This window comes from Helianthus annuus, chromosome 16 (assembly GCF_002127325.2).
Source record: "Helianthus annuus cultivar XRQ/B chromosome 16, HanXRQr2.0-SUNRISE, whole genome shotgun sequence".
Lineage (NCBI taxonomy): Eukaryota > Viridiplantae > Streptophyta > Magnoliopsida > Asterales > Asteraceae > Helianthus > Helianthus annuus.
Window position 1 is genome coordinate 66,948,800 of NC_035448.2, and position 72,089 is coordinate 67,020,888.

At 37.6% G+C, this 72,089-nt stretch overlaps 1 protein-coding gene across 1 annotated transcript; it reads right to left on the reverse strand.

Moving 5' to 3' along the window:
• Window positions 1-27,925: 27,925 nt before the first annotated feature.
• LOC110917634 (wall-associated receptor kinase 2) lies at window positions 27,926-31,497 on the reverse strand. Its single transcript, XM_022162126.2, has 3 exons — window positions 30,514-31,497; window positions 30,233-30,400; window positions 27,926-29,253 (listed from the first exon to the last, which is right to left on the reverse strand). Exons 1-3 carry the CDS (start codon window positions 31,475-31,477, stop codon window positions 28,037-28,039), a joined length of 2,349 nt encoding a protein of 782 aa, XP_022017818.1. The 5' UTR covers window positions 31,478-31,497; the 3' UTR covers window positions 27,926-28,036.
• Window positions 31,498-72,089: the final 40,592 nt, after the last annotated feature.

Below are 72,089 nucleotides of genomic sequence, written 5' to 3' on the forward strand. Positions count from 1 at the left end.
GGGTCGGGTATATGCTTTTATGTGAGCCAACTCTATATTATGGTGTGCACTGTATGCGGAATTTGTTAATTTGCAAATAATGAACACACGTTGTTTGGACACACTAGGGTATTGCAAAACCCTACTCGTATACTTACCAAATTGAATGTATATTAGGTCGCGCGTAACGGACCTCACTAGTAATTAACGCGTAAAGGCACATTATCATTTACCGAGCAAACCAAGGTGAGTTCACTACTTTTGAGCATGCGTCCCGGTGGTTGGGACAGTCAGTGGGTATCCCGAGAAGGGATAAGTCTTTTGGGTGAAAACTGGTTGTATTGGTTAATATTCTCATCTCATCATTCTTTTAAGTCCCATTCATTGTTACCGAGTAGGTAACGGGTATTAGTTGTAGCGCTACATAGGTTTGGCACCCTCACCCCGTTCCTAAGAGTGGGCGGTGTTGAACTAATGACCCGGTCGGGCCCAGTGCTTTGATAGGAGCACTGGGGAAAGGGCAAAACATACATCAGGAGCCGTCTTGTTCAGTATCGAGATATTACCAATATTACTTGCTTATGTTAACGAACTGTTTTAAACACTTGGTAACAAACGTTTTCATAAACTGTGAACTCGCCAGCTTTGTCTGATACGCTTGTTGCATGCTCGCAGGTCGTTATGTATTCTGGATTGAAGAACTTGCTGTCTGAGGTAGCTGGAGTGGTCATGGGTCGACTCAAGAGATTCATGAGATATTCTTGATTTTGAAACTGGGTCCTTGATACAGTTTAACATTGGATCTCTATTTTGCTTCCGCTGAACTTAATGGAATTTATTAAACTCATTGTTAAAACAACTCTTTAACAATTGGTATTTATTTATAAACTTGGCATGGGTTCAATATGATTGGTGGCTCGTTATTGGTTTGTCACGCGCCTAGTAGGGACACTCCCTAGGTGGTATTTTGGGGGTGTGAAAACCAAGATGGTAATTCCGCACGGAATAGGTAATTCCACTTGAATGATTAATTCCGCATGAAGTTAACAAAGTTAATTCCGTACGGAATTAGCTTTAGCTAATTCCGCATGAAACGAACCTTGTTAATTTCACACGGAACTACTCACCTATATATACCCGTGATTCCGTTTCATTTGTAACGTTTGTCTGATTTGGTACTGAAGTGCTGCCAAATTGTCTCGAGGTGTGTAACACTATTACTTTAATAATAGAGACATATTAAAGTGAATCAAGCTGTTATCTTGTCCATTTCACTGATTCCGCCTTTGATTCGGATCTAAAACTCTTCTGAACGACTCATTCAGGTCATACAACGATCCTACAATCACACAACGTTTTCCACTACGATTTTCCACAAGATTCACTTCAATTTTATCAAAACTTCTTCATTTCATCAAAACTCTTCTATTTCCTTGCAAACTTCTCTGTTTTCATCAAAACCTTCATCTTTTTCATCAAATCTTCTTATTTCACCCCTGATCTGCACTTAACCGAGTGTATTGGGACTAGCTATGGCTTCCTAAGTTAGAAATCAGTTGGTTTCACACTCACCAAGTGTTAGATTTGGGTGAAAACTCCTTAAAACCTTTTAAACTCAATTTTCACACTAAAACGGACCTAAGATGACATGTAATTCGTTCATTGGATAGTGGAATGAGGTGGTGTCCGAACCGTCTCGAATTGGACTCGAAAACACATCTGATTCAGACGAAAACACAGCTCCGAACGCCAAGAAAAGCCACTTGTGAAAACTAGACTGTTCTGTGCGAAGCCTTGGCTTCGTACCAAGGTACTGCCTTCGTAGGAAGGCCCTGGTTTCACACAACACAACCCAAGATCTCATCTGTGACTTGAACAAAAACCTTTTCAGCCTAAGTTTTATCAGTAGCTTAAGGTTGGAGGAATGAACACTCGATTTCTCGAAGCACGATGCGAAGAACACTCGATTTTGGACAACGGAAGCAACACACGTATGAAGTCATTACCTTCGTATGAAGTCATCACCTTCGTATGAAGTCATCACCTTCGTATGAAGACACCCCTTCGTACGAAGGCACAGCTTCGTACAAAGCTATCATGTCCAACTCAACACTCCGATTCGACCGTTTCAGCACTTTGGAGGACTTACGCACTTCTTTTCCCGAACGCAGGCTGATCCGGCGCTCTCTCCACTCTGTTCTAGACCATGTTTACTACTAAATACGCACTGTGAGTATACTCGAACCCATTTCGTTTAACGCACTTTTGGGTGTAACATACGTTCTCTATCAAAAACACAACAGTTAAACGCATTACAAACGCTAACCGCACTCACATGTTATACGTGATTAGTTGAATTACTTGTTGCTATGCTTACAAAGTGTTTCACTAGACCGCCTTTAGCAATGATAGTACTATAGTTTGGACTCAGCACCTGTTATGAACAGGGGCTGCTAAGGATCACATACTACACTTCACGTGTTCGCTTCGGTGAACATGTGTCGCGCATACTCTACATCGCAGTCACGTGGTTAGGATGTAGCATTGTTGATAACTTACTTGATTTGCCTATTATGTGTTATATGTTGGTTATGCGTGAACGCTTTTTATACTATACTTATGCAAACTTGTATACTCGCCAATACATTTTGTATTGACTTTATTTTAACGTATGTTGCAGGTTAATCGCAGGTTATCTTGAATCAAGATTAGGAAGTCTAGAAACTCACCTAAAATCTAGGTTGTCGGATTTGTATTGTTTGAGAGACATGAAATTTGTATGACTGTTTGTTGAAATATTGTTTATTAGTATGTGATAATGAACGCATTACATATTGTCGCTAAATAGTTGTTACGAATTCTCTTGAGCAATCTGATTCGCCTAGTACCGTGCCCGATGATTCCGCCATCGGTTGGGGAGTGACATAAGAACTTAATATTCAAGAATAAAATTAGCAATTTCTAATAGCATGGGTTAAACACTTAAACTTAAACATAAAAATATATGTTTTTTTTTTGTTTCGGTTTGGTTCGGTTTTCTTTCATTTATTGAAATGGTTATCCGAAAACCGAACTGAAATTTCCGGTTATTAAAAATCCGAAACCGAACCGTCGGTTTTTGTTTCGGTTTGGTTTTTTTGGTTCGGTTTTGCCGGTTATTTTGGTTTTCTGCTCACCCCTATGTGTTACCTTCCCGCATAAAAAAATGTTCTAAAAAATAAAAGAAAAACCCCAATATAAGATTTCATATTTCTCAAAAAACATGTAGAGGAGAGAGAAAAAAAGTGAGAATAATTGTCTGCCAAAAAGTATTTAGAGGAGAGAGAAGAAAGAGATCGTAAATAACCAATTAACCCTTATCTCACTAAAAACAAAAATCTCATTAATTAAAGCACAATCATTACCCTGCTTTATTGTCTTTTAATCTCATCCATCAAAACACATTTGATCAATGGTTAATATTGGTTCCTACGGTTCTCACAACTCAAGGTGGTTCTCATTTTACCCAAAATCCCTATATATATATATATATATATATATATATATATATATATATATATATATATATATATATAGGAAGGTTAACGTACATTACGGCTTAACGTACATCACGTACGACAGGTAATTACGCACGTTCATTTTAAAATCACGCACGTTATAACTCAAAAATCCAAAATCACGCATGTTGAAACACAATAATCACGCATATTGAAAACATTAATCACGCATGTTATAGAACAAATCACGCACGTTGTCGTACGTGAAGTACGTTAAGCCGTAATGTACGATATACTTTCTCTCTCTCTCTCTCTCTCTCTCTCTCTATATATATATATATATATATATATAGGGTAAGGTTATTGTAAAAAGGTTAAAAGTGTGAGAAAGGTGAGAAATATTGTGGAGATGACATGTGTCCTAAATCTAAATTAATTCAAAAGGGTAAACAAGTAATTTTATCACTAATTCAATTAATTAAAAACTTCCCATAACGGTCACCTTAGTTATAGGAACTGGATTGTTTTTAAATGATCTCTATAAACACCATTCAGCAAGTATATAACACCATTCAGTAAGTATATAACACCATTCAGCAAGTATATAACACCATTCAGCAAGTATATAACACCATTCAGCAAGTATATAACACCATTCAGCAAGTATATAACACAATTCAGACGAAACTCGCTCGTGCTCCTGCTTCAGCTTTTCCTGCAAACCACCATCCACTCTTAATTTGGAAAAGATAATATTTGTTAATTTCTATACACAAGTTAAAATAGTTTGTAATCACCCTGCAAGCTACATAACTACATAGTTTAAAACAAAGGGCACACTAAATGAAGGTGAAAGGATCGTTTCAGATAACTAAAAAGGACATCGCATTACCTGGAGTGAAAAGGACCAAATTGCCCTTTAGAGGTTTTCGACTTAAAGGGCAAAATATTTTAGTGTTCTTTTTTGTAATCAATTAGTATGCCCAATATGATTAAAATGTTCTTTTCTATAAATATTGTTCCTTATGTATTAAAAGCACAGTTTGGGCAACTTTCGACCGGTTACCTTCATCGCTATTTTTCTAATTTACCAGTATGGCACAGTAAACAAGTTGAAATTGTCATCTCTAATTAGAGCAAAACTGAAAAATTAAATACCTATTTAATTTAACCAACTCAGAAAGAAACTGGACAATTTCAAACCGATCTTCATCATTCACTCCAACAAGAATCTCTAAAACTGGTGCAAGTTCAGCCTTATCAGCAATTATATTCCTACATTTTCCATCTTCTTGTATACATTTCGACAATAAACGAACGGCTGAGAATCGTTCTTCAGTCCACTCAGATTCCAAACTACTGATAATAAATTCACTTACCTTCCTAAAACAAACATGTGTGAGTATATGTTGTTTGAAATATTAAAAAAAAAAAAAATGTATAGATAGGTCACCCAAGCATTCAAAAGTTTTCACCTCGGTTGACTATGCGTACAAAATCCCTAAAGTGTTATTTGTGCTCGAGATTTAACCAGTTTTGCGACATCCGTCTAAAGATTTGTTTTTTGCATCTAGGTTAAAAAAAGGTTTGAAATCTTGCCATTTTCATCTGGCTCATTAACTCCATCCAATTTCTTTCGTTAAGTCAGGGGTATTTTTGTTTTTTTGGTTAAGTTAAAGGGCAATTTAGCTTTTTTTTTTCAATTTAGCTAGGTTACATTTTGCATTATGCTAAACTCTTGTACATATAGAGTGAAAAAGACTTAATTGCCCTTTAAGTTAACAAAAAGACGGAAATGCCCCTGACTTAATGGAGAAAATATAACCCGAACAAACACAAAAGTGATTCGAATGAATTGTTACCAGCTTTCTTTCTTGGCTGCATAAAACAGAACTTGTTCTATTAAATGCTGAGTTGGATCGCCTTCTGGAGACCACTGAATAAAGAGCTCGACTTCAGAAATGGCCTCCTCGTTAGTGAAATACTGATAAAGCCCGCCTGATGATAATATCAAGAATCTATCTCTCGGGCCTAGTTTGTGATGGTAAAGGCTCGGGATACAGTTTATGTACGGAGATTTTCCAACATAATCGATCCTAAACTCCTCTAGAAGTGCATCATTCCATTTAGGCTGCAACAAATCAAGAAACAAATGAATAAAAAAATTTTTGAATGATACTTCTAAAAGTCAATGTGATATTAACAACTGATACTTTTAAAAGGTTCAATGTTGATGGATATACCAATTTGGTTTCTTAATCCAAAAGGATTTTTGCCACTATTTATGAGAATATAACTTTTTAAAGTACCCATAAGGAATTGAATCCACATTGCTTTTATAGAAAAGATTGATCAAGTTGAACATTATTTATTGACAATTGGTGAATAGTCAAATACCTGTTTGAGGAAGCCAGCACCGAAAGCACGAGTGACCTTAAGCGAGCCTTTAACGCGATCGTTCATAACCGCACAAGCATCATCAGGGTGTTCACTCTTAATTCTTTGAATTTCCTGCAAAAAGATAGAACATAAGTTTAAGAAAACAATTATTTCTAGTATTAAAGTCATAATAAGTTAATAACATTGTAACAACTTTTACCTCTTCAATGGGGGTACTATGATCTGTTGTAAGCTGACAGGCGGTTAATGTTGGATTCAGGTTAGAAATATAAGCAGAATCATCTCCAACTGAAAAACCAAAACTTTAAAAGATACCTTTCTGTTGAATTGGGATAAAACCCTTCAACCTCTGCATCAACAAACTGCAAACTGCAAATCTTCGACCTTTTCGTTTTCGGTTTGCTTACAGATGGCACACTTGTGAACTGGACATATAAACGGTTACCCTACAGCAATCTTTTCTTGAACCGTCTGTCGCTCGGTCTTTTCGTTTTTCTGGAGCAGCTTAGCTATGCATTTCGGGTGATAAAAGTGGTCACACGTTGCAGAACTACAACGAAAAACCTACACAATGATACCAATAGATAATTGCTGAATATCACTGGGGAAAATGACAATGAAAATATATTTTCTTGAGTATTACATACCTCTGTATTTGAAGATTTATCAGAAGACCCTAGTTCACCACAGACAAAGTACTGGTGCAGACTATACTGGCAATTTTCACACTTATATTCATTTTGACTCTGCAAAGAATAAATATTTAAAAGAATAATTAAATGAAACAATATATATGATATCATCCAATCTCCTATACGATTAACTAACCTCCAGTTCTTCAAGAGATAAACAAAGAGATTCACAATTAGACTCTTGTGCCTCTTCAGAATCTGGGGTTGCGTGAAACGACCTAAAACATCTCTCCTCACAACTGCAATTGACGACAAAGTCATCAAAAAACCATCAGTTAAAAATCATTTAAATTTTTTCTTATCAAAATGAAGACGTGAAGTAAAAAAGTTGTACCATGTAAGCTTGCCACCATTATCACGTATCGCACAAACAGAATCGAAATGATCAACGTCATCATCTGACTCGCTATCTTCGTTGGTGTTGTCATCATCTTGAGTTTCACAGTTTGTATCATCAACTATAAAGCTAGGTTATGTAACATCCTACAATATATTTTCAAGAATGTCAAAAGATTGAAAGAAATCAGTGAGAAAAACGGAGACAAACCAGAAGCCGTATTATACCTCATCAAAAGCGTTCGTTTTTCCAGCGGATCTTCACAAATGGCCCTGCACAAGCCTTCCACGGCTCCTTATACAGCGGATCTTCATAAATTTAACAGCTTTTTAAAACAAATTTAAACAAAAAGATGATAAAACATGTTTACTTGTTCATCGGTAAAGATTTTTGGATGAACTGAACTTACCAGGTGGTCATGGTCAGAACCCTAGCCGCTGCCTATTGTTGATGCCGGAGCCACCCATTTTCATCGAGTCTCCACACACGCAGCTCCCGTACACCGTTGTCACATTCACTGCCGCCGCCAGAGAAGATACCTCAGCCAAGTGGAATTATGAGATCTGTCAAATAAATCCTCAGACGTGAGATATAAAACCCTAGATCTGTTGATTCAAAGTAGAGCTTACCTGAGACATGAATTCGAAAGTAAAACCCTAGATCTGCAAGTTTAAAGCAGATACAAACATCGGATTCAAAAACTAAAGGGCATGATCTAAAAAAATCAAAGGAGGTTGTCGGACTTACCTCGGGTTGTTGGAACTTGCCTCGACCACTATTACAGACCACGCCGTTGTTGGATCTGGTGAGATCTTGCTCATACCACAGGAGGCAAGAAACCCTAAGTTGAAAATCACCAGAGAGAGAAAGGAGGAGCGACTGAAGAAATGAAAATCACCATTTTGTGATTTTAGGGTTTTTTCTTGAACAAGATGAAAGAGAACTCGGAGGAGAGAGAGAAATGAGAGCAGGATGTGACAAAAGAACAAAAGAATGGAGCCATAATCGAATTTCAAAATTCAAAAGTACAAAATGTTCCCGCCTGCTGCGTGTGTTGAAAAGGTACTTTCAACACCTTCATGCTTTAAAGGTTGTACATTGGGCTTTAAATGGTTGTAAAGTGGCAAATGACCATTTCTATCCTTCCTATATGCTTATTAAAGTAGTATATATATATATATATATATATATATATATATATATAGGGGAGCGCTAAAATGAAAACCACCTTCAGTTGTAAGAACCGTGAGAACCACTCTCCACCAATCAGATTACGCCAACAAAAAGGATGTTTTGGTCATTTACTCCAAATGTCTAATCTCTCTCTCTCTCTCTCTCTTAGTTTAAAGTACTTGACTATTTATATACCTCTCTCCTCTCTCTTCTTTCAAAACTCAAACCAACCACCACTTGTTTCTTTTCTCTGCAAAATGTCTCTCACACACTCTCAAACCCAAATCAGACTTTCTACCAACCCAGCCACATCACACCCCTGCTTCCTCTTCCTCTCGACCGGTAGTGACGACCGGAGAGTTCCGGTGAATGCCGGAAGTATTTCCGACGATCCAACCCCTACCTAAACACCTCCGCTCCTTCTCTCTGATTTAATGAACGGCCGACACCCCCGTCTTTCTGATGATAGCGGCGGTGGTTCGGGTAGGTAGTTCTGGAAACCCCACTGGGGAAGATGGTGATTTTTGGTCGATGATGATGAAGAATTAGCATTGAAGACGATGATGGGGTTGATGCTGATGACGGTTGAGGGTCTTTGTTAGGTTCTTTGTTTTTTTTTTCTCTGATTCAGTTTCGGTTAAGGGTCTCGTTAGGTTCTTTGTTTTTTTTTCTCTAATTCAGTTTCAGTTTCGGTTGAGGGGGTGGTGGAGAGTGGTGTACGGTGGTCGTTTGTGCGATTTGGGGTTTCGAGTGAAGGGAGATAGGGGTTTGCAGGTTTTTTAGTGGTGGACAAATGGTGTTCGGTGGTGGTGTTTGTAATAGTGATGATGCAGATATTTTGGGGGAAAGGTGTGTGTGAATGGATATGGCGGTTCGATGGAGAGTAGACGATGGCTAGGTTGTTCTACATCATTAATTCATTTTTTGATTGCCGGTGGTGCCCGTCGATGCTGGTGGTGCCGGTGATTGAAGTGAGTTGCTTTTATTTTTGGTTTTTGTCTTTGCATAAAGTGAGTTGCTTTTTTTTATTGAAGCTGGGATTCTGGTGGTTTTTGTGTTTTCATAAACTGAGTTGCTTTTATTTTGGAACTTGGATTGATATGTGTTTTTGATATTGGGTTGAGCTGGCAGTGAATGATGCATTTGTATTCTTTGATTTTGTGGGTTTTGATATGTTTGGATGGGGCGGCGATGATGCAAAAAAAAAAAAAACGTAGATTTTGATGACAATGACGCGACAAGGATGGTGGAGGATAGGTTTTTGAACCTACAACCCCACTTTGCAGCCTTTTGATTATCGGGAAATCAGAGCCAAACCCCGTTTTTTTCGAGATATACATTATTTTGATGTTGTTGGTTTTTTATATTTTTTCCCCAGTCGATGATGATAACAATCTATCTGAGACACCTACCGAGTTTGCGATTTCTTGGTGCATTCGTTTTTGTGTAAAAAAGTTTTTGTAAAAAGAAAAAGTTAAACCGTAAACTTTTTAAGGTAAAACGTAAACTTTTTAAGGTAAAACGTAAAAAGTTTAACGTAGAACGTAAAATGTAAAAACGTAAAAAGTTTAACGTAAAACGTAAAGCGTAAAAAGTTTAACATAAAACGTAAAAAGTTTAATGTAAAAACGTAAAACGTAAAAAGTTTAACGTAAAACATAAAACGTAAAAACGTATAACGTCAAAACATAAAAACGTATAACGTCAAAACGTAAAAATGCAAAACGTAAAAAACGTAAAACGTAAAAAGTTTAATGTAAAAACGTAAAACGTAAAAAGGTTAACGTAAAAACGTAAAACGTAAAAAGTTTAACGTAAAAACATAAAACGTAAAAAGTTTTAACGTAAAACGTAAAAAGTTTAAAAAATCTGTTAAAAAATCTGAATTTAAAAATGTTTTTAATAAAAAATTTTGTTTAAAAAATAAAAACTAATATAATAATACAAAAAAGTAATAAAAAACAATAAAGACAAAAAGACAAAATAGAGTAATTTTACTAAACTACCCTTTTGTATTAAAATATTAAAGACACAATAAAACAAAAACTAGAGTAAACTGCCATTTTGGTCCCTGTGGTTTGGGCACTTTTGCCATTTTAGTCCAAATCTCAAACTTTTTACATCTGGGTCCCTGTGGTTTGCATTTTGTTGCCATTTTAGTCCAAAATCCAAAAACCCTCTATTTTGACTGTTGAAAACTGATTATTTTGTCCTTTAGTGCAGGGGCATTTTGGTCCATGTTAATTTATTATAACATTTCAATAATTAATAGCATCATCTTCAAGAACATCATCAAACATCATCATCAAAACCCAGAAAATCCAAAAAATCAAGAACATCATCTTCAAGAAAATCAAGTACCCAGAAAATCAAGAACATCATCTTCAAGAACATCATCAAAACCCAGACATCGTTCATCTTCAAACATCATCATCAAAATCCAGAAAATAGACAAAAATCAACAAACGATTTCTGAACAAAAACTAATAGACAAAAAACACAAGATGAATTACCATTCTCCTTCTCATTAATCTCTCCAGAGCTCACATCCGATTTCTGAACAAAATCCGATTCGATTTCTGAACAAAATCAACAAACCAACTAGTTCAGTACAAATCTCACTTCGTTTAACTAGAATGAAAGCAGCTGAGAGTAAATTGATCATTAGAACTACTTACATCCATTGTATTTGTGAAGAATTCGAAGATGAACCACCATCTCTCACGGCGCACCACCACGCCAACATATCTGAAACGAGCACCGTCCCCCCACCACCATTCTGCACTAGAAAGAGAGAGAGAGAGAGAGAGAGAGAGAAACAGGAGAGAGGGAGAGAAAGCCGAACAAGAGAGAAACATGAGAGATAGAGAGAGGAAAGCAGAGATGACGATGACGATGGTGGATCTGAGTTTCGGTAGGGTTCCGATGACGATGACGATGGTGGCGGTGGTGGTGCAATAGAGAGAGAGAAGAAAGAGAGGGAGCTGATTTTGGGGATGATGATGATTTTTTGGGTTTTATTGTTAAAAAAAAGAGTAAACTGCCCTTACAACAAATGAAATTTAAAAAAAATGACCAAAATGCCCCTGTACTAAAGGACAAAATAATCAGTTTTCAACAGTCAAAATAGAGGGTTTTTAGATTTTGGACTAAAATGGCAACAAAATACAAACCACAGGGACCCAGATGTAAAAAGTTTGAGATTTAGACTAAAATGGCAAAAGTGCCCAAACCACAGGGACCAAAATGGCAGTTTACTCCAAAAACTATTTACTATTATTTTTAATTACTTTTAGTCTCATCCATCAATTTTGAAGATCTAATGGCTAGAAAGTGGTTCTCTCGGTTCTTACAACTGGATGTGGTTTTCATTTTAACATATATATATATATATATATATATATATATATATATATATATATATCTATACTACTTTAATAAACATATGTGAAGGACAAGATGGTAATTGAACAAGGTGTTGAAAAAACACTTAATGCACATTGTACAACTGTTAAGGCACAAGAAAACACAAACCCTTTTACCCTTTACAAGGGTATACATCTGCCGTCCAAATGTTTAACTTTCTCACACGGATCAACATCGGATCAACATCGGGACCGTCCATTTGACTTCACATGGATCACCATATGCTTTCTCTCTCAATGCTCACACATCTCACAAAACAACATCAGATCTTCTTCTCTCTCTCTTCTCTCTCTCTTCTCGGCGATCTAGGGTTTCATGAGATCTATCACCAGATCCGTTTGAATCTATCACCAGATCCGTTTGATGAGCAGATCTAGGGTTTCATGAGATCTATCACAAGCTTTATCTGGCAAGGGATCCACAGATTTGAACAAGGGATCCGTTTGATGTTCTGATGTTGTTGCAATGAGTGTTATATATCTTACCATGTTCTTTTGTGATTCTTACTTTTCTGGTGAAGCGGTTGACGGATGTTCGAACGACGAAATCTGAGGTTTACGAAGGATTTTCGCATGTGTTTTGTGATGAATCAACTCAGGTTAGGTTCTAAATGTTGATTTATCTTTAATCTTGATGTGGATTTGTTAGTAGATGCGGTTATTTCAAATTAGGTTGAAAGTTTTGTGATATTTGAATTTGTATTTTTGGTGACGATAGTTAGGTTAATTTCAGATATGACATAGTGAAAGGATAAGTTGTTTTTGTAGTTTTGATTTTACTTTATTCTGTTATATTTTGATCTTTTCCTTCATTTTTGGGACTAATAAGTGTCATGGTTTTGTGAAAATCTGAGGTTTACGAAGGATTTTCGCATGTGTTTTGTGATGAATCGACTCAGGTTAGGTTCTAAATGTTGATTTATCTTTAATCTTGATGTGGATTTGTTAGTAGATGCGGTTATTTCCTACATCCGATGTTTTAGTTAGGATTTACCTTTTTAATTTTTTTTATGTTTACTTGTTTGTTTATATGTCGCATGCAGATTAGTAAGACAAAGGTGTTTCTAAGGGCCGGACAGATGGCAGAGTTTGATGGTTGTCGGACTAAGGTCCTAAGTTATACGACCTAGATGGCTTGGATGTTTCCCAAGTGTTCTATGATGCATAAGCTGAGCCTGTGAGGCTATGATGCATAAGCTGAGCCTGTGAGACTATGATGCATAAGCTGAGCCTGTGAGGCTATGATGCATAAGCTGAGCCTGTCGACTCTATGATGCATAAGCTGAGCTTGTGTTCTTAATATGTCTGAACTGAAACTGTTAAGGCTATGATGCATAAGCTGAGCCTGTGAGGTTACATATGTGTTTCTTGTGCTTAAAACACTTGTACATCATGCTTTAAAGGTTGTTTAAGTTTAGTGGAAAATTACTCTTGTACATCATGCTTTAAAGCGGGGTTACATAACACAATAGACTGTGATGATGATTGTATTTTGAGGGTACATAGAAGATCCGAGTAGCATCTTGGCGGGGCAATATCCAGGTTGCATAGTTCTCACTTTGCAACCGTGTGTTGCAGCCATGTCTTTACCCGTAGTTGTGTTCATCTCTCAATTACATGTCTGAGTCTTCCAGTTGTAAAAGTATTATCACAGATTCACAGATCTAAAAGTACATGTCTGAAAGACAGATGTTGATTTATCTTTAATCTTGATGTGGATTTGTTAGTAGATGCGGTTATTTCAAATTAGGTTGAAAGTTTTGTGATATTTGAATTTGTATTTTTGGTGATGATAGTTAGGTTAATTTCAGATATGACATAGTGAAAGGATAAATTGTTTTTGTAGTTTTGATTTTACTTTATTCTGTTATATTTTGATCTTTTCCTTCATTTTTGGGACTGATAAGTGTCATGGTTTTGTGAAAATCTGAGGTTTACGAAGGATTTTCGCATGTGTTTTGTGATGAATCGACTCAGGTTAGGTTCTAAATGTTGATTTATCTTTAATCTTGATGTGGATTTGTTAGTAGATGCGGTTATTTCCTACATCCGATGTTTTAGTTAGGATTTACCTTTTTAATTTTTTTTATGTTTACTTGTTTGTTTATATGTCACATGCAGATTAGTAAGACAAAGGTGTTTCTAAGGGCCGGACAGATGGCAGAGTTTGATGGTTGTCGGACTAAGGTCCTAAGTTATACGACCTAGATGGCTTGGATGTTTCCCAAGTGTTCTATGATGCATAAGCTGAGCCTGTGAGGCTATGATGCATAAGCTTAGCCTGTGAGGCTATGATGCATAAGCTGAGCCTGTCGACTCTATGATGCATAAGCTGAGCTTGTGTTCTTAATATGTCTGAACTGAAACTGTTAAGGCTATGATGCATAAGCTGAGCCTGTGAGGTTACATATGTGTTTCTTGTGCTTAAAACACTTGTACATCATGCTTTAAAGGTTGTTTAAGTTTAGTGGAAAATTACTCTTGTACATCATGCTTTAAAGCGGGGTTACATAACACAATAGACTGTGATGATGATTGTATTTTGAGGGTACATAGAAGATCCGAGTAGCATCTTGGCGGGGCAATATCCAGGTTGCATAGTTCTCACTTTGCAACCGTGTGTTGCAGCCATGGCTTTACCCGTAGTTGTGTTCATCTCTCAATTACATGTCTGAGTCTTCCAGTTGTAAAAGTATTATCACAGATTCACAGATCTAAAAGTACATGTCTGAAAGACAGCTTGCTTGCTGCAGTCTCTATAAAGTACTATACGATATATCACTTGGATGTTTCCCAAGTGTTCTATGATGCATAAGCTGAGCCTGTGAGGCTATGATGCATAAGCTGAGCCTGTGAGGCTATGATGCATAATAGACTGTGATGATGATCCAGGACAAGATGGTAATTGAACATCTGTCAAGCTCTTCCTCACTGTGATGATGATCAATAGAGAAGATCTGATGTTGTTTTGTGAGATGTGTGAGCATTGAGAGAGAAAGCAATTGGTGATCCATGTGAAGTGAAATGGACGGTCCAGATCTAGATCCGTGTGATAAAGTTAAAAAAATGGATGGCAGATGTAGATCCGTGTAAAGGGTAAATGGTTTTGTGTTTTCTTGTGCCTTAACAGTTGTACATTGTGCATTAAGTGTTTTTTCAACATCTTGTTCAATTACCATCTTGTCTTTGGTATATGTTTATTAAAGTGATAGGAAGAGCTTGACGGATGTTCGAAGGACGAAATCTGAGGTTTACGAAGGATTTTCGCATGTGTTTTGTGATGAATCGACTCAGGTTAGGTTCTAAATGTTGATTTATCTTTAATCTTGATGTGGATTTGTTAGTAGATGCGGTTATTTCAAATTAGGTTGAAAGTTTTGTGATATTTGAATTTGTATTTTTGGTGATGATAGTTAGGTTAATTTCAGATATGACATAGTGAAAGGATAAATTGTTTTTGTAGTTTTGTTACTTTGTTCTGTTATATTTTGATCTTTTCCTTCATTTTTGGGACTGATAAGTGTCATGGTTTTGTGATAATTATGATATTTAGGTCATTTTTGGGGATGATAAGTGTTGTAGTTCAATGAAAATTATGATAGTTAGGTCAATTTTAGATATGGAATAGTGAAAAGATAGATTGTTATGTACTTTTGATTTTAGTTTGTTCTGTGGGATGTTTTGATATACTTTTTCATTTCCCAAGTGTTCTATGATGCATAAGCTGAGCCTGTGAGGCTATGATGCATAAGCTGAGCCTGTGAGGCTATGATGCATAAGCTGAGCCTGTGAGGCTATGATGCATAAGCTGAGCCTGTCGACTCTATGATGCATAAGCTGAGCTTTGTTCTTAATATGTCTGAACTGAAACTGTTAAGGCTATGATGCATAAGCTGAGCCTGTGAGGTTACATATGTGTTTCTTGTGCTTAAAACACTTGTACATCATGCTTTAAAGGTTGTTTAAGTTTAGTGGAAAATTACTCTTGTACATCATGCTTTAAAGCGGGGTTACATAACACAATAGACTATGATGATGATTGTATTTTGAGGGTACATAGAAGATCCGAGTAGCATCTTGGCGGGGCAATATCCAGGTTGCATAGTTCTCACTTTGCAACCGTGTGTTGCAGCCATGGCTTTACCCGTAGTTGTGTTCATCTCTCAATTACATGTCTGAGTCTTCCAGTTGAGTGTAGTTGAGAGTTTGTAAAGTGTGAGTAGAGTGTAGATATCTCTGAATTATTTATAGAGACTGAAGCAAGCATGCTGTCTTTCAAGCATGCTGTCTTTCAAACAGTGTATGGAAGAGTGTTGATATATTATAGAGACTGCAGCAAGCAAGCTGTCTTTCACACAAAAGTAAAGTGTTGCTTTTTCCTGTTGATTGTACTTCCCTGCTTTTGGCATCCCTTTTTGTGAGATGTGATGTTGTTTTGTGAGATGTGTGAGCATTGAGAGAGAAAGCATATGGTGATCCGTGTGAAGTCAAATGGACGGTTTACGTAACACCCAAGCTATGACAGGTCATCATTCCAACGAGCTATCTTAGCAACCCAGTGTTAAAGGTCTTCCTTTTAAAAGGTCGAAGAACAGTTCAGGCTTGACCATAGATGCGGTCTCACCATCCCATGTCAGATTCAAGAACAGTTCAGGTATGTCACTCGCAACTCGCAAGGAAACCTTTTTTTAGGATCTGAATTTAATTAGTTATACCTTTGGTTAACGACTGTCACGATCACTATTATTACAGAACAAGCTCACTCCGATCTTCTGCCTGCCGGAGAAAGTGTATCTGCTTGGAGAGTCTCGGAATCGGCTTTAGTGACGCTGAACGCTGCTTCATTCGAATCGATGGGGGCTTCATATACAGAATGTTCCCTCACTTAGTGGTCTCATGCTCACTCAAGCAGAGGTAAAGTAAAGTTTATCATCATTCATCAATTTTCTTTTCTTTTTTTTTTAGAATAAAGGTTTTTATATTTGCAACTTGACAAAATGTGATTTATATTAAATTTATTTTAAGTTAATAGTGAACTGGTTATAACTAATATCAAATCTTTACTAATACTTGATTTCTTTTTATGATGGTTGACTTTGCGAGAACTAACGGAGCTTGTGTTCTTAATATGTCTGAACTGAAAGTGTTTGAGGCTATGATGCATAAGCTGAGTCTGTCAGGTTACATATTTGTTTCTTGTGCTTAAAACACGTGTACATCATGCTTTAAAGGTTGTTTAAGTTTAGTGGCAAATTACTCTTGTTGTGTACTCCGGATTTTGTGTTCTTAATCTGTCTGAACTGAAAGTGTTTGAGGCTGTGATGCGAAAGCTGAGCTTGTGTCTGAACTGAAAGTGTTTGAGGCTATGATGCAAAAACTGAGCCTGTGTAATCTATCTGAAATGAAAGTGTTTGAGGCTGTGATGCAAAAACTGAGCCTGTGTAATCTATCCAACAACTCAAGCAAATGTTTTTTTTGCATTTTAGGGGGAACATGGGTGCTTCTCTCCCAGGGCATACAAAACATAGGTTATTGGCGGCAGCTCGCCATATTTAACATATAAAAAAACTTTATATGTTAAATTTGGCGGACTGCCGCCAATAACCTGTGTCTTGTATGCCCTGTGGAGAGATCCACCGATTCGAGGCAAACGGCTCACTTATAAAAAGAGTTAAAGCCTGATTTGCCAAATGATATCCTTAAAAGGGACCTGGCAGTTTATGTAACACCCAAGCTATGACAGGTCATCATTCCAACGAGCTATCTTAGAAACCCAGTGTTAAAGGTCTTCCTTTTAAAAGGTCGAAGAACAGTTCAGGCTTGACCATAGATGCGGATTTTGTTGTTCTTAATCTGTCTGAACTGAAAGTGTTTGAGGCTGTGATGCGAAAGCTGAGCTTGTGTTCTTAATCTGTCTGAACTAAAAGTGTTGAGTCTATGATGCATAAGCTGACCTTGTGTTCTTAATCTGTCTGAACTAAAAGTGTTTTGAGGCTGTGATGCAAAAACTGAGCCTGTGTAATCTATCTGAACTGAAAGTGTTTGAGGCTGTGATGCAAAAACTGAGCCTGTGTAATCTATCCAACAACTCAAGCAAATGTTTTCTTTGCATTTTAGGGGGAACATGGGTGCTTCTCTCCCAGGGCATACAAAACATAGGTTATTGGCGGCAGCTCGCCATATTTAACATATAAAAAAACTTTATATGTTAAATTTGGCGGGCTTCCGCCAATGACCTGTGTCTTGTATGCCCTGTGGAGAGATGCACCCATCTTCCCCCTAAAAAACATAGAAAACATTTGCTTGAGTTGTTGGACCGAGCGAACCTTGCATAATGCGTCAAGGGAAACTATTGGTCGAGCGAGACATTTGTTCAGGTATCCTTATTTCATGATAAAATGATTATGAATAGCTGTGCATAAACTAATCGCAAGTTTGTTTGGTATATGCAGGGTAATAGGGAACAGAGGTTGAACCTGTGGTTTGACGCAACAAAGAACTTCCGTACTTACTCTATTCTATGACTACTGCAGTGACACCGGTCGGCTTGAATCGATCCCAAATCAGTTTTCTGGATTTGAAATGATAGCCATTCAAGTTTATAATAAAAAGCAATCATGCTGTAGTGAACTACTTTTAAAAAAAAACAGATGTATGTATGTATGCATGTTCTGATTATATATTAGAAACCACCTACATATTTCTGATGCTTGAATGGGAACAACTATTGGACCAACAAAAACAAGATAATTTCATATTTATGATGCTAGCTACCAATATGTATTCATAATTGATTATCTTGTATACACTTGTACGAAGTGTCGTGCACAGCAAAAGGTAAAGTTATTCTTTGTGTGCATTGCCACTCAAGTTCATTGTTTGGGTCAACTAACGGGTCAAAATAGGCTTTCGAACTCTAAAAATGGATCTTCGGAATCAGTTAGTTGTAGCAAGAAAATGGTTGGTTGGGTTATGTGGTTAACTTTACTAGATATGCCATCACTTCATCTGTTATAAAACACAATATTGACCCATCGGTTGGCAGGTTTCAAATCTTGACTTGACCTTTAGAGCATATGTATTGGTAAATATCTGCCAACGTGCAGTAAGTAATCAGACAGCGTTACCTTTTCAACACTTAACATTTTAATGTTGTTTTTGTAGTTATGTTTAATACAAGTATAAATAGTTGGACAAAGGAACCTAAAATCTTGACCCGGATTACAATTTAAATTACATAAGGTACTAATAGATCCTACTTGACCCGGATTACATCTCTAAACAATGAAACCCTAAAATCTTGAGCCATTTTTCTCTCTAAATTCACTTGCTACAATTTATCGCGCCATATTGAAATCGAAGAACAACAAACCTATAGGTGATAAACTAACGGTAAACGAGTATCCTATTGTAAATCGTCACTCCCGCCAAACCTATAGGTGATAAACTAACGGTAAACGAGTATTCTATTGTAAATCGTCACTCCCGCCGCATCGCGCGGGTAAATGGCTAGTATATATATATATATATATATATATATATATATATATATATAGGGAAAGGTTAACATACAAAGGTCCTTATCCTACTTCACGTACGCGACGCGCTCAACCATCAGATCTGGGCAATAATCACGCATGGGAGCCCTAATAACGCATGGGAGCAGTTTTTGGGTGATAATCACGCATGGGAGGTGATAATCACGCATGGAGGTGATAATCACGCACGTTATAATGGTGAAAAAAATAATTACGCACGTTATAAATTCTGTCGCGTATGTTAATGTAGGTTAAGCCATTTTGTACATTATACTTTCTATATATATATATATATATATATATATATATATATATATATATATATATATATATGGTAAGGTTCATGCGAGAATCACCTTTATTGCGAGAACCAATGTGAACACAACCTAAAATAGCTAAAAAAAAACCGAAAAAACCCTAACCCCCCCCCCCACCCAACCCCCCCCCCCCCCTAAAAAAAAAAACCTAAACCCCCTCCCCCACCCCCCAAAAACCTAAACCCCTCCCCCAAGCTAAAATGCTAAAAACTAAACCCCCAAAAAACCGAAAAAAATCTAAAAAAAATAAAAAAAAACACTAAATTTTTTTATATTTTATACATTAAAATCACTACTTTTAGTAGCCAAAAATTTTTTTTTAAAAATTTAAATTTTTTTGGCTACTAAAAGTAGCAATTTTTTTATAAAAAATGTTAAAAAAAAAATTTTTTGTGTGTTTTTTAGCTATTTTTAGATATTTTTGGTTGTGTTCACATTGGTTCTCACGGTTCTCACAATAAAGGGTGGTTCCTAACGGATATTTCTCCTATATTTATATATATATATATATAGGGTTTGGTTAATGTATTATAGCTCTTAGAGCATTCACATCCAATCCATCAAATTATACATACATTCCACTAAAAAACAACTCCTATATCAATATATTTCCACTAAAAACAAATATTTTTTCTCTCTCCTTTCAATTAAATAATATTATCATTTACATTTTTCTCTCTCCTTCACTCACAACCACTTTCAATATATATTAAAAAAATTATAGTGGGTGAACAGTGTCCCCTCAAATATACAGATGAACAGTAACATTTTCTCTCTCATCCACTCACAACCACTTTTTATACCCTTTATAATATAAAAACTCTTCCTCACATATTTTGATGGATAGAATGTGAATGCTCTTATCGTACAATATGTACGCGCTTATCTCAGCCGTCCAATCTGGTGCGAATTCAATTTTGAACATGCGATTTATGCTGAAAAACCAACATGGATATACCTACATGTGATTTCATCATATTTACTAACATGCGAAATTGCTAAAAGAACATACGATTTCATCAAAAAAACCAACATGCGATTTCCAACATGCTTTTTTTATAACATGCGATTTCACTATATCGTACATATTGTACGTTAAGGGATATTGTATTTTACACTTTCACTATATATATATATATATATATATATATATATATATATATATATATATAGGGATTCTGGGTAAAATAAACTTTTTATTTGATCCTACCATATATATATAGGGCCGGGATTTAGAAAAAACGGTAGAAAGTGTGAGAACGCTTATGGATCGTCCGATTAAAACAATCTATGGACTAGATTGGCGCGGTGGCGTTTTCTTAAATAACATCAATTTTATTATGTGGAAGCGCCTCATTAAGGGTAAAAAGGTTTTTACACTTCTGTACCAAAACGCCAAACTAATGAATAAAACGCCATTATGGACCAAAACACATCCCTATATAAACAAAAACATTCCAGACATAAAAACACACCCCCTAGAACCTGAAATGCCATATTTTCTACTATATACCATTCATCTTACAAACGCCAAAATCCCCAAAACATTAAACACACCTACTCAAAAAATACCATATTTTTCTATATACAAATCATCTTAGAAAACGCCAAAACACTCAACCATCAAAGATTCCAAAAAATCGATGGGTCTTTCAGATACACTATTTCCTCGGTAAAACGCCAAAAATGGCAAATATCGTTTCTTTTATATTCAAATATTGTTCTACGCCAAAGTTTTGGAGAATGCATTCTTCCCTGAGGTGCTGTGACTCAAATAACATTTTGCTGCATGGGATGGACAAATCATAAACAAAAAGATGTTGGTGTCAGACTTATGTCATTTTTTGTGTTTTGTTATTGATGAATATTTTAATGGCATGAAAAGACGAATGATACTGATGAGTTATTTGAAGATACATATTGAAACAAAAAACTCATGTCATTTTGTCTTTCCAAACGGCCACAAAACACAAGCATGACAAAGCCAAACCGCCAGTGAACATGATTCAAAGAAGAAAGAGACTGATGACAGTGAAGATTTGGAAGATGAATTGTTTCTATTTTTATTTTTTTAATTTTCTTTTTCTGTTGTTTGTTGTGTATTTTTCAACCTAGAATAAAAAATAAATTATATTAATAAAACGCCAAACAGTCATAATGCATGTGAAACGCCATAATGAAGAAAAAACGCCAAAAACTCTCAACTATAATGAAAGTAGTTTGCAGAAGTATTAATAAAAGCTAAAAATGACAAAAAAAACGCCAAAAACTACTTAAAGCCATTAAAAAATGCCAAACTTGGGAGATGGAAAGTCTATGACTCTAAAAACTCATAAAAAGTTGAACAAAAACAGTAAAAATACATAGTAACAGAAAAGACGGCTACTTTATTAATATCATTTATTATAAATAAAATCCCACCTAAACTACGCGCCAAAAACATCCTATAAGAGAGTCGTCTCTGCACAATCAACTGATCACAAACCAAAAACAACGCCATATTTCCTAGAAACCATTAACTTTAAAAACGCCAAAAAATAGTTAAAAAAGCCACCGATGCAGAACCTCGTTTATTCTATATTGAGTATTGATCTGAATGAAGTTTCACTGAATGGATTCTTCTCTGAGTTGGGTATCTCTATAATCTTTGTCATCATGTCACTTTGTTCTTGATGGATATATTGATGGCATGAAGGGATCAATACATTAGAGCAGGCGTTGGTCTTCAACATGTCATCAAACAAGGATATATCAACCCACAATAAAGGATGCCACAAAAAATAAGCATTTTCTAAAGACGGGCGTTATGTAGGAAAATAAGGATCTACATAAGGTATTCAAAAACAGGTTCAAAACGCCAAAAAGGTTAAAGTAGAAAAGGCTGATGACAGTGAAGATTTGGATGAGAAATTAGATTATAATTTTTAATTTTTTTTCATTTTCTATTGTTTGTTATCTAATTCTCTGTTGTTTATTATCTAATTCTCTACTAATTTAGAAAAATTGAGTATAAAACGCCAAAACCTACAAACACCAAAACGCCTGATAGTGTGAAAAACTGTGAGAACGGATGCTAGCAAAGCACGATGTTGCTATATAAAACGCCAAAAAATGCCAAACAAAGTATTACTGGAAAAATCAACACTAATTGACATATGAAATTGAACAAAACAGTAATTGCTAAACAGTAAAATGAAGAGACGGTAACATTATTGCCAAATATTTATTATATTAAAAGCCACTACATGGAAAATTGAATTTATTTATCTTTCCAAAACGTCATAATTGCCTGTCACATTATAGGCCTGTATCCTACATGGCACAACACTTATATAATAAAATCAAGAAAATTACTGATGTATTTTACATTATAGGCCTGCATCCTGATCTAAAAACAATAAAAACGCCAAAAACATATTTAAAACGCCAAAATATTTACTATGATCCTGATCTAAAAACAATAAAAAATGCTACGTATTTATTACACGCCAAAAAATGGAAAGATGATGTGACACGCATTTAAAAAAGAAATATGAAAGGACAAAAAAGCTCATTCGCCCTTCTCTATGTCGCGTGACACGTGTTAGGCCAAGAAGCGTTCTCACCGTTCTCACACTTTTGAGCGTTTTCTCCTGATCCCGTATCAATATATATATGGGGGAAGATTCTATGCAGAACATTAAATCTTGCGAGAACACACAGAACACAATGAATCACCCATTTTTTCAATCCTAAAAACATAACAAGTAAATGGAAATGTTACAAATATAAGATTTAATGTTTCTCACATTAGAATTCAAAACAAAATATGAAAAATTTTCAGTTTCAATATAACCTACATATATGTAGGTTAAATTACCTACATATATGTGTAGGCTATGTGTAGCTAAAAATATATGTTTTTTATATATATATAATATACATATGAATGTAAGAAACATAAAATTTTAAAAATATGAATTTTACATCCCAAAATTTAGTCATTTAGAGTTGTTCTTTTTGTTCTCGTAATAATTAGTGTTCTGTAATGATCCTCAACATATATATATATATATGTATGTATATATATATATATATATAAAGTAAGTATCTATAGAAAACCCACTTTAATTTAGAAAACCCGAGAAACTCAAAGCTCCCGATGTTTTTTTTCTTGAAAAAATTTACACATGTTATATACATGTTTTTAAGGGTTTTGGCAAAAAAAATCAAAAAAGCGCCGAGTAGATATTTTAAAAAAAAATAAACAAGTTTTGGTGTAACACATGTTACAAATATGAGAGATGAATGTAACATGTGTTACACCAAAACTTGTTTATTTTTTTTAAATATCTACTCGGCGCTTTTTTGATTTTTTTTTTTTGCCCAAAACCCTTAAAAACATGTATATAACATGTGTAAATTTTTTCAAGAAAAAGAAACATCGGGAGCTTTGAGTTTTCCGGGTTTTCTAAATTAAAGTGGGTTTTCTATACATCCTTCCCCTATATATATATATATATATATGGTAGGATCAAATAAAAAGTTTATTTTGCCTAACTAGAATAAGAAGGGATCTTAAGCCTTACATGTTTAAAATGAATGGCTAAGATGAAAATGTAGGAAAAAGGGGTGTAATGGTAAATTTGACAACTAGAAAACCCAAAAATTTTTATTGTATTTCTATGTTGTATAATATTTTTTGTGCTGAATTTTGGAATAATATTTCTGTGTTACATTTTTTTGAATTAATTTTTTTGTACTAGATTTGTTTTGTGTTGGATTTTTTTTGTGCTGCCTTTTCTGTACTAGATTTTTTTGTACTGGATTTTTTATGCTGAATTTTTTGTACTAGATTTTTTTGTGCTATATATATATATATTTTTTTGTATTATATTTTTTGTGCTATGTTCTTTTGTACTATGTTTTTTGTGTTGTATATTTAAGAAAACAAAAGGGTGAAAGTTTGTGTTTTAGGACCAAATTGCCCTTGCATCTTATTTATAAGGTGTGACACATGTCATCTCCACAATTCTTCTTAGGCAACTTAAGAAAAACTCACTTTTTAGTGGATCATTCCCCCTCCCCCCCCCCCCCACACACACACACACTCGAAGGGTGATCGTATGATGCAACGAGGAACACAAACATTGTTAGGGATATGCAAGGTTCGGTTATTAGTGTCAACCAGAACCGAAGTCATCAGTTAATTTGTTTTATTAACCAATCGATTTTCGATTAATCGATTCTGTTTATTCGGTCAGATTGTTGGTTTTCGGTTCGGTTTAATTTATTTCGATTATTAACCAAAACCAAACTTGGACTAAAATTATTGGTTATAAATACATAAAATTGAGGTATAAGTACATGCAATGCATTTATAAATACATGAAATAGAGGTATAAAACACTAAATAAATGAAATGAAGGTATAGTGCTAGAAATATATAAAAATATCAATGGTTCGGTTCGGTTGATTTCGGTTAACCAAGGGTACAAAAAGTAGATAACCAGTTTTCGATTAACTCAATTTTCGGTTAAATCAGGTTTCGGTTTCGTCTGTTTTTTATTTCGATTAACGATTCGGTTATTGCTCACCTCTAGACACAGCTAATCATATATTATACCAAATTTTTGTTTAATATTCGAAAAAAACTATAGCAATATTATACTCATAAATAAAAGAAAATGCTTGATTTTATTTGTTAATTTTATTAAAAAAGTATTAATGTATAAAAAGATATAGCAATTTAAAAATCTTGGAATAGTCGGTTAAAGTAAGGGGAAAATTGTAGTTATTGTTTAAATAACTAAAAGTTAAGGGGCAAATGCGTACGTATTGTTTAAAAAACATATTTACCCCTAAAAAGTTTTTAACATATGTATTAAGTGTTGTAACATAAGCAATATAACTTGTATTACCCAAAATTTAAGATGCCATTGTGAGATGTATTATAATAGTATATAAATATATTAATTTTCTATTTTTTGTTTTGTTTATTTAATATGTTATAAATGGGTAAAAGGACTAACTAACCTTTGTGTAATCTGATTTAATGATAAAAATTAACAGGCTTTGAGCCAGATATGTAACACGCAAAATTTGTAAACATCAAGTAAGATTCTAGTCAAATTTAAAGGCAAAAACAAGTTTATAATTTAATATAGACATAAAACACGATTTTTACAAAACTAAGTTGTAGTGGTATTTTGAGTGAAAATTAATGGCATCCATTTAATGAAATCATTTAACTCCACTTGAAAATGGTGTCATTTTGAGTGAAAACTAATGGCATGCATTTGGTTATGAGAAAAAAAAAAAAACAGGAAGAGTAAATTACAAAAATCGTTTTTTATGTTTGTATCAAATTAGAAAGTATAATCTTTACCTTTAGTAATTATAGAAAACGTATTTTATGTTTGCAAACTATTGCACGGTTCGTCCTTTACTATAAACTCAGTTTATTTTTATGGTTAAATCTAACTAAATAGACTAGAGAGCAATTTAGACTTTTACCTATTAAGGGCAAATTATTTCTTTCAAACATACTTTCAGATCTCTCTCTCCTCTCTCTCTTCCTCTTTCTCTCACACACATAACCCTCCATCATCACCTACACACCATGACACCACCATTTTCAAGGTTAAATCTCCACCGCCACCACCAATAACCCCGCCTCCACCGCCCCATCTACCACCACAGTGAGATCACACTCGCCGGAAAGTGACATTAAACTGAGGCGCGGCGGCGCATGGCTGGGTTTGGGCGGATTTGATCGGTTATGGACCTATTTCACGTAACACACAGTAACAAGCGCACATCAGTGTTGATCGGTTCACCGGACATCTTTCCGGCTAGATTTGTAGCTTTTTAACTTTTTTTTTTCTGGCGATGACGTCATCGTTTCCAGAGGAAGACATGTTTTCGTTTTTTTAATTCACATAAAGACCAGAACGCGGTGTCGGTGTGTAAATCATGGTATGAGATGGAGCGGTGGTGCCGGAAAAAGTATTTTCGTCGGAAATTGTGACGCTATAAACCCTTGGGTTATGATTTTCGGTAGTTCCCGGAGGTGAAATCAGTTGAGATGAAAGGGAAACCGCATTTTGCGGACTTTAATTTAGTGTCGTAAGATTCGGGAGGGTGTTGAGATTGCAAAGGGCTTTACCCTTGGTTGGAAGAGAAAAGGCTACTTTTTGCTGCTGCTGCTGATGGTTGTTACTCAGACCATGAACTTGTTGCTAAATGCATATGAAATATTTGGTTTGATTTCATTCAACTAAGGGTGTAAGGGGTGCTCACCTAATAGGTGAGTCCCCTCTCTTACGCCCAACCAACTAGTGCCACGTCAACTCCCCTCTATTACTCCCCTAATACCCCTTTTTGATAGCGGCACTCCCCTCTTAGGTGATTTGGTTTTTTATTAGAAAAAAAAAACAAAAAAGGAAATTTTTCATTGGTTGATTAAATGGAGCCCACCTTCTCTCTCCTCTTCTCTCTTCGGTGCCTCCTCACCAAAATTGGTCCCCTATCTCACTCCCCTCTTGGATGGCGGTACCATCCCCGCTCGGCAAAATGGTCCCCGCGTGGGTTTTCGGTGGGTGCCCCGACCACCCTAAGGTGTGGGGTAAGACCGGCAAGGTGTTGTCAGAAGTTTTTTTTTTTGGAACGACAATGTGGGGAGAAGTTAAAAGTGTTCTTTTATTTTTATATATGTTTATTTATTTAAGTAAATATGACAAAATACCCAAAATACCCTTATTTGGGGTCTACTTGGTTAGATTTAACCAGAAGAATTAACTGAGTTAGTGTTAAAGGACGAACCGTGCAAGGATTTGCAAACATAAAGTATGTTTTTTGTAATTATTAAAGGTAAAGAACATACTTTGTAATCCGATACAAACATAAAAGACGTTTTTTGTAATTTACTCTTAATGAACTCATCTAACTCCACATGAAAATGGGTTCGAGTTCCATATTGATTGGTTAAATCAATGACTCCTTAGAGCATTCACATCCAATGCATCAAATTATACATACATTCCACTAAAAACAACTCGTATATCAATATATTTTCATTAAAAACAAATACTTTTTCTCTCTCCTTTTTAATTAAATAATATTATCATTACATTTTTCTATCTCCTTCACTCACAACCACTTTCAATATATATTAAAAAAATTATAGTGGGTGAACAGTGTCCCCTCAAATATACAGATGATGGTAACATTTTCTCTCTCCTCCACTCACAACCACTTTTTATACCATTTATAATATAAAAACTCCCCCTCACATATTTTGATGGATAGAATGTGAATGCTCTTATACCATAAATCACTAAATTCTCACCCTTTTATGGCGTTTCAGGATTGAAATCCATAGTTATTGAATCCTTGCAACAATTCCATTGATCTTTTTAATCACTAAAAATGGTTTTACCTCACATGACAATCAATTATGGGGAGAGTCGGGTTAAATCTTTTTTTTCTTCTTAGATTTCCGACCTCATGTTTTTCCTTGTTACCCAATTAGCCCCTTGAGACACATTTATTTACGCACTCATTAATCAAAATTGAAACAGTTACAAATTAAGCAAGTTTTATAAGCATTCAAAACAGTAGCTAATGAACGACTCACGATAAGTTACACATACAAACACACTTTTAGAATATCCGAGAACAAACAATAACAAATCTTATCATCTGAGCATATTTTCAGGAATTACAAGACCATTATCGATGCTAAAAGCGGAAGAGATTTCGCCAGTACTAGTGCACACATTTATCGATTCTGCATAAAGGTCGGTTTCTTCGTTCTCCCTGTTTAACAAGCTTGCATTCTCTTCATCAATATGTGGACTCGCCCATGGATGTTGAGTATACTTACGTAACACTTCAAGTTTAGTTGCTACTTCTTTCATCGTTGGTCGCTCATCTCCTAAAAGGTGAAGGCATCTTTTCACAAGCTCAGCAATTTGTTGCAGTTGGTCTAGGGTACCCTCCCTTACAACTCTAGGTTCAAGAATCTGAAACAAAGAGTTTTCTTTTAGCGACTTAATGAAATAAGTTGCTAAATTTCGTTCTGCTTCACCTCGTTTCATACAAAGTGGTTTTTTCCCGGTAAGAAGCTCAGCAAGCACCACTCCAAAACTATAAACATCACTCTTTTCGGTTAACTGACTTGTATGAAAGTACTCGGGATCTAAGTACCCTAATGTTCCTTGAACAAGCGTGGTCACTTGTGTTTGATCTAATGGTACTAATCTTGAAGCACCAAAATCCGCGATCTTTGTGGTGTAGTTATCGTCTAATAATATGTTTGCGGATTTCACATCTCTATGGATAACAGGGGTAGATGTAGCCGAATGAAGATATGAAAGTGCACCAGCAGCTTCGGCCGCTATTCTTAACCGATTCTCCCACGATAACCAAGTCATGGTTCCTTTACCTTGAAGATGATTAAAAAGTGTTCCATTGGATACATACTCGTATACCAATAATGGAACCTCCGTCTCTAAACAACATCCCAAAAGCTTCACGACGTTCCTATGGTGAACTGCTGTTAATATAATCACCTCGTTGATGAATAATTCAATTTGGGTTTCATCCATAACTCGTGATTTCTTAATTGCAACGACCCGTTGATCAGTTAAAATGCCTTTGTACACAGTCCCGTAACCACCACGGCCCAAGATCCGGTCTTCTGCGTAATTGTTAGTGGCTTTTTCTAACTCTTGTGCTGTGAAGACCATTGTTAAATCGGCACTGCCTTCGCCGGTAATAAAACGTTGTTTGAGTAGCAAACCACCATTTTGTTGGAACAATTTCTGTCGGAGCTTCACAAGGTTTCTTTTCTTGAAGACAAAATAAAGCCATGTTGTTGCTACTAAAACGGCCAAGAAACCAAACCCCATACCTGCATTTTAACAAGCTGTAATTTAATCCAAGGCGTCATATCCTAAACTTTTTGGATTAGTAGGTTGTTTAGGATTTAGTTAAGTACTTTTAGGCATTTTTTTTTGGATTTTTTTTTTTTTACTGTTAGGGGAGTGGGGGTGGTCACTAGTGATAGAATTCTATCACTCACAATATCCAATCAACTCCTGTCATGTCATCAGCCACTATTCTATCACTCACAAGCATTTTGTAGTGGCGGTGGTCATAACTAGTGATAGAATTCCATCACTCACAGTTTTTTAAAATTTTTATTTTAAAATTAGAAATTAACAATAAAACACTAAATTATAAATTTAATAAAAATTAAAAAATAAATTACATAGCAAAATAAAAAAACAACTAAACATTGAAAAAAATAAAAAAACTTAAATTAAATGGGTGGCATCTCCCAACCCCACCTTTCGCAAATCTCACGCTTTTGTTGAATTACAACCGACTTAAACGGTTCGTCGAGATGGGCAATTAAAATTTATATAAAGATGAGGGACCTGAATTGCAATTAAAGGAGGGCTATTTAAAAATAGCTAACAAAAGTTGAGGGGTTAATTTTTTCATCAAAGTTGCTATTTATTCCACATAAAACGACAAAAGAATCTCAAAGTTTGCACTTTCAATATTTGTTTTCAACGCGTGAAGAAAATAACGGAACTTGGCTATCACGCGTGGACATTTTCGGTGGCGGTGGAAGTTTTGTTTTTATCACGCGTGGACTTTGGCTATCACGGAAGTTCAACGCTCCACCCCCAGTGGTCTTAGGCAGTTTGCTAACCGTGCAAGCGTATTTGTGCTAGTTCTGACAATTTGTTTTAAGTTCACTGGTGTGACAAGCGAAGTTGGTGGATGACAAGCAAACCCCGTAGAGTTTCTCAACAAACTTAACCCATCACTTACAATTTTCACCGAGTTTGCTTGCCACTCAAATGAATATGAAAAATTACCTAAAGTGAACTTAATAATAGGAAATTCTGAATTTTCCTTGGCACAACCATGTCCATTTTTCAGGCCATCTCCGACGTACCCATCTTCACAACTACACGTATAACTACCAAGGGTATTCGTACAAACCCCATCACAAAGATTACTAGGATCTTCACATTCATTGATGTCTGTCAATATGAAACAAAAAATTTGTTATTTAACGTTTTGATTTACATTTATTCTAGTTGATTGTATTGTTTGGATGTTTTAGGCTGATCATTTGAAAAATAACAAACCTAACCTTGGCAACCTGGCTCAAGATAAGGCTGGCCCTGATAACCATTATTGCAAATACATCTGTATCCTGGAACTCCAGTATCTGAATCGACACACTTGCTGTTCGCTTGACAAGCCAACACACCAGCACTCCTAGCCTCACTACAGCTCAAGTTCCCAACCACCCAATCAACCAACATGGGAACACTAGCCATGGTCCGGTTCCTGAAATTGGGGTCCATAAAATCTGACACCCCACGAAATGTAAACCGTTCTTGCTCACCCAAAAACGAGTAGGAACAAGGATCAAAAGACCAGATGGTAGTGTGGTTTCTATTGGTCAAACTAGTAATAGACGTGTAGTAAAACTTGAGTGCCTTTGGGATCGATGTTTGACAGCACCCGACACCCGAACACGACCCGTTGACCACTTCCTCGGAAGTGGAACACAGTGCAATGCAGCCGCTCGTCAAGTTAAGCAGTTTAGGTTCGAAAATAAGGGAAAAGGAATCACACCCCAGTAGAGTGAACTGGTTTCTTTGTGAAAATGAAAAGGGTGATGTCCAGCCTAGTCTTGTGTAGGCTGGATTGTCCTCGATGATGTTTCCCGACGAATCATAACATTGGCTTGCAACATTGTTGGGCATTCGGAAAGTGTAATCGGTGAATTCTAGGATTGTTAGATTACCGATCTGGGTTCTGGGAGGATTAACACTCGTGTTGCACGTGGTTTCGAACCATTCACTTAGAAAGCAGCCCGGACCGATGCCAAACGGGTATGGAATGGTTACGTTTCCGCATTGGCTTTGGCAGCCGGGTTTGGCTACGCTTGCGGCTTTTGTGATGGTGATCACATCGCTGGTGGTGTTTGATTGTTCAGATGAAGATTTTGTGATTGCTAACACAAATAAGAAGAGAAATATATGAATGTTCCTTGTGAAGTGCATGGTGGTTGATGGATGGAGGATTTTTTTTTTCGCAGTGGACATCGATTTATACAAAAATGGACCAAATGCAATTTTTTCGTTTTCAACTTATATTATTGATTTTCATGGTGGTTGAGATGATCTTCTACGGTGGAAATCGATTTAAAGTGACATGGGTGTTTTGTTTTCCACATATAATTTTGTTTTTGTTTCATATTTCAAATGTCGTAAGTTGACATTTTGTCAACTTTTCCGTTTACTTCCAGAAATCAACCCTAAAAAAGTTTCTCTGGTCAACTAAGAATAAAATTAACCAATAATATTTTACTACCCCATATTTATAACTCAATGATTAGGGAAGGAGGGGTGGTTCACTAGTGATAGATTCTATCACTTCCGTTGTCCAATAAAATCATGCCATGTCATCAGCCAAATTTCTATCACTAGTGATAGAAATGTAGGAGGGGTGGAATCACTAGTGATGGAATTCTATCACCCAATTTTTTTAATTTTCATTTTAAAATTAGAAATTAAAAATAAAACACTAAATTATAAATTTCATTAAACTTTAAAAATAAATTACATAGCCAAATAAAAAAAACAACTAAACGGGTGGCATCTCCCAACCCCACTTTGCGCAAATCGCGCGCTTTTGTTGAAAGACAACTGACTTGAACGGTTCGTCGAGATGGGCGTAGTTTTCACACAAGATTTTTAAATCATTTTGTCTTTCAATCGTTTTCAAGTGTTCCTTGTACGCCTGCTCGCGTTCAACTTTTAGGGACATCATTATTTCTTTTCTTTGTTCGGCCTTCTTGAATTTGGTCATTTTCTCCTTTTCGATTCTGAAGATCGACTCCGCCACCGCTTCCTTCCCTTTGCTTGACGATTTGCCACTTTTCTTGCGTCGTGGCCTTGTAGGTGTATCTTCTTCAACGGGGTCGTCAACGGGTTGATCGGGTTCGTCAAGGGGGTCGTCGTTTAAGTTCATTTGGGGCAAGTTATCCGACGCGGAAGTCGTGTAGTTCCCCGAATCGGATGTCTTTGATCTTTTCGAACTTCCTCGTTTTTTTGGAGCCGTAGGACCACGCATGTCAACCAACTCAACGGGGACCCACTTCGGGTGATGTCTCGCAACTTCCCATGCCCCCACGTGTGGAAAAGTTCTCTTTTTGTACACTCAGCAATACTCTTCGGTGGCTTGTTGCATGATCGTCGCCTCGCTCGCTCCACTTTGTGGGTTTCGGTTCTACAAAAAATATAAAATGTTATGTTTTTTTTTTTAATTCTGTTTTTTTTTAAACTGTTTTTTTTATTTAATTTAAAAAACTGTTAGTTTTTTATTTTAATTAAAAACTGTTTCTGTTTTTCTTTAAACTGTTTTTTTTTATAAAACTGTTTCTGTTTTATTTAAAAAAAGTGTTTCTGTTTTATTTTAATTAAAAACTGTTTCTGTTTTTTTTAAAACTGTTTTTTTTAAACTGTTTCTGTTTTATTTAAAAAAAAAACTGTTTCTGTTTTATTTTAATTAAAAACTGTTTCTGGTTTTTTTTTTTAAAAAAACTGTTTTTTTTATAAAACTTTTAAAAAAACTGTTTTTGTTTTTTTTTAAAAAAACTGTTTTTATTAAACTTTAATAAAAAAACATACCTTTTGAATGAAACAAGCGTTGAACTTGCGAATTTTCCCGTTCAAATCCTTCCACTTCGACGTCATTTGGTCCATGTTTCGTATCCTTGCATCGGGAAGTTGCCTAAAATGATTAATGACCCGTCTCCAAAACGCATCCTTTCTTTGCTCGTTCCCATGTTTCCTACTCTCTGAGATGTGCAAATACGCCTTTACCAAGGACACCTCCTCCTCGCTCGTCCAAAGTTGTCGGCCGATTGGAGCAATTCCTTGAACGTCATCATTTTGTTCTTCTTCTTCCTCTTCCTCTTCCTCCTCTTCCTCTTCCTCGTCAAGACTTTGTTGTGGTTCACACCACGCGTTTGCAAAATGATGAATGAGGGTGTTGTCTTCTAGTAGTGGGTCGAGTGTGTGGGGTTGGGTTTGATACGTTTGCGATTGAAATTGGTGAGGTTGAAACGGTGGAACGAACGGTTGGTTTTGGTACGTTTGCCATTGAAAGGGTGGATATTGTTGGGTTTGAAAGGGTGGATATTGTTGGGTTTGAAAGGGTGGGACTTGGTCAGGTTCGTCTTGCAACCTAAAGCGCGTCGGCTCGCCAAGATTCGCTCGAACCTTGGGTCTTACGGGATTTTTCTTCGTACCCGAACCTCTTTTTTTCGAACCCTCACCTCTCTTGCTTGAACCTTCCATGTGTATTGTAAAATTATTTAGATTGAGATGTAAAATTTTGGAGTTGAATTGGATAGCTTTTTTATGATTTATTTGAGTGGGGGAATGATTTATTTAAAAAAGCCTCTCAAAATATTACCCCCAAACGGTGATATTTGTGCCAAACGGTCAAAATATTCAAACAGTCATTTCTTTGTTCAACGCGTTATCTGTTCCACGCGTTGATGTTATAACGCGTTATAGCAATGGAGGCGGCGGTGTAGCGTGGTGTTATCACGCGTTGTAGGGGTGGTATAACGGACCACCCTGTGTCCTCTTACAAGGGTTCAAAAATTCAATTAAAAAAAAGTAAACTGCATTTGTAGAAGTATGGATCACATCCGATGTCAACTTTACACCTTATTTTCAGAGTAAATAATAAGTTTTGTCTTTTATATTTACATCAAATTTCAAGTGCTGTCTTTTAGCGCAAAAGTTGACAGGCGGTGTCCTTTACCTTTCAATATCTTGCAAGTTTTGTCCTTTAGTCCAAACCCAGTTAGATTTTTTGGTTAAATCTAGTCATGTGCAAGGCACATGAGGGTACTATTGTAATTTCACCATTTAAGGGACTATTGTGTAAGATAAATTATATCAGGGGCTATTATGTAAAAATAAAGCAAAATAATTTAAATATTATTTTTATAACCATATTTATATATATTTTTTAAAAAATATTATTCCTGTTACAACTATAAATATTTTTGTTTATATTTATATAGAAATCAACAACCATCATGCCACCATCCTCTACCACCACCATTCATCATCTACAACCACCATCACCACCACCCTTCATCATCCACCACCATCTCAAATCAACAACAACCACCGACACAACCAACCCCCTTCATCATCCACCACCATCTCAAATCAACTCAACAACCTAAAAACCCTCCAAAACCAAAAATCCCTAAAAACCCTAATGAGTCTCCGACCATTAACGAGTCTCCGGCCACAACGAGCCTTCGGGCACTAACGATTCTCCGGCCACCACCGAGTCTCCGGCCACAACCGATTCTCCGGCCACCACCGAATCTCCTACCACCCACTGACCACCCACCTGCAACCGGCCTTAACACCACCTCCACCTCCACCGCCGCCCGTAACGCCACAGCCACCCACTCACCATCCACCCACCACCCACCTGCAAACCGGCCTTAACACCACCTCAACCGTCGCCCCTAACACCACAGCAACCCACTACCCACCTACAACCAAACCCACCACAACCACCCACCATAACCACCTGCCACATCCACCCTCAAAAGTCAGAGCTTATGATAGAGAGAGTGTGTGTGTGAGAGAAAGTTTAGAGAGAGAGAAAATAGGAAGATGGAGTTTCAGTTCCTTCTGGGAGAGAAAAGAGAAAGAATGGGGCGAGAGATAGAGAAGTTAACTTTATTTATATGTTTTTTATTTTTAACAAAACAGTCCCTGAATATAAGTTAGTTACATAATAGTCCCTTGAATAGTGAAATTACAATAGTACCCTCATGTGCCTTGCACATGACTAGATTTAACCAAAAAATCTAATTGGGTTTGGCCTAAAGGATAAAACGTGCAAGATTTTGAAAGGTAAAGGACACCGCCTGTCAACTTTTGCGCTAAAGGACAGCGCCTGAAATTTGATGTAAACATAAAGGACAAAACTTGTAATTTACTCTTATTTTCAGAACTCATCAACTTTACACCTCGTTGTTTCCAATATCATCAATGTTGGACCCTGAATGTGATAACCGGTAATTTTCGGGTTATAATTACGCGAATAACAAACGTTAAGACAACTATAAGTAGTGTTTTGAGACCCAAACTAACTTAATTAGGCCTTTGGAGTGTCTAGGAATGTCTATCGGCTTTATAGTGCGCGTATGGTGATTTGCAGGAAAAACTGTTGAATATTAAAAGATAACAAACCGATACCAGATAAAATACGAACAACACTAAGAAATACGAATTTTATACGTATATTTTTTACATATGAATTTGTGTTGGGATTGAACCCTATCAAAGGAACAGATAATTAAAGCCAAAACTGGATCAGAGCAGTGGATCCAGAATAAGCAGATGTTATATCATCAAGTCTCTCCCCTTGAAAGTGGTTTCAACATCTGCTAACCTCCAATTCACTGATCGGTACAACTGCTGATCAAGACAAAGACTAATGAAGACTAAAGCCCTATTGTTCAATCTGCTGCCTTGAGTCAAGCACTGCTGAGTTATATCAAGTACTGCTGGGTTTACATTAGTGGAAAGATTCAACAGTAGTTTAGTTTGTCTTTGTGAAATGTAATGTATAACAGTTGTTAGCTTAGCAGTGGTTGTATAGATCAGATGTTAGAGTTTGTTAGGAGGTTAGATGTCACTTTCATGGTGACGTCAGCCTAGATGCTTCAGTGGTTTGTCCATGCCTATAGTACTGTTCTATTAGCTCTTCACCACCTTTCTTCCTGTACGAACAAATCATTGTGAGCTCAGGCTGAGGGGGAGTTGCATACATGCAATTGTAATCAGTGTTTGGAATAAATTTAAGCATTCGGTTCATTGTTGAAAATGTGTGTTGAAAGCAATTCTCCTGTTTGATTGTGAAAAGTTTGTTTCCATTTTTATTCCACTGCACTACTCATTCATTGTTCATCTTAATTCAAATATAAAACACAATCAAAACCAAACTCAGATCCTAACAATTGGTATCAGAGCTCGGACAGTCAAATTTGATTTAACAATCATTTTGACATAAATAGTTCAGCTCACAATCGTTGATACTGATAGTTTGTTCGTTTTGTTGAAAAATAGTGTAAGGTTTAATCACCATTGTTAGGGGAGGATTTTACAATCCTAAGGATCACGGATCCTCAAGTGCTGCCAGGATCATGGATCCTCAATTCTGTTTGAATTAAGGATCCTCAGCAGGTGTTGCAGGATCAGGATTCAGGATCCTTATTGTTATCCTTGTGCTAACAATTGTCTACCTCGTACGTAAGCTTGTTTTGCAGGAGCAAAGGCATGGACCGAGTCTCACCGAAATTCCTAGAGCATATTCCCTTAATATTCCACACGTGCTAGGCTCTTATGGACGTTATGGAGATCGTGGGAGGCTTGCACGAATTGCGGATAGTTAGTTAGTATAGTTATTTCTAATTTTAAATGTGGATAACAAGCTTGAGTTAGAACACTTAGCTAATTTTGGCATACACACACTCTCGTAACAGCTCTCAACCAGCTCTCGAACACTACTCGGCGATTTCATACACTTTTTTGCACATTACACACTAGTGATCCTTGTAACAAGCTTGTTATCATCCCGAGTTGTGAACTTCTTTTGATTAATCTTAATTGGTGATCGGTAGTTTCCATCACCCGAGGTTTTTTGTGCCGGAGATCAACTCTTGATCAAGGGCTTTTTCCTCGTATAAATCCTTGTGTCATTTGTTCATTACATTTCTGTGTTATCCTTAACATTGTTCATTGATTCAAGCATCATACCTCACAACAAAAGATTTGGTTGCATTATCTTTGCTTGATTTTTTAACCAAAACAGTTTGGCGCCCACCGTGGGGCAATTGGTGCTTCATTTCTGAGAAATTTTGTTCATTCCATTCATTCCGGTTCATTACCTTCAACCACATGGCTTCTCAAGGAAAAACCACTTCGAGTTTAATGCCGGCAATCAGTTCATCCCAGGGCGTTCCACCTTTGCCTCCACCACCTTCCGGATCCCAGAAGAATGGTGAGAATCCTTCAAAGAGACCGAGCCCTATTTTCTCAAAACCTCTAGCTTCTTCTATTTCTTCTAGTCTTACTACTAGTGACCATTTTACTGTGATTTTGCAGATGAAGGATCACATACAGCAGCATGATAAGACCAACGAAAAGATTCTCAAGGAAACTGGAGATATCAAGAAACTGAAGAGATCAGCGGAGGATCATTCCCTATTGATGCCTAGGTCTCTGAATTTCGACACGCCGGTCAAAACCTCCCAGCATTCTGCAGCTCCGGATGTCCAATACTTGGGTGGAATAAGAGGAATCCATTACGGATCGTCAGCAATGACTCAGGGCCTAGGATCCTATTTTCAACCAGCAGGATCCTTCTCCCAGCATCAAGGATCCTTCGCCAGCTCAGGAGGATACATGGGGACACAGCCAATTCAAGGATCCTCTCAGGTTCAAGGATCCTCTCAGGTTCAAGGATCCTTTCAGATTCAAGGATCCTCTCAGGTTCAAGGATCCTCTCAGGTTCAAGGATCCTTTCAGGTTCAAGGATCCTCCCATGTTCAAGGATCCTCTCAGGTTCAAGGATTCTCTCATGTTCAAGGATCCTCCTTTCAGCCTCCAGGATCCTCATCGCAGGTTTTCGGATCCATGGATTATCCTCCAAGACCCTCGTTCATAGCGCATCAAGGATCCAATGTCTCTCAGGATCAAGGATCCTTAAGAAGCTTGCAGCATGGAAGTTCAGATGTCCATCAAGGAGACTTCATCCCAATGCAGACCATTGCTTCATCTGGCCCTTCAGTTATACCAGAATCTCGACAATATGGATTCACATCTGGGATTCCAAACTTGAATCCTCCGGGAGGTAACACTTTTAATAATTCTTATAACACTAACCATGGCTTTATGCAGGATACATGTATCAATCAAGCTATGGCTAGAGAATTACAAAAGCTGAAGGATATGATATCCAGCGTTCCAGGAGTGGTTAAACCCATTCCTGAGATTGCAGATGGGAGCCATAAGATATCTCGTTTTGCACCACCTATTTGTGATGCTGAGATACCCAAAAGGTTCCAAATACCAACTATGAAGCTGTATGATGGTTCAACGGATCCAGAAGAACTTGTAGCTCAGTACAGAGAAAGGATGGAGATCAACCCCATCCCAGAGAGGTTAAAAGAAGCATGTCTATGCAAGGGCTTCGGATCCACACTCACAGGATCAGCTCTTAAATGGCTGCTAAGTCTTGCCCCTCACTCTATTACTTCATTTGCTAATCTAGTTAACCTGTTTAATAGTCAATTCTCTTGTAGTAGAAAATTTGAACGTTTAACTAGTGATTTATATAGGGTAACACAAGGTCAAAATGAATCACTTAGAAATTATATCACTAAGTTTAGTAAAGAATCCTTAGATATTTCTAACCTGGATATTGCCACGGCTGTAGAAGCCTTTAAAATGGGTTTACTTAGGGATTCATTATTCTATGATGATCTTGTTATGACCCCATGCAGGAATCTTGATGAAGTAAGAACCAGGGCCCTTAGGTTCATCCATTTAGAAGATGACAAAAGGATCCAGGAGAGACTGGCAGGATCCTCGAAACATGAAAAGCAAGGATCCTACTTCAAGAATAACAAGTTTAAATCCTACAACAAGTCTGATAACCAGAATGTGCATGCAGTAGAACAAGAAGAGGATGATGAGGATTATCCTCCAATTTCTGAATACTGTTTTTCTATTGATAACAATGAACTAATTCTTGCAATGCAGAATTTAGGTGAGAAAGCTAGGTGACCAAGGAAAAGTGATAAACCAGCTGCTACAAAAGACAAATCCAAATGGTGTGCATATCACGAGGATTTCGGGCATCTCACCAAAGAGTACATTGCACTGAGGAAAGAGATTGGCTACTTGTTGAGCAAGGGGCACCTAAAGGAACTTTTGGGATGAAAGAAGTCAAGGATCCAGGATCCTGAAAGGATCCCAGAAAAGGCTCCTGCTCCTCCAGCAGAGGCACAAGTTATAAACTTTATATCCGGTGGATCAGACATTTGTGGTACTTCCTTTTCAGCAGCCAAAAGACATGCCAAGGAAACTGTTTTGGTCAAAAATCACACAAGGATAATGTAACCAAACTTTATGAAAACGGGGTATGATGCTTGGTTAATTATGAAAGTAAAGGATCACTTCTGTGATAAAGATGCAAAGACACAATGATTTATACGAGGAAAAAGCCCTTGATCAATGAATGATCTCCGGCATAAAAAACCTCGGGTGATGGCAACTACCGATCACCAACTTCAATATAACAAAAATATGATTACAACTTTGGATGATAATGAGCTGAGTACAAGGATCACTATTGCTTTTGGTGTCTAAGTGTGTGAGAGTTGCGTTGTATGTCGTGTGTGTTCTTCCGAATGAGGAAGAGTGGTATTTATACAAGTGTAGATGACTTATTTTAGGTAAAAGGACTAATTATCAGCTCATTCCCCTTTAGAAATAAAGACAATCTAGCCTAAATTGCTGCCCATGAATCAAGCCATGTTTCCATATCTTGTGCAACGTCTTTCTTCAATTAAGCTCTTGCCATAATTGTGAAGACGCGTCCCTGGATCATGATGCCTAGAGCATATCCTGCTAGATATTCCTGCAAAAATAACATTGCATTAAGCGAAGATGATCGTTAGTATGAGGATCCTATAATGTCCCATGATCCTGATCCTGAAGTCCTGCTGAGGATCATTGTCTGCCAAAGAAACAAGGATCACTGGTTAGGATCACGTGTAAGGATCACCTATAATAAAAATCCAGCCCTAACAATTGCCCCCAAAATATAAGGAGTTAATTGTAAATAGACGAGTTATATTTTGTTTTGATCTTATCTCCAACGGGCGACTCCGAATAACTAACCGTTATACATGGATTAGCCGTTGAGATCATTACGTCATAGATGTGACAATCCCTGCAGATCATGATTATAAATAGGAGGTAGGGTGAGGATCAGTTTGTATTTAAATTCAAGATACACTCCCTTTATATTCTGCACCGAAGATTGATCAGGTATTCTTCTCTTCTCTCTTTCCCTTCTTCCTTCTCTTTGCTCTGTTTTTTCTGCTCCGTCTCTGTTTCTGTTCCGTCACAAACATGTTGCTCCGGAATTCTCCACACAAGGATTCCAAGAAGGATAGTCCCCTAAAAAGCCAAGGGATCATTAAGGATTCCCCTACGGAGAGATGTTGCTTTATCGATGCTCATGTAGATAGGATTCGTCATTGCTTTCCGGCGAATGCCGTTTTCAAATCCTTCACATCCACTGCCTTGAGTGATTTTATTTCAGACACCTGGGTGATCTTTCCCGCAATTCCATTTATCATAGGATATTCGTATCCTTTTCCGGCCTTCACCCAATCTTTCTTTTCTCTGACCGGCATATCTTATATCCAAGCCATGCCGATGATCTGGAGGGTCTTGTATACCTTCGAGAGGATCATCGAGCAGGAGGGGATTGATTTAGGGATGGCAGAGCTGGCCGCACTTTATGATCTTACCACGTTTGGTTCTCATCGATATTTGTTGAAACGGAAGGCCGGGGAGGATCATCCTGTTTTGAAAGTTACCAAAAATGACACAAATTGGAAGCGTCGTTTCTTCTTCGTGAGAAGGGATTCCCTCCCTAATGGGAATGATCTGCCCAAGGAGTGGGCCACTCATGGTAGGGTAGAGGATCCTCGAAGGATCACTATCAGTCCTGTCTCATTTGATGAAGATCACTAATGTCTTTTTTCCTTTGCAGCTATTTCCATCGCTCATCTCAAGTTAACCCCTGCTGCAAGAGAAAGAGTTTTAGCTTTTAAAAGGCTTAATCCTGAGGTCAGAAGTTTTCAAGTCACCATCCGAGATTCACAAGAAGTATCCTCCGCGTCTGCCACAATGTCAAGTAAGTATCCTCACCAAAAAGTAAGTTCTAGGCAAAAAATATTAAATTAGTTAGGAGACTTATCTTGTTTTGATTGTGTAGGTGCTGGGAAATCCGCTAAGTCTGCCAAATCTGCCTCCTTGTTTGGGATTGATGATCTTGCCAAGGTCACGTCTTCGAAGAAGAAGACTTCTGTTGCTAGTCCTTCTGCTTCAGCCCCTAAATTACCCATTAGGGGTAAGGGAAAGAAGAGGAAAGTTTCTGAGGATCTCCAAGGATTTCCCCTGATTCGCCAGCAGTTTCTTGATTCTGTCAACGAGGTTAGGATCACTGCCCCTGTTGGTTATCCTGATGGTTTTTGAGGATCATCCGTGTCTGACATTATATCCTGTTGTTTTTGCAGAAACTTACTGAAATAGAATCTTATGTTAGCCACGTTGAAGATCAGGATCGCCAGATTGCCGACCTTCATCAAATGGGTGTGCTGAAGGATCTCAAGATCACTGATCTTGAGAAGGAGATCCGGGCTGTTAAGGATGAGGCTGTCAAAGCATTGATCAGGTTCGATTATGAGAAGCGTGACATCACTCAGGACGCTAAAGTCTCTGCCGCGATAGCTATGTACAAGATACAATTGCAGATGGCCACGGAGGCTCAGGATCCTTCCTTTGATAAGAGCACATGGGATATTGAAGGCTGGAAGGCAAGGCTAGCAGAGTTAGAGGATGACGATGATGTTGAGGATATCCCTATGCTTGAAGGTGGAGATGCCGGTAAGGACCAGGGGGAGGCAAGTGGAGCTGGTGGTGATGGTGCGGCGAAGGTTTGAGCTGCAAGATTGGGCAATGATGGAAACTTCTAGACATAGCCGGAGCCCAATTTTTTAAATTTTGATAGTGGGGTTTGAAACAATTATGGTCTGTAATCTTCGAACAATAGTCTTTAGGGTTAAAGATCCTGGATCCTTTGAACAATAGGTAGGATTACAAAAGGTGGAGGGATCCTCTGTTTGGGGGATGAAGCCTTTGTGATCCTGCCGCTTTTAATTTCCTGCAAAATGCTAAGACCGCATAGACAATGGACACCCTTTGCCAACCCATGTGGACGGGCCACGTTTTGCTGGTAGAAATGTGGGTTGGCAATTTTGACAACTTTCTTGAAAGGGTTAATGATCCTTTTGTTTAATAATATAACTTAACTTTTCTGGCTTATCTCGTGTTGTTATCCTTATCTTCTTGTTTCTTAGTTGTTTTTGTAGTATATTTGTTAAAGTGGCAAGAGTTGAAAATATATTTAATAAATTTAGGATATGATCCTAGATCAAATATCCTGATATTGAAAATATTCAAAGTATTTTAGTTCAAGGATCATAGGTTTGGTTGTCAAAGTATAAGGGTCGGTTAGGATGATGAATATAATCAAAATAGTCAAGGATCATACCTGAGGATCCAAGTTAGGATCCTAACCTTCAATTGAGACAATCGTGGATAAGATTTTGATGGATAATAAGGATTGAGGGTCCTTATGTGTTTTACCTTTGACAATCCTGAAAAACGAAGCACAACTTGGGACTAAGCCAATGTAAGAAATAAATTAGTAACTGGGGTCATGCCCAAAGGATAACTGAGAATGATCCCAGAGGATCACTGGGGACAAGCCCATAGGATAACTGGGGACAAGCCCAAAGGATCGTATGTAAACTAGAGTATGGCCCTTTTCTGGCGACTATCCAAACTTAGTGACATGAAAATGTCAAAACCTTAGCTAACGTGAAAACGTTAGAAACCTTAGGAACGGATGTATGGTACGTCTACCATTATACGTAGGATCCTAAATATAGCCAGTACGATGAGGTTGTCAGCCCCGAAAGTGGGTACTGGTCCCAAAGACGTGAACTATATCAGGATCATCGTGCGTTGCTGGCGGAAACTGGGGATAATCCCAAGGATAACTGGGGTTAGACCCAAGGATCTGTGGTGCTCTTGGAGATCTTTGACGATTTGCTAAAGATACCTGAACTATCATAACTCAAATGGTTTGTGAGTAGAGGATGAAGGATACATGATCCTTATCCTTAGGCAAAAAGTAAGAAAATGCAATAGTTTTAGGATAAGCATATTACCAGAGTAAGGATCACTGATATCTCCGGGATCCTTCAAGGATACTTCAGTGTAAGGATCACATGCATGAAGGATCATGTTCACATGAAATATTTCTTTAAGTGAACAGCATTCCAGGCTCTTGGTAACAAGTTTCCTTCCATGGTTAGCAACCTGTATGCCCCATTTCCTGCTTCAGCTTCAATCAAGTAGGGACCTTCCCATTTTGGTGCTAGCTTCCCGTCAGCAGGATTAATAGTGTTTTGGAATGTTTTTCTCAACACCATATCTCCGACTTGGAACTTCCTTATCCTAACATTTTTGTTGTAGGCACCAGCCATTCTTTGTTGGTAGCTTGCCATCCTTATCCTAGCTAGATCCCTGATTTCCTCAATAGTATCCAAATCCTGAGCTAGGATTGCAGCATTTTCTTCAGGATCACGAGCAATTGTTCTAGTAGTTGGGATCACCATCTCTGTTGGGATCACTGCTTCTGCCCCAAATACTAAAGAGAAAGGTGTTTGACCGGTGGCATTCTTGGGAGTTGTCCTATCAGCCCATAGCACATAAGGTAACTCCTCTGCCCATTTTCCTTTCTTGGATCCTAGCTTCTTCTTCAGATTGTTGATGATGATCTTGTTGGATGATTCTGCTTGACCATTGGCTTGTGGATGAACTGGTGTTGATGTTATCATCTTGATTCCCCAACTGTCACAAAAGTTAGTGGTTCTGCTTCCAATGAATTGGGAGCCATTATCACATACAATTTCAGAGGGAATGCCAAATCTAGTTATAATGTTTCTTTTAATGAAGGATATGACTTCCTTTTCTCTGACTTGAGCGAAGGCTTCAGCTTCTATCCACTTGGAAAAATAGTCAGTCATGGCAAGCATAAATACTTTTCCACCAGGTGCTTTAGGGAGCTTGCCAACTATATCCATTCCCCATCTCATGAATGGCCAAGAGGATGGTATGGGGTGTAGTAGTTCAGCTGGTTGGTGAAGGATATTGCTATGTCTTTGGCAAGGATCACACCTCTTAGCATACTCTATAGCATCCCTTTTCATGGTTGGCCAGTAGTATCCTGTTCTAAGGATCCTTGAGAATAATGCCCTGCCCCCAGTGTGGTTTCCACAATCTCCTTCATGGAAGTCTCTCAACACTTCTTCAATTTCAGGATCCTCAATACATCTTAAATATGGTCCTGCAAGGGATCGTTTATATAGCACATTATTTAAGATTGTAAATTGAGATACCTTGATCCTGAAAGCTCTAGGATTTTCTCCCATTGGAATCTCTCCGTTTTGCAAGTATTTCATGATTGGTGGGATCCATGATCCTGAATAAGATTGAGCTTCTTCACTAGGGATTACTGCAGTATCCTCTTCTATTTCCATGGCCACTTGATTTTCAATAGCAGGAGCCAGGATATGGATGATAGGGATACTTATGTCTTCTGGAATTTTTAAGGATGATCCTATGTTGGCCAATGCATCAGCTTCCGTGTTATCCTCCCTTGGTACCTGTGTTAAGCTAAAAGAAACAAAAGAGAGTGCCAATTCTTTGACTATCTCTAAATATTTGGTTAGTTTTTCACCTCTAACAGCATAGGATCCATTAAAGTGATTGGTGATCAATAATGAGTCTACATATACTTCGAGATATTTTACCCCCATATCCTTAGCAATTTGCAAGCCAGCAATCAAGGCTTCATACTCAGCCTCATTGTTAGTTGCTTGGAACTCACAGGCTATGGAGTGGGGTATTATGTCCCCCTGTGGCGATTTTAGTAGGATCCCTAGCCCTGTGCCTTTGATATTTGAGGATCCGTCAGTGTGTAGAATCCAAGGATCCTTGGTCTCATCCAGCTGCTGGACCTCCAATTCCGCTTCTTTTTGTAGATCACTACTGAAATCAGCCACAAAGTCAGCTAGTGCTTGAGATTTAATGGCTGTTCTTGGTTCATATCTTATATCATGGGCACTAAGCTTCACTGCCCACTTAGCCATTCTCCCTGACATCTCCGGTTTCCTGAGGACATTCTTAATTGGAAAATTAGTTTTAACAACAATAGTATGGGTTTCAAAATAATGCCTTAACTTAGTGGATGCCATGATTAATGCAAGAATAAGTTTTTCGAGGTGTGAGTACCTGGATTCGGCATCAAGTAAACTTTTACTTACATAGTAGATAGGATATTGTGTACCTTCATGATCCTTGACAAGGACTGCACTTACAGCGGTTGAGGATACCACCAGGTATAAGGATAACACATCTCCTTTCTCCGGTTTTGCTAATGCTGGTGCTGAGGACATATATTCTTTAAGGGCTTGTAAAGCGTTCTCATGTTTCTCAGTCCATTCAAACTTCTTATTCTTCCTTAGGATATCGTAGAATTCTTTGCATTTTTCTGAGGATTTCGATATGAACCTGTTCAAAGCTGCTATCCTGCCTGTCAGTCTTTGAACATCCTTGGCGTTGGCAGGAGATTTGATATTTATTAATGCTTTGATTTGTTCCGGGCTTGCTTCAATGCCCCTCTGGGTTACCATGTATCCTAAGAACTTTCCTGCCTTAACACCAAAATGGCATTTTGAAGGATTAAGTTTCATGTTGTAATTATCAAGGATATCGAATGCTTCTTCCAAGTCCCTTAGGTGATCCTCAGCTTTCTTTGATTTGACCACCATGTCATCTATATACACCTCCATAGTTTTTCCAATTTGATCTTTGAACATCATATTCACCAGCCTTTGATATGTTGCACCTGCATTTCTTAGTCCAAAAGGCATGGCAATATAACAATATAGACCGGTTGGGGTCATGAAGGCTGTATCCTCTTGGTCAGATGGTTCCATCTGAATTTGTTGGAACCCAGATGATGCATCCATAAAGGTTAACAGTTCATGCCCCGCTGTTGCATCCACCATGGAGTCAATGTGGGGTAATGGGAAAGGATCCTTGGGACATGCCTTATTCAGATCAGTGAAATCGACACATACCCTCCACTTTCCATTTTTCTTTTGGACAACGACCACATTGGCTAACCATTTTGGATATTTTACCTCTCTGATCATACCTGCTCGAAGTAGTCTCTCTACTTCTTCTTGGATAATGGCATTCCTTTCCGGTGCAAACTTCCTCCTTTTTTGATGGATTGGTTTGATAGACCTGTCAATGCCAAGTTTGTGAGTAATGATATCCTTAGATATACCTGTCATATCTTCATGTTTCCAAGCAAAGGTAGATTTTCTTCTTTTGAGGAAGGATATTAAGTCTTCTTTCATCTTGCCAAGGATCCCTGATCCGATATAGATTTTTGATTCAGGATCACTAGGATCCAAGAGGATTTCGTCCACATCTTGTTCCCTTGCCTCCAAGATATTCCTCGGAGGATACTGTAATTGCTATTGCTCCCTTGGCTTCGAGGTTGGCTTCATGGATGAGGTATAACAATCCTTAGCCTCCTGCTGATCACTGTCGATCTTGATTATCCCCCATGGGCTAGGGAGCTTCACACATTGATGGTAGGTAGATGGAACTGCTTTCATGTCATGTATCCAAGGCCTGCCAAGGATAACGTTGCAACAAGACAAACAGTCAATAACACAAAATTTTTGGTAATTATGCAATCCTTCCACGTAGATTGGGAGTTTGATGTCCCCCAGAGTTTTCTTCGTTTCCCCACTGAATCCTACAAGCACGGAGGATCTCGGTGTGATGTCTGATTCTGGGATTCCCATCTTCTTCAGGACATCAAGCTGGATAATGTTCACTGAGCTCCCTCCATCAATAAGGATCCTGCGGACAAAATGGTTAGAGATAAAGAGAGTGATAACTAAACTATCATGGTGAGGATCCTGAATGTTAATGCGATCGTCCTCATCAAATGTTATCATCTTCCCTTCTGAGACACTTGAGGTTCTAATAGGCCTTTCTCCATTATCCATTTTTGATTCTTTTGCATGTCTTTTGGCCGCTGAAAAGGATGTACCACAGATGTCTGATCCTCCGGATATAAAGTTGATCACTTGTGCGTTTGCCGGAGGTGCTGGAGCCTTTTCAGGGATCCTTTCAGGATCCTGGGTCCTTTGCTTTTTTCTCCCCAACAATTCTTTTAGATGCCCCTTGCTTAGCAGGTATCCAATTTCTTTTCTTAAGGCTATGCAATCTTCAGTTAGATGCCCGAAATCCTCATGGTATGCACACCATTTGGACTTATCTTTAGTCCCGGATGGTTTATCATTCTTCCTGGGCCATCTAGCTTTTTCACCTAGATTCTGCATTGCAAGGATCAGTTCATGATTATCAACGGAGAAACAATATTCTGAGATTGGAGGATAATCTTCATCATCCTCTTCCTGGTCAACAGCATGCACATTCTTGTTCTCATTTCTATGGTAGGATTTGAATTTGTTGCTCTTGAAGGAGGATCCTTGCTTCTCCGGTTTTGAGGATCCCACTTGTCTCTCCTGGATCCTCTTGTCATCCTCTAGCCGGATAAACCTGAGTGCTCGAGTTCTTACTTCATCTAAATTCCTGCATGGTGTCATAACAAGATCATCATAGAATAATGAATCCTTAAGCAGTCCCATTTTGAAGGCTTCAACAGCCGTAGCCATATCCAAGTTGGGAATGTCCAAGGATTCTTTACTAAATTTAGTTATATAATCCCTTAATGATTCATTATGATTTTGAGTTATCCTGTACAAATCGCTAGTTAATTTTTCAAATTTTCTACTACAAGAGAATTGGTTATTGAATAAATTAACTAAATTAGCAAATGAAGTAATAGAGTAGGGGGGAAGACTTAGCAGCCACTTAAGAGCTGATCCAGTTAGAGTGGATCCAAATCCTTTACATAGGCATGCTTCCTTCAACTTTTCTGGGATAGGATTGATTTCCATCCTTTCCCTGTATTGTGCTATATGCTCCTCTGGATCCGTTGTGCCATCATACAGCTTCATGGTAGGGATATGGAACCTTTTGGGTACCTCTGCATCACAAATTGGTGGTGCAAAGCGAGATACCTTGTGGCTTCCATCTGCAATCTCTGGGATAGGCTTGACTACCCCTGGAACACTTGAGATCATGTCCTTTAGTTTCTGTAATTCCCTGGCCATAGCATGATTGGTACCTGTATCCTGCATGAATCCATGGTTAGTGGTAGGATAATTATTTAAAGTGTTACCTCCCATTGGGTTCAAGTTAGGGAATCCATATTGCTGGGTTTCTGGAATAACGGAGGGACCAGTGGAAGCAATGGTCTGCATTGGAATGAAGTCCCCTTGATGGACATCTAGACTTCCTGTTTGCAAACTTTTTAGGGATCCTGGCATCTGTAAGGATCCTGGTATCTGGGATGATCCTGGAACGAAGGAGGATCCGTGAACCTGGGATGATCCTGGAACAAAGGAGGATCCTTGGCCCTGGAATGATCCTGGAACAAAGTAGGATCCTTGAAACTGCTGTGCCCCTGGATAGGCTCCCGGATTCATGTAGGATCCCATGTATTGAGGATAGGATCCTATAGGCTGAAAATGTGAGTCTGATGTCTGAGTCATTGCTGCCGAGCTGAGATGTGATCCTCTTGACTCCCCTATGATTTGCACGTCCGGGATCCCTGATGGCTGGGAAGTGATCATTGGAGTATCAAAGCTCAAGGATTTGGGCATCAGTGGAGAATGATCCTCTGCCGCTTTCTTTTGTCTTTTGAGATCTCCAATTTCCCTGAGGATCCTTTCGTTAGTTTCATCTTGCCGCTGCATACGATCCTTCATCTGCAAAATTAAAGCAAATACATCACTAGTACTGGGAATAGAAGAATTCATAGCAGAAGAAGATAGAGGTTTAGAGAAAGTGGGAGTTGATCTCTTCTCAGTATTTTTCTGAGATCCTGCCGGTGGAGGAGGCAAGGTGATCTGTGATGAGGTGACCGCAGACATCGCCGTGGACGTGTTCTTCAATGATGAAGCCATGTAACTCTTTGAAATGATTTCGAACAAAAGATTTTCTTATGAATGAAGCACCAATTGCCCCACGGTGGGCGCCAAACTGTTTTGGTCAAAAATCACACAAGGATAATGTAACCAAACTTTATGAAAACGGGGTATGATGCTTGGTTAATTATGAAAGTAAAGGATCACTTCTGTGATAAAGATGCAAAGACACAATGATTTATACGAGGAAAAAGCCCTTGATCAATGAATGATCTCCGGCATAAAAAACCTCGGGTGATGGCAACTACCGATCACCAACTTCAATATAACAAAAATATGATTACAACTTTGGATGATAATGAGCTGAGTACAAGGATCACTATTGCTTTTGGTGTCTAAGTGTGTGAGAGTTGCGTTGTATGTCGTGTGTGTTCTTCCGAATGAGGAAGAGTGGTATTTATACAAGTGTAGATGACTTATTTTAGGTAAAAGGACTAATTATCAGCTCATTACCCCTTTAGAAATAAAGACAATCTAGCCTAAATTGCTGCCCATGAATCAAGCCATGTTTCCGTATCTTGTGCAACGTCTTTCTTCAATTAAGCTCTTGCCATAATTGTGAAGACGCGTCCCTGGATCATGATGCCTAGAGCATATCCTGCTAGATATTCCTGCAAAAATAACATTGCATTAAGCGAAGATGATCGTTAGTATGAGGATCCTATAATGTCCCATGATCCTGATCCTGAAGTCCTGCTGAGGATCATTGTCTGCCAAAGAAACAAGGATCACTGGTTAGGATCACGTGTAAGGATCACCTATAATAAAAATCCAACCCTAACAGAAACCAAGATGGATAATGGAGACAGACCCGTCCAAACCTCCACTGTTACCAAGGATAAAATCATAACTTTTGATGAGGATGATCGTGTTGATGTTCAGTGTTTTGGTCAAAAATCACACAAGGATAATGCAACCAAATCTGATTTTGTGAGGTATGATGCTTGGTTAATCGAACAAATATATGATCGAATAGCAAATGAAATCAACGATGAACACCGGGATTTATATGAGTAAAAAGCCCTTGATCTTTAGAAGATCTCCGGCATAAAAAACCTCGGGTGATGGAAACTACCGATCACCAAGTGCATTAAACAAGTAAAATTTTACAACTTCGGAAGTTGATCAAGTGTTATACAATATTTTCTAAAGTGTGAGTGTGTTTGAGAGCTGATATTCGAGAGAGAGAGTGTGTGTTTTCTGCTGATTGCATAATGTGTTCTCTAAACTTGATCAATCCCTTAAATTAGAAATAACAAACAAGTCCTAAAATTAAGGAAGACCACGTTTTCTACCCATGACCATCGTGAAAATAGCACATGTGGGGCATCTTGAAGGAATATTCCCGAGATTCTAACTGAGATTTGGTCCACAACATCCATTTTCTGCCTATAAACATTAAAAACGTGACAATTGTTAGAAATTATAAAAGCTGATAATGATCCTGGATCCTGGATCCTCAAACTCGTGATCCTCAGACTCGTGATCCTCATACTCTGGATCCTCAGACGATCTGCATCATCCATTAAGGATCCGTGATCCATGCCCAATCTCAGGATAGATGATCCTTAGCATAAAATTCATGCCCTAACAATTGCCCCCAATATGGCAGTTGTGATAAGGATTCACAGCTGTCATATTTCCGTCAGAAGCGGACTAGACGTTGCTGCTGGTAACTAGTCGTTATACTATTTGTCGTCACTGATAAGACCTGCTATAATTATCATTGTAAAATATCGAGTTAGAGATAACTCCTCAAATGCCTTTACAGACAAGAAGATCCTTCTGTTTGTGGAGAATGAATCCTTCTACACAGTTCTCTATTAACCTTCCTGCACTTTAATTTCTGCATAGACACTTAAACTGTTAGATAGCCTTATCCGGCCTGGGTGGATGGTCCACGGTTTTGCTAGTGAAATCCAGGCCAGATGATTTGATACATAATGAATGGGTAATAACATTAAACATTTTTAGCTACAACTGTTGTTGTTTCTTTCCTCTTTATTTATCATCTATGCTTTCTATTTTCAAAGATATCATCGCCAAACAACTGGAAAGTCATAGGAAATCTAATGATAATGTTAAACTTTTAACAGAAAATTTGAAGTGTTCGAACAAATGTGGTTCAATGATCCTTAACCAAAAAGGATAAGAGACAACTTACAACTTAGAAAAAGTTAGAATATAACATACCAGAGAATCCAAGTTAGGATTCTATATCCTTATAAATTATTACTGAATAAGCAAACTATGAAAAGTGAAGCTTCTAGGATCAAGGATCCTTATCGTCAGAACTTGTATAACTTTAGAGCTCCAAGATCCTGTAAGAAAAACAAACTTGGGACAAAGCCAAATAATAGGGAATGAACCCATAATAACTAGGGACAAGCCCAAATAAACTGGGGACAAGCCCAACAAACTGGGGACAAGCCCAAATAAACTGGGGACAAGCCCAACAAACTGGGGACAAGCCCAAATAAACTAGGGACAAGCCCAACAAACTGGGGACAAGCCCAAATAAACTGGGGACAAGCCCAAATAAATGGATGTAAACTGGGGTCAAGCCCAACAAACTGGGGACAAGCCCAACAAACTGGGGACAAGCCCAAATAAACGGATGTAAACTGGGGTCAAGCCCATATAACTTGTGTAAACTGGAGTATGGCCCTCACTGGCGACTATCCAAACTTGAGCGACATGAAAATGCCGAAACCTTAGCTAATGTGAAAACGTAAGAAACCTTAGGAACGGATGTATGGTACGTCTACCATTATACGTAGGATCCCGGATACAACCAGTACAATGAAATTGTCAGCCCCTAAAGCGAGTACTGGTCCCATTGCCATGAACTGTACCAGGATCATCGTGCGCTGCTGGCGATACTGGGGACAGGCCCAAAACTGGGGACAGGCCCAAAACTGGGGACAAGCCCAACAAACTGGGGACAAGCCTAAAGAACTGGGGACAAGCCCAAATAAACTTTGGAGAGTTGGCCAACCACTTTGATCTTCTGTAAAATGATAATAACTCTACAAAAGCTTAAAGTTTATGAAAATAGATGTTAAATGATTAACATCTTTAACTTATGATAAGTAATAAGAATAAAATGAATGAAAATGAAAGTAATGTGTTACCAAATGTAGAATCATATATCCTTTGAGGATCCCGGATCCTTAATCAGAATTCTGGTATCGCTGAGGATCCCTGATCCTTCTTACTTAAATTGTTTTTTGAGATGAACAGCATTCCAAGCTCTTGCTAGAAGATCACCATCCATTGTTAAAAAACGATATGCCCCCTTTCCTGATTCAGCTTCAGTTAGATAGGGGTCTTCCCACTTTGGTGCTAGCTTGCCATCAGAAGGATTCGTAGTGTTCTGGAATGCTTTCCTTAGCACAACATCACCAACTTGATGTAGGATATTACTGCGTGTTTGACAAGCATCACATTTCTTTGTGTATTCCACAGCATACATCTTCATGGTAGGCCAATAGTATCCTGTTCTAAGGATCCTTGAGAATAGTGCCCTGCCCCCAGTGTGGTTTCCACAATCTCCTTCATGAAAGTCCTTTAGAACTTCTTGAATTTCTGGATCCTCGATGCACCTTAGATATGGACCAGCAAGAGATCGTTTATATAACATGTTATTTAATATTGTGAATTGAGATACCTTGATTTTGAAAATCCTGGGGTTTTCTCCTATAGGAATCTCTCCATGTTGTATGTATCTCATGATTGGAAGGATGCATGATCCTGAATGAGATTGTGTATCATCACTAGGGATGATTGCAGAATCCTTTCCTATCTCCATAGCTACATGATCCTCAATAGAAGGGGTTAGGATATGGATAATAGGGATCTTGATATCTTCTGGGATCTTCAAGGATGATCCTAGATTGGCCAATGCATCAGCTTCTGCATTCACTTCTCTGGGTACCTGTGATAGACTGAAAAAAGCAAAAGAATCTGCCAGTTTCCTGACTATTTCTATGTACTTGATTAGTTTTTCACCTTTGACAGTGTAAGAACCATTATAATGATTAGTAATTAATAGAGAGTCTACATATACTTGAAGACACCTGATCCTCACATTGTTAGCTAATTGCAAACCTGCTATCAAGGCCTCATACTCTGCCTCGTTATCAGTGGTTTGGAATTCACATGCAATGGATTAGGGTATAATGTCCCCCTGTGGCGATTTTAGTAGTGTGCTTTTTTCCAGTTCCTTTAACATTTGAAGCTCCTTCCGTGAAGAGTGTCCAAGGATCCTTGGTCTTCTCAAGTTGTTGAACTTCTAATTCAGCTTCTCTTTGTAGATCACTACTGAAATCAGCCACAAAGTCAGCTAAAGCTTGGGACTTGATGGCAGTCCTGGGTTCATACTTAATGTCATATGCAATAAGCTTGATTGCCCACTTTGCCATTCTACTGCTTTAGCTGAAACAGCTAAGTATAAGGATAATGATTCTTCATTTCCTGGTTTTATCATGGCTGGTGTTGAGGATAGATAATCCTTAAGAGCCTTGAGTGCAGCTTCATGCTTATTAGTCCACTCAAACTTCTTATTCTTCCTCAATATGTCTTACATGCCTCGTGCAATTTGTCTACCTCTTCTTGGATAATGGCATTCCTTTCAAGTGCAAACTTTCTCCCTTTTTGGTGTATTGGCTTGAAAGACCTGTCAATACCAAGTTTGTGAGTAATAATATTCTTAGATATACCTGTCATGTCTTCATGTCTCCAAGTAAAGGTAGATTTTCTTCTTTTCAAGAAGGATATTAAATCCTGCTCAATACTATCTAGGATCCTGGATCCTATGAAAATTTTGGATTCAGGATCCTCTGGGTTCAATAGAATATCCTTGACGTCTTGCTATCTTGCTTCCATGACGTCTTGCTCCTTGGAGGCTGGTTTCATTAAAGAAGTGTAACAGTTCTTTGCCTCCTGCTGATCACTCTCTATCTTCACCACATCCCATAGAGTTGGGAGCTTGACACATTGATGATATGTTGAGGGGGACTGCCTTCATATCGTGTATCCATGGCCTGCCAAAGATAACATTACAGCAAGATAAGCAATCAATAACATAGAATTTTTTAACAGAATTCACTCCCTCTATAAAGATAGGTAGTTTGATGTCCCCCAATGTATGCTTTGTCTCTCCACTGAATCCCATAAGAATAGATGATCCTGGGACAATGTTTGTTCTTTTGAGAACATCCAACCGGATTATGTTAACCAAGCTTCGCCCATCAATGAGAATCCTGTGAACAAAATGGTTAGATATAAATAATGTAATAACTACACCGTCGTGATGAGGATCCCGAATGTCCACACAGTTATCCTCATCATATGATATCACTTTCTGCTGGGTAAGGATGGAGGTCCGAACAGGTCTGCCCCCATTCTCCATCTTTGTTTCCTTTGCATGTTTTTTAGCTGCTGAGAACCTCCGGAGATGAAATGGATGATTTGAGCATCAGCTGGTGGAGGAGGAGCTTTTTCAGGAACTTTCTCAGAATCCTGGATCCTTGACTTTTTCCTTCCAAGCAATTCCTTCTAGTATCCTTTGCTCAAAATATAACCTATCTCCTTCCTTAATGCTATGCACTCATCCGTGAGATTACTAAAATCCTCATGATAAGCACACCATTTTGATTTATCCTTGCTAGCCGTGGACTTCTTATTCTTTCTTGGCCACATGGACTTGTCACATGCACATTTTGGTTGTCATGCTTGGAGTATTGCTTGGATCGGTTATTCTTGAAATAGGATCCTTGTTTGTCTTGCTTTGAGGATCTTGACAATCTCTCCTGGATCCTTTTGTCATCCTCTAAACGGATGAACCTAAGGGCCATGTTCCTTACTTCATCTAGGTTCCTGCAAGGTGTCATAACAAGATCATCATAGAACTGAGAATCCTTAAGTAAACCCATTTTAAAAGCCTCTACAGCTATAGCAATATCTAAGTTAGGGATTTCTAAGGATTCTCTACTGAATTTAGTGATGTAATCTCTAAGTGATTCATTTTGACCTTGTGTTACCCTATATAGATCACTAGTTAATCGTTCATATCTCCTACTGCGTGAGAATTGGCTATTAAACAAATTAACTAGATTAGCAAATGAAGTGATAGAGGAAGGAGGAAGACTTAGCAGCCATTTTAACGCTGATCCAGTAAGTGTGGATCCAAAGCCCTTGCACAAGCAACCAGATTTGGTGTCTGAAACCTCTTCGGTATCCCTGCATCACAAATAGGTGGTGCAAAACGAGATATCTTGTGGCTTTCATCTGGAATTTCAGGAATGGGCTTAACCACTCCTGGAACGTTGGATATCATAACCTTAAGTTTCTGCAATTCCTTAGCCATAGCTTGGTTGATACCTGTATCTTGCACAAAGCCATGGTTAGCATTGCAAAAATTATTCAAAGTCTTACCTCCTGAAGGATCCTTGATGTGATGTGAATGAAGGTCTTGGAGGATAATCCATGGATCCGGAAACCTAGGAAGGATCCTTGAACCTGGAAGAAGGATCCTTGAACCTGAGAGGATCCTTGAACCTGAGAGGATCCTTGAACCTGAGAGAATCCTTGAACCTGAGAGGATCCTTGAACTTGGGAGGAGGATCCTTGAACCTGAGAGGATCCTTGAACCTGAGAGGATCCTTGAACCTGAGAGGATCCTTGAACCTGATAGGATCCTTGAACCTGGGAGGAGGATCCCTGAACCTGAGAGGATCCTTGAACCTGAGAGGATCCTTGAACCTGATAGGATCCTTGAACCTGGGAGGAGGATCCCTGAATTGGCTGCGTCCCCATGCATCCTCCTAAACTGGTGAAGAATCCCTGATGCTGAAATGAGGATCCTGAAGGCTGGAAAGAGGATCCTTGAGCCTGAGACATTGTCAATGATCCAGAACGCATTACTATTGATCCACAGTGGTATTGGACATCTGAAGCTGCAAAGTGATGGGAAGTTATGACCGGAGTGTCGAAATTTAGCGACCTCGGCATCAAAGGAGAGTGATCATTTGCTGATTTTGTCAGTTTCTTTATTTCATCAATTTCACGAAGGATCCTGCCATTAGTTTTGTCCTGCTGCTTCATGTGATCCTTCATTTCGGAGAATTCTTCTGGAATGCAGGGGGAAGATGATGCAACGGTGGAATGCCCTGTGATGAGGAAACCGCCGACATGGAACTTGAAGTAGTTTTTCCCTGAGAAGCCATGTGGTTGAAGGCAATGCACATAAATGAATGAAATGAATGAATTTTCTCAGAATTAAAGCACCAATTGCCCCACGGTGGGCGCCAAACTGTTTTGGTCAAAAATCACACAAGGATAATGCAACCAAATCTTATTTTGTAAGGTATGATGCTTGGTTAATTGAACAAATATATGATCGAATAGCAAATGAAATCAACGATGAACACCGAGATTTATACGAGGAAAAAGCCCTTGATCTTTAGAAGATCTTCGGCATAAAAATACCTCGGGTGATGGAAACTACCGATCACCAAGTGCATTAAAAAGTAAAAGTTTACAACTTCGGAAGTTGATCAAGTGCTGTACAATATTTTCTAAAGTGTGAGTGTGTTTGAGAGCTGATATTCGAGAGAGAGAGAGTGTGTTTTCTGCTAATTGCATAATGTGTTCTCTAAACTTGATCAACCCCTTAAATTAGAAATAACAAACAAGTCCTAAAATTAAGGAAGACCACGTTTTCTACCCATGACCATCGTGAAAATAGCACATGTGGGGCATCTTGAAGGAATATTCCCGAGATTCTAGCTGAGATTTGGTCCACAACGTCCATTTTCTGCCTATAAACATTAAAAACGTGACAATTGTTAGAAATTATAAGTTCTGATAAGGATCCTGGATCCTCAGACTCGTGATCCTCAGACTCTGGATCCTCAGACTATCTGCATCATCCATTAAGGATCCGTGATCCATGCCTAGTCTCAGGATAGATGATCCTTAGCATAAAATTCATGCCCTAACATTCAGGATCCTCATCCTGATGGTCTTGTTATTACTCTGTTCATTTCTAACCATTTTGTTCGCGGGATCCTTATAGATGGAGGAAGCTCAGTGAACATCATCCAGCTTGATGTCCTAAGGAAGATGAATATTCCTGATTCCGATATTGTGCCAAGATCCTCAGTACTCGTGGGATTCAGTGGAGAGACCAAGAACATTCTGGGGGACATCAAACTCCCAATCTATATTGAAGGACTTCATTCTTATAAAAAAATTTGTGTTATAGATTGCTTATCCTGTTGTAACGTTATCCTTGGCAGGCCTTGGATACATGACATGAAGGCAGTCCCATCCACTTATCATCAATGTGTGAAGCTTCCTAGTCCATGGGGGGTGGTGAAAGTTGAGAGTGATCAACAAGAAGCTAAGAATTGCTACACATCATCAATGAAACCAGCCTCAAGGCCAAGGGAGCAATAGCAATTAAAGCATCCTCCAAGGGATGTCTTGGAGGCAAGAGAGCAGGATGTGAAAGAAATCCTTATGGATCCTCATGATCCTAAATCCAAGATTTACTTAGGATCAGGGATCCTTGGTAAAATAGAAGAGGATTTGGTATCCTTCCTCAAAGGAGAAAAACTACCTTTGCATGGAAGCACGAAGATATGACAGGTATATCTAAGGATATAATTACTCGTAAGCTTGGCATTGACAGGTCATTCAAGCCAATCCATCAAAAGAGGAGAAAGTTTGCACCTGAGAGAAATGCCATTATCCAGGAGGAGGTAGAAAAATTACTCCGAGCAGGTATGATTAGAGAGGTCAAGTATCCAAGATGGTTGGCCAATGTGGTTGTTGTTCAAAAGAAAAACGGAAAGTGGAGGGTGTTAGGGGAGGATTTCTCAATGACCTGTGATCCTCAATTATTGTTGGGTTTGGTGATCCTCACTTCTGTGTCAATTAGTGATCCTCAGAAGTGTTTCAGGATCAGGATCATGGATCATCCTAAGGATCCTTATACTAATGATTGTCTACTTTGAATATGGTATTATTTTGCAGGAGTACCAGCTTGGACTTGGTCTTGGCGACGTTCCTGGAGAATATTCCATGTTTATTCCGCACGTGCTTGGCTAGAAGTGGATGATGTGAGGTAAAATACACATATTTGTCCCTTGTAAATTGTATAGTTTTTGTATAGTTTTTATTTGGTTTTAGTATTATATTTGATTATTTTGTGTTGGGTCAGGTCCTGGTGCAAATGAAGCAAAAACGAATAATATGCAAATGACCAGCCAATTGGGCAGAGTGGTGTGCCAATGGCCGAATAAAATTGCCGCTATTCTTGTTGAATGAGTCTAGCCAGCTATCACTATATTGTTATTGGAGGCATATATTAATATTTATATTCTTAAAAGGATATGTTTGGAAAAAATGGCTGCTAATATAATTATCATCATCAAACGACAAAAAGAGGCAGATGTAATATTCATATTATTATTTTTTTGGAAAGCGGTCATTATACATATTATTAGTAAGTGGTGATCAACAGTCTTTTAAGATTTATTTAAAGTTGTTCTTTTCAAGGTTTTCATTATTTTATTATTTTATCCCTACTTTAATTTAATTTAGAATTTATATTTTTATCACATAAAAATGAATTTGTCAGTACGATGTTTTTAGTTTGGTACAATATATTAGCGATGCGTTATCAGTTATCGAAAGCGAAACAACAAAAATAAATATGGGTGCCGATACAGATAATTGGTTTCGATTAGGTTTAATAAGATAGCGGCACGATATCTGTTTTAAAAAATATATATATATATATCATAATGTTGAAATAAAATAAATATAAGTTTTTAATATTGTTTGTTTCTAAGTTTTCATTACTTTATTGTTTTCTCATTATTTTATTATTTTGTCCCTACTTTAATTGAATTTAAAATTTATATTTTTATCACATAAAAATGAATTTGTCAGTACGATGTTTTCAGTTTGGTACAATATATTAGCGATGCGTTATCAGTTATCGAAAGCGAAACAACAAAAATAAATATGGGTGCCGATACAGATAATTGGTTTCGATTAGGTTTAATACGATAGCGGCACGGTATCTGTTTTAATATATATATATATATATATAGATATCATAATGTTGAAATAAAATAAATATAAGTTTTTAATATTGTTTGTTTCTAAGTTTTCATTACTTTATTGTTTTCTTATTACTTTATTTGATTTTAAACATATTTTTTCTCATAAAAATGACTGCATACCGGTACGATATTGTTGGGTTCAGTTAGGTACGGTATGGTACGGTAGAGATATATTATTAGTTTATCAAAAGCAAAAACAATAAAAGCAAATTTGGGTTTTGATACAGATGTTGTTCAATCGTTTCGATTCACTTTGGTACGATAGCGACACGATATCTGTTTTAAAAAAAGTGATATATATCGTAGTGTTGAATAAAATACACGTATATATCAACTGAACAATATCGGTACCAGTATCGATATTGGTTTTTATTGTTTTTGATCGATTTAATGTTTTCTTTTTCAATTATTGTAGCGAATGCAGGTGTCGTATTGAACTGATCTGATACTGACTAAATTCTCGCCAGGAAGCGCGGGAAAATTTCACTAGTTTAGTATGATTAAGAAGGGGGTCCTTTGACATGTTGACCATTGTGTACACACATTGGGCCGTGAAAGATGGTTATGTCAAGCAAGGACTTTTGGGCCAGGAAGGATTTATTTGCATGCATGTTTACGTGAATTTTTTTGGGCCACACATTAACAAAGTTGGACACCAAAAATCCTAGAGAGGCACGATAGAAAAAAGAAGGATTTGCCACATTATTATTGAGTGGGGGTTCTACGGCAATTGGAAGGATATACAACAGAAAGAAACACGACAACAGGAATTGGTAGGCGGCAGAACAGTTGAGGACGGCAGACTGAGATCTTGGAGGGAGGTTCGATCAGCCGTAAAAAGAAGAAAGATTCAAGATTCAAAGCCGCAATTAAGATTCAAGTCCGGGTTCACAACGAGTTAGTGTTTTGGTTTTAATTTACTATATGTATTTGAACCAATGAACATGATTTGTTATTTATTTGAGACTTATTTCTTTTTAGTGACTATGGTTCTTGGCTAATTTTCTTTAACTACCTAGACATGGTTGATTGATTGCTAGATGTTTTTGATAATATTTTGGATTTATGAATGCTATGGATTGTTTATAAATTCTAAACGGCTTGTTCTATCGGTTAGATGTGTTTGCGTGCTTGATGTTGTTTGAGTATTGATTATTGCTTCGTTCGATTCTTGGTGACGGTCTTTATCACAGAATAGAGTCAGGCTAGGGTTTTAGGTTTTGGTGAGTGTCTATATCACATAATAAATCTTTAATCCTTTAGGGTGAAAATCGAGTAAGTAACCTTAGAAGTAATAATTGGTAATCTTATAAAATCAAGTGCTCTACTAATTGTCAATAGCTGTAAGGTGCGAGATTATTGCTAGGTCTAAGTGATTAAACCGTAAGGTGGGTCCTTCTTAGGAAGTTAACCTTTTGGCTGCTGTCTAGCAAGTTTAGCTAAGAAAACAAGCCTATCCTAGGTTTAGATCTCGTAAGGGAGTGAGCCTTTTAGGATACTTTTATAAACCCATTAGATGTCTTGTAAAGGAGTCTAATAACCGGTAATTTAACAACCTTTAGGGGATCTTAGCGTGCTCTTGAGAAGGGTTAGGGGTCCTTAGATTTCCCGAGAGGTGAGAATTTTAAGCTCCCGGTTCCATAGCAGACAACTTCCAAATATAATCATAACTAAAAGAAATCAGGATTCCTGTTTAGGTAGTTCCTTCATCATCCTTGAGATCAACCTTCGTGTGAGTTCGTGTCTAGTTCGTTTAGTTAATCGAGTTAATTTTTAATTATAATTTTAGGATATTTAGAACCCCCCCCCAATCAATAATTAATTAGTTAAGTCGTGTCAGTTTAAGTCTAGATAGAGTCTTAGCGTAATCAGTAGAGTCTCTTGGTTCGATACTCGGACTTCCTTAGGCTATACTGCATCGATCGGTACACTTGCCGGTCGTGTGGTTTAGGGTTTAGAGAGTCTTAGTTTTATAAATTTAAAGCTTAGAGAGTCTAGTTTAGGGTTTAATTTAGTTAATTTAGTAAAACCACTTCCCAGCACATCAAGTTTTTGGCGCCGTTGCCGGGGACTCTTGGCGATTGCGTTTATTAGCTTTGATTAGACCTAACTGAAAAATCCGTGCTACTTGTATAGTTGTGTAATATTTTTTTTAGTTAGTTTTCTTTTTTTTTTCTCTATACCTTGTTCTGCTTTTTCTACTCTCTTAATGGCAGGTGATCCTATTGACCTGGATGTCTCTGATGATGAGTCTTATTCCACCGAACCAATATGGGATTTGTTAGATGAAGAGGATGAGTTGTTTTGGGAGAGAGAATTTGCGGATGAGTTAGAGGGTTTGCCTGTAGATAAAGAAGTAGGTACGTTTGATCCGGACGGTGACCTTGCATACTTAGAAGCTTTACTTGCAGGAAACCCAATGACGGACAGCAAAAAAAAAAAAAGAAGTGGTGGTGGAAGAGGAAGAACACCACAGCTGGCCCGTGGTACTGATAGCGAATGCAAGAAAAAGTTCCAAACCACGGGAGAAGGCAATGAGAAGAACACCTGGGATCGTGTTTCAGCAACTCCTGCCAGGTAAGTTCAAATTTTGGTATTTCAAACCGGTTAAATATTTAAAATTCTTTAATAATTCCACCATAATATTTTTAAATGTGTTTGAAGACCGTGTGGAGTTAAATGGGTTAGACCGGGTTCAGATAAAAGAGAAACCTCCTGATTAAGTTCAAGTGTGGGGAGGTTTTGTAGAGTTTGTATAGAGTCGTAGTTTTAGTATATTGAGTCTTATTTAGTAGTGTTTGAGTCGTATTTTGTGTCGAGTCGGTACTGCTTTGGTTTTTGCTTGTTTTGTTTATGCAGGTTTGAATATGTACCTCCCGTACTTAATCTCCAGTCCGGTGATTATGGAGCTGCTTATCAAATTTCAGGCGTTTTCCAAGTGTACTAGTTGGAGTCAAGCTGATCGCGAATGAAATGCTACACGATCGAGCTGGATTGGACGAGAGTTTTGGAGCATACGCGAGAATTTAACCAGCTAAGTTCTTTCCATTTATGCCCTTTGTTTTTTATTCCTTATTTATTTTTAGTTTTTTGAGTCGGTTTCCATCTTACATTGAGGGCAATGTAAAGTTTAAGTGTGGGGATGGGAACTATTGTTTAGTGTCTAGTTAGTAGAGTCTTGAGTCTTAAAAAAAAGTGCTAAAAATCCAAAAAAATTGAAAAAATAGAAAATGTCCTTTGAAATAAGAAGTTTGCAAACTAAAAAAACGGAAAATGATAGAAAAGTTGGATTTTTGTTCGGGTTCAAATAATAATAATATGAGATAATATAATTGAGCTTGTGTCTAGTTTGGGATGCGCGGGTAGGCTCGGTTCGGTTTTGAGTTCCTTTGATATTAAATATACCTAATTGTCGGTCTACTAGTGGGTTCTCATCTAGGGAAAGTGGGGAAATTGAAACCGCCAATAATAGTATAAGGGATGCCGTTATAAGTTAAGATCGTTAGAGTTTTTTGTCATATCTCGTTGAAAAGGAAAAAAAATGAAAAAATGAAAAAAATGAAAAAGAAAAAAAAAAGAGAGCTAGAAACTGAATGAAAGTAGCCATTTCTATGTAGTCTGGGTTGGGGATAGCGACTCTACAGCCGGATTACCGCTAGGGTGTGTGAAATCGACCTTGCAAAGAAAATAAAAAGTACGGAAGCCTAAGTAATCCGAGTTGGGGATAGCGACTCTACAGCCGGAATGCCTTTGGGTTAGGGAAAGCAACGTCTATGGTCGAAAAAAAAATGAAAAAAAATGAAAAAAAAAGAATAAAAAAAAGTGAAAACAATGAGAAAAGATTTGATTTTAAACTCTCTTGATCTTGGTATAAAGCGGTTAGGAAATAACCCAATGGTGTTTCCTTTTGTCCTATAAGCTTGAGGGGGGATTAGGTGGACTTGCGATTCTTAGCGTGAGACCCTAGGTAGATTGACCATAATTGAACTAACTTGCATGATAAGGGCTTAGAACCGGGTTTGGGTTTAAGAGGACAAGTATACTTGCAATCGCGGCTAACACAAGTTTCAGTTTTAATAAGTAATTTAAGCTTTTGTTCCCGAATGATTATTCCGACTATGATTCCGTTTTGCATAATTCTTTTTCGGGGACGAAAAAAGGTTAAGTGTGTGGATATTTGATGTGAGGTAAAATACACATATTTGTCCCTTTTATATTGTATAGTTTTTATTTGGTTTTATTTAGTTTTAGTATTATATTTGATTATTTTGTGTTGGGTCAGGTCCTGGTGCAAATAAAGCAAAAACGAATAATATGCAAATGACCAGCCAGTTGGGCAGAGTGGTGTGCCAGTGGCCGAATAAAATTGCCGCTATTCTTGTTGAATGAGTCTAGCCCGCTATCACTATATTGTTATTGGAGGCATATATTAATATTTATATTCTTAAAAGGATATGTTTGAAAAAAATGGCTACTAATATAACCATCATCATCAAACGACAAAAAGAGGCAGATGTAATATTCATATTATTATTTTTTGGAAAGCGGCCATTTAGTATGATTAAGAAGGGGGTTCTTTGACCTGTTGACCATTATGTACACACATTGGGCCGTGAAAGATGGTTATGTCAAGCAAGGACTTTTGGGCCAGGAAGGATTTATTTGCATGCATGTGTACGTGAATTTTTTTGGGCCATACATTAACAAAGTTGGACACCGAAAACCCTAGAGAGGCACGATAGAAAAAAGAAGGATTTGCCACATTATTATTGAGTGGGGGTTCTACGGCAATTGGAAGGATATACAACAAAAAGAAATACGACAGCAGGAATTGGTAGGCGGCAGAACAGTTGAGGACGGCAGACTGAGATCTTGGAGGGAGGTTCGATCAGCCGTAAAAAGAAGAAGGGTTCAAGATTCATAGCCGCAATTAAGATTCAAGTCCGGGCTCACAACAAGTTAGTGTTTTGGTTTTAATTTACTTTATGTATTCGAACCAATGAACATGATTTGTTATTTATTTGAGACTTATTTCTTTTTAGTGACTATGGTTCTTGGCTAATTTTCTTTAACTACCTAGACATGGTTGATTGATTGGTAGATGTTTTGATAATATTTTGGATTTATGAATGCTATGGATTGTTTATAAATTGTAAACGGCTTGTTCTATCGGTTAGATGTGTTTGTGTGCTTGATGTTGTTTGAGTATTGATTATTGCTTCGTTCGATTCTTGGTGACGGTCTTTATCACAGAATAGAGTCGGGCTAGGGTTTTAGGTTTTGGTGAGTGTCTATATCACATAATAAATCTTTAATCCTTTAGGGTGAAAATCGAGTAAGTAACCTTAGAAGTAATAATTGGTAATCTTATAAAATCAAGTGCTCTACTAATTGTCAATAGCTGTAAGGTGCGAGATTATTGCTAGGTCTAAGTGATTAAACCGTAAGGTGGATCCTTCTTAGGAAGTTAACCTTTTGGCTGCTGTCTAGCAAGTCTAGCTGAGAAAACAAGCCTATCCTAGGTTTAGATCTCGTAAGGGAGTGAGCCTTTTAGGATACTTTTATAAACCCATTAGATGTCTTGTAAAGGAGTCTAATAACCGGTAATTTAACAACCTTTAGGGGATCTTAGCGTGCTCTTGAGAAGGGTTAGGGGTCCTTAGATTTCCCGAGAGGTGAGAATTTTAAGATCCCGGTTCCATAGCAGACAACTTCCAAATATAATCATAACTAAAAGCAATCAGGATTCCTGTTTAGGTAGTTCCTTCATCATCCTTGAGATCAACCTTCGTGTGAGTTCGCGTCTAGTTCGTCTAGTTCGTTTAGTTAATCGAGTTAATTTTTAATTATAATTTTAGGATATTTAGAAACCCCCCCCCCAATCAATAATCAATTAGTTAAGTCTTTTCAGTTTAAGTCTAGATAGAGTCTTAGCGTAATCAGTAGAGTCTCTTGGGTTCGATACTCGGACTTCCTTAGGCTATACTGCATCGATCGGTACACTTGCCGGTCGTGTGGTTTAGGGTTTAGAGAGTCTTAGTTTTATAAATTTAAAGCTTAGAGAGTCTAGTTTAGGTTTTAATTTAGTTAAACCACTTCCCAGCACATCAAGTTTTTGGTGCCGTTGCCGGGGACTCTTGGCGATTGCGTTTATTAGCTTTGATTAGACCTAACTGAAAAATCCGTGCTACTTGTATAGTTGTGTAATAGTTTTTTTAGTTAGTTTTCTTTTTTTTTTCTCTATACCTTGTTCTGCTTTTTCTACTCTCTTAATGGCAGGTGATCCTATTGACCTGGATGTCTCTGATGATGAGTCTTATTCCACCGAACCAATATGGCATTTGTTAGATGAAGAGGATGAGCTGTTTTGGGAGAGAGAATTTGCGGATGAGTTAGAGGGTTTGCCTGTAGATAAAGAAGTAGGTACATTTGATCCGGAGGGTGACCTTGCATACTTAGAAGCTTTACTTGCAGGAAACTCAATGACGGACAGCAAAAAAAAAGAAGTGGTGGTGGAAGAGGAAGAACACCACAGCTGGCCCGTGGTACTGATAGCGAATGCAAGAAAAAGTTAGAAACCACGGGAGAAGGCAATGAGAAGAACACCTGGGATCGTGTTTCAGCAGCTCCTGCCAGGTAAGTTCAAATTCTGGTATTTCAAACCGGTTAAATATTTAAAATTCTTTAATAATTCCACCATATTATTTTTAAATGTGTTTGAAGACCGTGTGGAGTTAAATGGGTTAGACCGGGTTCAGATAAAAGAGAAACCTCCTGATTAAGTTCAAGTGTGGGGAGGTTTTGTAGAGTTTGTATAGAATCGTAGTTTTTGTATATTGAGTCTTATTTAGTAGTGTTTGAGTCGTATTTTGTGTCGAGTCGGTACTGCTTTGGTTTTTGCTTGTTTTGTTTATGCAGGTTTGAATATGTACCACCCGTACTCAATCTCCATTCGGGTGATTTTGGAGCTGCTTATCAAATTTCAGGCGTTTTCCAAGTGTACTAGTTGGAGTCAAGCTGATCGCGAATGAAATGCTATACGATCGAGCTGGATTGGACGAGAGTTTTGGAGCATACGCGAGAATTTAACCAGCTAAGTTCTTTCCATTTATGCCCTTTGTTTTTTATTTCTTATTTATTTTTAGTTTTTTGAGTCGGTTTCCATCTTACATTGAGGGCAATGTAAAGTTTAAGTGTGGAGATGGGAACTATTGTTTAGTGTCTAGTTAGTAGAGTCTTGAGTCTTAAAAAAAATGCTAAAAATCCAAAAAAATTGAAAAAATAGAAAATGTCCTTTGAAATAAGAAGTTTGCAAACTAAAAAAACGGAAAATGATAAAAAAGTTGAATTTTTGTTCGGGTTCAAATAATAATAATATGAGATAATATAATTGAGCTTGTGTCTAGTTTGGGATGCGCGGGTAGGCTCGGTTCGGTTTTGAGTTCCTTTGATATTAAATATACCTAATTGTCGGTCTACTAGTGGGTTCTCATCTAGGGAAAGTGGGGAAATTGAAACCGCCAATAATAGTATAAGGGATGTCGTTATAAGTTAAGATCGTTAGAGTTTTTTGTCATATCTCGTTGAAAAAGAAAAAAATGAAAAAATGAAAAAAAGAAAAAAGAAAAAAAAAGAGAGCTAGAAACTGAATGAAAGTAGCCATTTCTATGTAGTCTGGGTTGGGGATAGCGACTCTACAACCGGATTACCGCCAGGGTGTGTGAAATCGACCTTGCAAAGAAAATAAAAAGTACCGAAGCCTAAGTAATCCGAGTTGGGGATAGCGACTCTACAGCCGGAATGCCTCTGAGTTAGGGAAAGCAACGTCTATGCTCGAAAAAAAATGAAAAAAAATGAAAAAAAAAGAATAAAAAAAAGTGAAAAAAATGAGAAAAGATTTGATTTTAAACTCTCTTGATCTTGGTATAAAGCGGTTAGGTGGACTTGCGATTCTTGGTATAAAGCGGTTAGGTGATCTTGGAAATAACCCAATGGTGGTTCTTTTTGTCCTATAAGCTTGAAGGGGGATTAGGTGGACTTGCGATTCTTAGCGTGAGACCCTAGGTAGATTGACCATAATTGAACTAACTTGCATGATAAGGGCTTAGAACCGGGTTTGGGTTTAAGAGGACAAGTATACTTGCAATCGCGGCTAACACAAGTTTCAGTTTTAATAAGTAATTTAAGCTTTTGTTCCCGAATGATTATTCCGACTATGATTCCGTTTTGCATAATTCTTTTTCGGGGAAGAAAAAAGGTTAAATGTGGGGATATTTGATGTGAGGTAAAATACACATATTTGTCCCTTGTAAATTGTATAGTTTTTATTTGGTTTTATTTAGTTTTAGTATTATATTTGATTATTTTGTGTTGGGTCAGGTCCTGATGCAAATGAAGCAAAAACGAATAATATGCAAATGACCAGCCAGTTGGGCAGAGTGGTGTGCCAGTGGCCGAATAAAATTGCCTCTATTCTTGTTGAATGATTCTAGCCCGCTATCACTATATTGTTGTTGGAGGCATATATTAATATTTATATTCTTAAAAGGATATGTTTGAAAAAAATGGCTGCTAATATAACCATCATCATCAAACGACAAAAAGAGGCAGATGTAATATTCATATTATTATTTTTTGGAAAGCGGCCATTTAGTATGATTAAGAAGGGGGTCCTTTGACCTGTTGACCATTGTGTACACACATTGGGACGTGAAAGATGGTTATGTCAAGCAAGGACTTTTGGGCCAGGAAGGATTTATTTGCATGCATGTTTACGTGAATTTTTTTTGGGCCATACATTAACAAAGTTGGACACCAAAAACCCTAGAGAGGCACGATAGAAAAAAGAAGGATTTGCCACATTATTATTCAGTGGGGGTTCTACGGCAATTGGAAGGATATACAACAGAAAGAAACACGACAACAGGAATTGGTAGGCGGCAGAACAGTTGAGGACGGCAGACTGAGATCTTGGAGGGAGGTTCGATCAGCCGTAAAAAGAAGAAGGGTTCACAGTGGCGGACCCAGGAATTTTTTCCTGGGGGTGCGGAATATTTTCCAAGATTTTAGGCCCCTAGCTGTATAAAAATATCGGTTCATAGCAGGTCGGGTCAGATCATGTAAGACAAAAGAACATCAAACTAAAATTTATAAATCATCAAAAACTCGTCAAACGTCATTACAAATTACAAACGTATTTAAATTGTGCCCTACATGTTTTTTTTTTTTGAAATATATCCAAAATATTATCTAAAGATACTAAACACACCATAAGTTCATTACATTCTTACTCATTGTTCCTAACACATATAATTTGCTCCATAAGTTCATAAAACAACACTAAACACTTAAACAAAATAAACAATCATGTTCAACAATAGCCCATAACTTTCAATTATATTTTTAAACAATCAAGCCCTAATATTAAATGTTGATGACTTGTAACTAACCATTTAAACTAACAAAGCTATAAATAAAACAACAAAATCATTTAACTACAAGTCTAGAACAACAACAAAATAAAAAATAAAAATAAAAAAAGATTAAACCCTTACACATCTATATTTTCTTCTGATCATCACATAAAACAAAATAAATAAATAAATAAACCATACTAGTTCTATATTGGAATTCTGACGTAATATGGGTCGGTCCAACCGGAATTTTGGTTTTTCCGGTAAAAAAAGCCACCAGGTCGTGAGCAGTGGTGTCAAGTCGCTGGGAGTTTTTTTGGGGGTGGGATTTGGAAATGGAATGGGTGGATGGGTTTGGGTTATTTTATTTAGGTCAAATTTCTTTAGGTTGGGTTTGGGCTTGTGTTAATAAAAATTAGTTGCAGATTGGGCTTGATTGGATTAAATAATTAAGTGAATAAGTGGTTAATAATTATTTTTTTCAAGGTGGGGCGGTTAAAAATTTTCAAGGGGTGCGGATGAAAAATTCCAAGGGGTGCGGTCGGGATTTCCAGCGAAAAATAACACTAAAAAATATTTTTTCAAGGGGTGCGCCCGCCCACCCTTGGCATAGGGTGGGTACGCCCCTGGGGTTCAAGATTCAAAGCCGCAATTAAGATTCAAGTACGGATTCACAACGAGTTAGTGTTTTGGTTTTAATTTACTTTATGTATTCGAACCAATGAACATGATTTGTTATTTATTTGAGACTTATTTCTTTTTAGTGACTATGGTTCTTGGCTAATTTTCTTTAACTACCTAGACATGGTTGATTGATTGCTAGATGTTTTGATAATATTTTGGATTTATGAATGCTATGGATTGTTTATAAATTGTAAACGGCTTGTTCTATCGGTTAGATGTGTTTGCGTGCTTGATGTTGTTTGAGTATTGATTATTGCTTCGTTCGATTCTTGGTGACGGTCTTTATCACAGAATAGAGTCGGGCTAGGGTTTTAGGTTTTGGTGAGTGTCTATATCACATAATAAATCTTTAATCCTTTAGGGTGAAAATCGAGTAAGTAACCTTAGAAGTAATAATTGGTAATCTTATAAAATCAAGTGCTCTACTAATTGTCAATAGCTGTAAGGTGCGAGATTATTGCTAGGTCTAAGTGATTAAACCGAAAGGTGGGTCCTTCTTAGGAAGTTAACCATTTGGCTGCTGTCTAGCAAGTCTAGCTGAGAAAACAAGCCTATCCTAGGTTTAGATCTCGTAAGGGAGTGTGCCTTTTAGGATACTTTTATAAACCCATTAGATGTCTTGTAAAGGAGTCTAATAACCGGTAATTTAACAACCTTTAGGGTATCTTAGCGTACTCTTGAGAAGGGTTAGGGGTCCTTAGATTTCCCGAGAGGTGAGAATTTTAAGATCCCGGTTCCATAGCAGACAACTTCCAAATATAATCATAACTAAAAGCAATCAGGATTCCTGTTTAGGTAGTTCTTTCATCATCCTTGAGATCATCCTTCGTGTGAGTTCGTGTCTAGTTCGTCTAGTTCGTTTAGTTAATCGAGTTAATTTTTAATTATAATTTTAGGATATTTAGAACCCTCCCCCCCATTAATAATCAATTAGTTAAGTCGTGTCAGTTTAAGTCTAGATAGAGTCTTAGCGTAATCAGTAGAGTCTCTTGGGTTCGATACTCGGACTTCCTTAGGCTATACTGCATCGATCGGTACACTTGTCGGTCGTGTGGTTTAGGGTTTAGAGAGTCTTAGTTTTATAAATTTAAAGCTTAGAGAGTCTAGTTTAGGGTTTAATTTAGTTAATTTAGTTAAACCACTTCCCAGCACATCAAGTTTTTGATGGGAACTATTGTTTAGTGTCTAGTTAGTAGAGTCTTGAGTCTTAAAAAAATGCTAAAAATCCAAAAAAATTGAAAAAATAGAAAATGTCTTTTGAAATAAGAAGTTTGCAAACTAAAAAAACGGAAAATGATAGAAAAGTTGGATTTTTGTTCGGGTTCAAATAATAATAATATGAGATAATATAATTGAGCTTGTGTCTAGTTTGGGACGCGCAGGTAGGCTCGGTTCGGTTTTGAGTTCCTTTGATATTAAATATACCTAATTGTCGGTCTACTAGTGGGTTCTCATCTAGGGAAAGTGGGGAAATTGAAACCGCCAATAATAGTATAAGGGATGCCGTTATAAGTTAAGATCGTTAGGGTGTTTTGTCATATCTCGTTGAAAAGGAAAAAAAATGAAAAAATGAAAAAAAGGAAAAAGAAAAAAAAGAGAGCTAGAAACTGAATGAAAGTAGCCATTTCTATGTAGTCTGGGTTGGGGATAGCGACTCTACAGCCGGATTACCGCTAGGGTGTGTGAAATCGACCTTGCAAAGAAAATAAAAAGTACCGAAGCCTAAGTAATCCGAGTTGGGGATAGCGACTCTACAGCCGGAATGCCTCTGGGTTAGGGAAAACAACGTCTATGCTCGAAAAAAAAATGAAAAAAAATGAAAAAAAAAGAATAAAAAAAAGTGAAAAAAATGAGAAAAGATTTGATTTTAAACTCTCTTGATTTTGGTATAAAGCGGTTAGGAAATAACCCAATGGTGGTTCCTTTTGTCCTATAAGCTTGAGGGGGGATTAGGTGGACTTGCGATTCTTAGCGTTAGACCCTAGGTAGATTGACCATAGTTGAACTAACTTGCATGATAAGGGCTTAGAACCGGGTTTGGGTTTAAGAGGACAAGTATACTTGCAATCACGGCTAACACAAGTTTTCAGTTTTAATAAGTAATTTAAGCTTTTGTTCCCGAATGATTATTCCGACTACGATTCCGTTTTGCATAATTCTTTTTCGGGGACGAAAAAAGGTTAAGTGTGGGGATATTTGATGTGAGGTAAAATACACATATTTGTCTTTTGTAAATTGTATAGTTTTTATTTGGTTTTATTTAGTTTTAGTATTACATTTGATTATTTTGTGTTGGGTCAGGTCCTGGTGCAAATGAAGCAAAAATGAATAATATGCAAATGATTGTCGGTCTACTAGT

Bases quoted from the DNA above. Each gene is read 5' to 3' on its own strand.
- LOC110917634 (XM_022162126.2), bottom strand. From the start codon at position 31,477: ATGTCCACTGCGAAAAAAAAAATCCTCCATCCATCAACCACCATGCAC. The intron at 30,401-30,513 runs GTTAGGTTTGTT...TCATATTGACAG, and splicing joins TCTTGAGCCAGGTTGCCAAG to ACATCAATGAATGTGAAGAT. The intron at 29,254-30,232 runs GTAATTTTTCAT...GTTAAAATGCAG, and splicing joins TATTATTAAGTTCACTTTAG to GTATGGGGTTTGGTTTCTTG.